The 72,089-nt window shown below is 37.1% G+C and overlaps 1 protein-coding gene across 2 annotated transcripts; it reads right to left on the bottom strand.

The window, feature by feature from the left end:
* Window positions 1–16,576: 16,576 nt before the first annotated feature.
* Window positions 16,577–60,284, bottom strand: LOC147530993 (ENHANCED DISEASE RESISTANCE protein (DUF1336)). Of its 2 annotated transcripts, none has more exons than XM_086647000.1 (22): window positions 59,733–60,284; window positions 58,894–58,968; window positions 58,621–58,674; window positions 56,005–56,070; window positions 55,450–55,508; window positions 54,932–55,008; window positions 53,899–54,024; window positions 49,227–49,261; window positions 42,253–42,353; window positions 42,083–42,178; window positions 41,146–41,210; window positions 39,055–39,126; window positions 31,364–31,534; window positions 28,430–28,635; window positions 28,251–28,317; window positions 22,355–22,530; window positions 20,580–20,681; window positions 19,672–19,719; window positions 19,311–19,454; window positions 19,102–19,197; window positions 17,881–17,982; window positions 16,577–17,065 (listed from the first exon to the last, which is right to left on the bottom strand). In XM_086647000.1, exons 1-22 carry the CDS (start codon window positions 59,985–59,987, stop codon window positions 16,973–16,975), a joined length of 2,286 nt encoding a protein of 761 aa, XP_086503126.1. In that variant the 5' UTR covers window positions 59,988–60,284; the 3' UTR covers window positions 16,577–16,972. The 2 variants fall into 2 exon arrangements, with proteins under 2 accessions (XP_086503126.1, XP_086503127.1); XM_086647001.1 differs by having other exon boundaries at window positions 41,146–41,228; window positions 59,733–60,067.
* Window positions 60,285–72,089: the final 11,805 nt, after the last annotated feature.

Genomic DNA, 72,089 nt, shown 5'->3' on the forward strand with positions numbered 1-72,089 from the left:
GTAGGATCATACTTCGAAACAATAGCAGATTCTCCTTCCATTATTGTCTATGAGTCCAATTATGAAGAAAACTAAATTAAACTCTAGTAAAATCGTAACCATAATTGAGAAATTTGTACTTTCGCTCTCTAGAATTTTTTTCCAAAAACTAATTGAAAACCATCAAACCCGACTTCAAACACCAAAAATAGAGGTTCAAAAAAGCTAAACCTAAACTAATTTGATGATTTTATAGATAAAAGTCGATGGAAACCCTAGAATTTAACTCGCCAAACTATCGGCTAGCTTTCCCACTTTCCCTCATGAAACTCTCTGGACTTGGAAACTAAGAAATTCTAAATCTTAAGGTTTACTGAAAACTTCCTTAGATACAAAACTCAGTTCAGGCATCAAAAGTGAGAGTGATTTTAGAATTATCCTTCAAGCTTATTTCCAAACTTTATATGGTGCCTAGAAAAGAAAAAAAAACATAATTTGTCTTTATATTGAAGCCATTTTGAATTCAAATTCATTATATCAATCTAATTAATAATTCTTCATCAAAAAAAATCTAATTAATAAACCCCACATGTCACCAATGCAAATAAAACCATCCATTCTAGTTTTCAAACTTTCATTTTAATAATTAATTATTTATAACATTTTATAGTTATACAAACTTAAACTATCTTAATTATTTGTACCTCCGACACAACAAAATTTGTTAATCATATTATACAATTGCATATGTGCTACCATCTGAAAGCATTCACCCAATCAAACGCAAGACTCCGCCGTACAAGAGGCCATGCACAATCATTAGGCTATAACAGTACTCATACGTGAGATTATACATTAATTTTTTTAAATTTACCACGAGAATCTTAAGAAAATATATCAAGATGAAGAAAATCTATCTCTCATATTTGGGATCCAAATGGAGTTTATTACCAAAAGAGTGGGCGAGAATGATAATTGAACTCATCTGAGCTAGCAATGTAAACTTATGATATAATACTAAATCATAAATTTCTAATATACATTAACTATGACTTTCAATCCCATAACAAACACAATTAGTTGAAAAAAACAATTGATAAAATTTTAAATTGACATTTGTACCATTCAAAGGAAGAGAAGAGACCCTTAATACAAGTAAAGTCTCCCTCAAAAGAAACTCTCTACAATTATCAATCAGGTTTGTTACCTAGCATATGAACAATCCAATGGAAGAGAAGTTACCCTTAATACATCTAAAAATAATTAAAATACCACCACAGAACCGCTCACCTAAACACCTAGCTTAAATAGTAAGCATCATTAAAAAAATATGAATTACATTAAAAACTGTAATCTACGATCTGGTAAGTCTAGAATATTAAGTAGGTCAATTAAACTATTTCACTATAGATTGTAGACTCAGAAGGATTTCTACCCGCAAGTATACGGGCATCAAATAATATTCCCGATAAGACTGGGGTCGAACCACAAGGACAACGAAATTTGCTTTTCCATCTTAAATTAACATCCCATTAATATAATTTGATTTTAGTTTTGAAACTGATAGAATAACAAAATAATAACTAAAGAAGAACAAGTCGTGGTGAGAAGAAGTTTAGGAGTATAAAAACCACCAAATAAATTTTGTTTCTAAAACAAGCAATTAACTAAGCATTCAAATCTCTTTTGTTTTAACTCGGAATTTAATATAATAAATTATTTAAAATCCAGAAAACATTCTTGATAAATCAATTTTATAATCAAGAAATTCTATTTACCCTCCTTATAAAGATTAAGATCACCTAACTATTATTCATAAATTAACAACCGCACTCCATAAAACAGTTTAACATAAGAATGAAGTATCAAACTATGAAGCATGAATATTAAAAAGAAAATCAAATCCATAAAGAGAGATAACTAATAGACATTAAAGCACATTCAAAAGATTTAATTAATCAACAACATGTCTAAAAAATATCCGATATAGGTTTCATCTACACTCCTATGTATGAAAGAATTAACACATGAAATTTACGAAAATATTCATAGCTATTACAAAATAAATAGAAATACAAGAGAAGAAATTAACAAACTAGATCCAATTCTATAGCTCCATGTGTCTCCATGTGTCTTCATGTTGATGTTCAATATTAGCTCTGATTGTGGTCAAGAATAATCCCAAAATCCAAGTGATAGCATCGCTTATTAGTTGAAAATATGAGAGAAGAGAGATTAAAAAAAATGGGAGAAGAAGAGATTTTAAAGAAGAAGATATGAAGAAATTAGATAGATTAAAGGTTTAGATGAACAAATTGAGAGAAGAAGGGAAGAAATTGGGAGAAAGAGGCTAGGGTTTTTTTTTTTTTGATGAAGAGAAATAGCATTAAAAAAAAGCGTCAATTACAACCCCTTTGAACATCTAAAATAAAAGACGAAACATCATTCCAAATTTTCTTGTGGCCATTCATACGACCCCATTTAGCTAAAGCATCTGCCTGTCTATTACACGATCTAGACACATAAGAGAACATGATTCCTGCAAATTTTTCCTTAATTTCTTTAATCTGTAGAATTATTGGTTGCGATTGCCAGTGAAGTCCTCCGCTATTACTGTTAAGATTGTGGATCAGTGCTTGATTATCGCTTTCTATGTGCACGTGGGAGATTTGTAGTTGGCTCTCCCATAAGAGTCCATATAAAATCGCCTGGCTTTCACATTCTTCTGCATTTTGTCCACGTACTGCATCAGCTGCTGCTATTATAAAGTTTGCTTCTGCATCTCGAATGATATACCCTATCCCAGCCGGTTCATTAAGATTAGTGAAGGAGGCGTCTACGTTGATCTTTAAGTAAGGTGTCGTTGGGGGCATCCATGCTTGACCCTTTGTTGTTCCTCGTCCTTTATTAGTAATACTTGGTTCATTCTTGAGAGGTGTGGTCGTAGCATTGTTAATTCTTTCTATCAATTGTAAAGGGTTAAGTTTATTCGTCGAAAAGCAATTCTCGCATCTCGCTTTCCAAATAAACCATAAAATTTTAGCATAAAGGTTTATTGTTTCCTCCTCTAGTGTTTTCCATTGTTGAATCCATTGAATAGTGGTAGTTATATGATCCGTTCTAACATGATAGTAAAACCAAACAGCTTTAGCGAAATTGCAATGCAACATCACATGGTCCAGGGTCTCATTCTCATTACAGATCACACATGAGTAGTTATTACCAATAAACTTGCCAATTTTCGCTTTCACAGGTAAGCTATTATTGCAACATTTCCATAGGAATAATTTAATGCGAGGAAGAGTGTTCATATTCCATATAAAGAACCAGTCCATCTGTTCTTGAATCTTATGGTCTATATTATCTCTTAAATAGTTATACATAGATTTGAGAGAGAAATTACCTGTCTTAGTCAACGGCCAGATCGCCTTATCCTCTTGGTTAGGATTTATGTTGATGCTAAGGATCGCGCTGCAGATATCATTATTAAAACAATTATACAGGGTATTAAGATTCCACATACCGTCCGTAATAAGTTGAGAAACTTTTTCAAGAGTACAGCTGTTGTGGTTAGTAATGGGTGGAGGATGATTCGGAATCCAATAGTCAGTCCAGATATTGATATTCTCACCTCTATTAATCTTCCAAAATATCAGATTATCCATCTGATGGTAATATTTTGCTATCGATTTCCACGTCCACGAATGATGATTTTTGGGGGGTTTGGGTTTATGAGAGTTATGGAAGTATTTTCCTTTGAGCACTCGAATCCATATCGCGTTCGGGTTAGTGATGATACGCCAGTTAAGTTTGAGGAGAAAAGCTTGGTTGTCTAAATGAGGCAGGCGAAGACCGAGCCCACCAAGTTTGCGCGGTTTGCATATGGCTTGCCAATGTATAGTATGGAAAGTTTTGGGTTTTCCCCACCAGAAAGTCCTTTGAATGGACTCAATGCTGTTACTAATGCCTTTGGGTAGGGCAAAGCACTGCATTTGGTATCGGGGAACGGCCGCTGCAATAGTTGCAACAACTACCGAGCGACCAGCTTGGGAGAGAAGATTGGTTTGCCATTTGGCAAGCTTATTCTTGATTTGAGTGATTAAAGAGTTGAAGGCTTGTTTCTTATTGCGATCAATGAAGAGATCGGTACCTAGATACTTATCACCCACCGACGATTGATGAACCTTAAGTTCTCTAATAATCATGCGTTTGAATTTAGGGTGCGAGTTCTTAGAGAAGAAGATGTTCGACTTAGCGTAGTTGATCAGTTGCCCGGAAGCCTCACTGAATTCCTTGAGGATTTGCTTGAGATTGAAAATGTTATCGAGAGAATTTTGCCCGAAAATGATACAATCATCAGCGAACAGAAGGTGTTTGATGGATATGGGCGAATGAGGGATCGGAAAGCCTATAAAGGAAGCTTCATTGGAATTCTTCTCAAGCATGCGACTCAGGCCTTCCATGGCAATGGCAAAGAGAAAGGGAGAAAGAGGATCTCCTTGCCTAATACCCCTACTGACATTGAAATTACTACCCGGCCTACCATTAATGAGAACTGCCATGGAACTAGTAGAGATGCAAGTGTTGATGAGATTTATCCATGTACTAGAGAATCCCATCATATTCATAACACTCTCTAAATAACTCCATTCAATTCAATCGAAAGCTTTCGACATGTCCAACTTGAGGCCGAAGTAGCTCTTGGCCCCCTTGACTTTTTTGAAAGAATGAATAAGTTCCTGACTAATAATAATATTATCAGTGATTTGTCTTCCCGGAACATAAGCTCCTTGGAAGGGAGAAATAATATCAGCGAGAATGGGTTTCAGCCTATTGGCCAGAATTTTGGTGATGATTTTATACGTAGTGTTGAGCAAGCTGATCGGACGATAATCCGCCGACGATTGGGGAGTTTTGGTTTTGGGGAGAAGACAGATGTGAGTGTGATTAGACATAACAGGTAAAGTAGCATTCTGGAAGAAAGAGGAGATCATAAGCTAGATGTCTTCCTTCACAGTGTCCCAATTGGATTGATAGAAATATGGCGGAAAGCCATCTGGGCCTGGGGCTGCACCGGATTTGAGAGAGAAAGTGGCAATTCTAATCTCCTCATAATGAGGGATCACAGTGAGAGACTCATTCTGCGCGGCAGAGATCTGAGGGTAGAAGCAGTCCCTAATATTCTCGGATATAGTAGAGCCAGCTGTCGTAGAAATCATCTGGATATGAGTAGAAAAGGTGTTAGAGATTTCCCCTTCATCGCTGGCCCAAGTATTGTCATCTCTTTTGATGGACAGAATTTTGTTCTTGCGATGTCTAGTAGTAGCCTTGGCATGGAAGTATTGAGTGTTTCTATCACCCAAGTTAATGTTGGCTATTCTCGATTTCTCTTTCCACAGACTCTCTTGCTGGAGAAGAAGAGTTTCGATCTGGGAATACATGCTTTTGAACTCCTCTGCCTTCTTAGTCAGCTGAAGCTTCTGAGTGAGTTGTTTTATATTATATTCCAGATTGCCGAAAACCTCCTTGTTCCATTTGGAGAGCTTGATGGCTAAGGAATTAAGCTTGGATTGAATCGGGTACTGAATGGTGAGCCAGTTAGTTCTAATGAAGTTAGCACATTTGGGGTGAGACATCCAAGTGCGGATGAATTTGAAAGGTCTGCGGCCCAAAGGCGACACATTAGTGGTAGAAAGAAGAATAGGGTTATGATCCGACCCGAGAGTGGCAAGATGAGTAATTTTAGAGTTAGGATAATTGGTGAGCCAATTATAGTTAGCTATCGCTCTATCAAGCCTTTCTTCTACGAGATTACCTGCAAATTGTCTGTTAGTCCAAGTATAAGGATACCCACAAAAGCCTAAATCATGTAACCCCAAATTATTAATAATCTTTTTGTTTTGATGAATGGTGGCCAGGTTAGCCGGACGACCTCCAATTTTTTCAGATTGATCCAGAATACAATTAAGATCACCTATAACTAACCAAGGGAAGTTATTGTCCGGCACTAGAGCCGCTAGTTTATCCCACGGTTTCATCTTATTGGTACTGTAAGGACAACCGTAGAAGCCCGTGATGTAGCACTGATGACCTAAGTTCGGCTGAATGCAGTTAACATGTATCATGTTATGGTCAGCATGGATAATTTCAATGTCATAATTAGGGGTCCAGAAAAGAGCAAGACCCCCAGCTTTGTTAACTGGTTCTACTACGAACTTATTGTAGACGTTATTAAGATTCAACATTCTATCTATATTAGCATTCAGGCATTTAGTTTCAGACAGGAAAATCATGTCTGGGCTATGGTCCTTGATAATGCTAAGAAGATGCTTGCGATTAGCAAAGTTATTGCACCCACGCACATTCCAAGCTAACAACGAGATATCCATCAAAAAAGAACCACTAACTGAAAACTAATATATCTTCGCAAAAACTGAAAACTAATATGTACATAACTAAGAACCGACAAGACTAAGTCAATAAGAATTGCAGTCAAGATCTAAAGCCAGGAAGGAAACCATAGAACACAAGCAAAAGAATAACTAGAAATAGATTGAAAAAGGGGTCAAACTAGAAAGGTAAGCTAAAGTGATAGACAACAGAAGTAAACTCTTACAATTATAGTTAACTCTTACAAGATAAAGTCACAAAGAAGAGTGGAAGTGATGGAGGAATAATTAAAGCATGCAGTCTGACTAAACTAACACCAGAAATACCATAAGCAAACCCCTACACAGAGAACTAATATAACAAAGAAAGAAGAAAAAGATTCACCAAGATTAAAAGCTAGATGATCTAACCAAAGCCTAATTGAAACATAGCAACTAAACTACCCTGGTAGAGAAAGTAACTCGAGTAAGGCCAGATAATCTAAAGATTAGAGACTGGATATAAAATTAAAGGTAAGAGAGTAGAGAAAACACTTAGAATATCGCAGAGTCACTTCCATGAAAGAGGCTAGGGTTAGAAGTTAGAATAGAGAAGATAGAGAAGAGAGGGAAAGGAAGAAGACTACAAGTGAGAGAGTTTAGAAGAGATGGATAAGAAATAAGAGATGGGTAAAATGAGAGGGATTTTTGTCCAAGAAGAAATGAGACAAATGAGGCATGAAATAGGACCACAAAACCATAGAAAAAGTGAATGTCGGCTAGGGTTTTGGTCTGCAAAAGCGCGGGTTAATATGGCGCTAGGATTTTCGCAATAGGGCGAAACATCTGTTCGTGGCCGTAGATTTCATAAAGCACGGATCTTGGTGGTGATGGATGAGTCTTGGTTGTGGGAGAAATGCAATTAATCATAATTCTAAAACACGGGTTAAGGTCAGTTGGTACATTGGATCTGGGAGCGTCGCAATGGACGGTTTTGATGCCTGCGGGGTAATGGAAGGAGTGTGAGACACGTTGCCCTGAAACGCGTGCTCTTGGGGTTTCTTTGCTGCAACACGAAGTACAAATTTATGGTGAGGCACATCATCAGATCATGCCACCTCATCTGACATCGTCTCGCCTGCCCGAAAATGCCCAAATGTTGACCCCAACTTTGCCTTTAGGTAATTTGTTCTTCTAGACTTTGATATGGCTTTAGTTTTCTCCTACAGTTTTGTCTTTTACTCTACTTTTCATCCATGTAATGATCTTGGCCAAACGTATCAGAATACCCTTGGCTCCAAATGACCGAAATATCCTTTGAGTATCTTTCTCCCATTTTTAGTCGCTTTTCACACAAACTCCACAAAAGACACCTAATCAAGCAAATCTATCATTTTATCATAATAAAACCTCAAAATGGACTAATTCACGTAAGTTAAACGACTCAGATGAGACATTTACATGGCTCATCAATGAACAACATATGAAATGCTTTTATTCTCATATCATTAAAAGTAAATCACTAATTATCAACTCTCAATTCGACCATCGTCTTCTACCTGTCACAAAACTGATATCAACTCTATGAAAGAAAAAATGGTACCAATTGACATCAAATTGACATGTTCACTTGTATGTGAAATTTGCAATTTGAGAAATTTTATATATGTATTTCACTATCTTATAAGTTCGTTGCATTTTATAACTACATGATAATATAAATATAATCAACGTCGTCACAGCTAGTTTATCCAAACACCCAAACATAAATATAACCTCTTGAAACAAAGAATAACGTACCATGCTATTTATATTGGCAGGATCTTTCCAATAGTACATCCAAACACAACAACCATAACCATAGTCACCAAATTTCCTCCAAAACCTAACACCATAAAAATTATATAAAAAATGATACTTATTTTGAATACTTTAAGTTACAGAAATAAAAAATGAAATATAAAAGAACGAATATGACGAATATATACTTTAAAAAACACTCCGAATCCAATAAGTTATTACCTTCTTCAACCTATAACAAAATATAACAAAAAATTTCAATCAAGATCAAGAAACTTAAAACAATTTTCCATTAAAGCTGAAAATGAGAGACTAAGTATTATTTTTATTAGTCCAAATACCTATTTTCTTTACATAAAAAACAATCAAACCAAATTTGATTACTAATACTCCAAGAAGGATAACAAAATGAACAAGAACTTAAAAAGGAACCTAAAATGTGCAACCTCAATTTCAATTGAATTCTTACCTAAATACAATTTAGTGGGACCTATAAGGAGCAAGAAGAAGATGTTGAAGTGGTCGATCAAATTACTTACCTAATCTTAAAGATGAATAAGGTTGGATTAAACCATGGAGATGAAGCAACACGAGGTCTTTGTAGAGGAGTTAAGCTCATGGAAGAGTACTCTTTAAGTTAGATTACTAGCGAAAAGAGTGTGGCTGAAAATCGAAGTAACTAAATAATGAAAAACGAAAGGAATTGGAGGTTGAAGTTAGGTAACTTAGTGGAGGAAAATAAAAAAGTGATAAAAGTTATCTAGAAGAAGAAGCTCGAAATGCTGCCGAAGAAAAGCAACCACATCTATCTGTTGGATTTTGGTGTCCTAAGCGGAATCTCAGACGTCTAATGCTAGTTTTCATGGTCACATGCAAGAACTAAAGATGAACTAGCTAGAACTGAATAGAGATTTACCTGAATTGTATTCCCTCGAATAAAATTCGATGTCTTTATCCCGAAGATGAGAGCTCCAAATTGCAGCTCCACTACTTGACACACCCTGACAATCGGCTTGATCTCCCACCTTTAGAGTCTGCTAGGATCTAATTGAGAGGTTGAGACGAAGAACTCTTCTTCTTTTACTTGACAGATAGAATGAGAGTTTTTTTCTCAAATCACTTTCTCTACTTGATGTTGTAGAAATATATTTTCTTTTGAGAAAATTCCACACTTTTCTGTTTTAATATTAGTTCTTATATAGAGAACCTTAGAATTAGAATCCCATTGGAATTAGGATTCCGTAAGAACTCCAGAAAAGATAAAGACTCAAAAACTCTTTCTGAGTGGAATTTTCAGATGGGAGTTCTGTCCCATTTGGGATATCTTTAGGTGGCCGACCAGGGAAGCCCCATCAGTGGGTTGGGCCTGACCGCTCCTTTTCCATGGTTAGCGCATTCTGTGCCTCCCTTTCGGGCATGATTACTTCTATCTTTGTCTGGATCTCATCCGAACCTTTTGGGCCTATTAGATTGGATCTAATCCACTCTTTTAACCCCATTCCCTCTAGTTTTATCTCTCCGACCAAACCGTCACTCTTTGGTGTAACTCGTTGTAGGATTCGGTCGATGTTAGCCGCGAATCATCGAAGTGATCCGACGATCGTAATTGGCTTCTAGCTAAGCATACGACCCATAATTCCACCAGACTAGATGATCTTCTAAATAAAGTCATCATTATCCTATCTGACAAATTGAGCGCATTGTCATCTTGGTCGAAGGATGATGGGCCTAGAAAGGTTACCCTAAATAGGTCTACACCCGCAAGTGCACGGGTGTCAAGTTGTAATATTTCCGGTAAGACCGGTTCGTTCCTCAGAGACTAAGTGAAACCTATTCTAAGACTTGGAAGTAACTCGGTTTTGATTTTGAAATTGGTTTTTAGTTTTGGTTTTAAATTAAAATAAATAAAATAAAATTACAGAAAGAAAATAATTACAAATGATACAAGGAACTCAAATGGGGGAGAGCCTAGGGTTTTCGAATCCGTCTTCCTAACAATTCTAACGACAAATTAATTTTAGTCTGATTAGATGGTTCTTTATATAACTCAGGTTTTCAGTCCATGAACGGTCTAAAAACCCGGAAGATATTATCGTTAAAATAATAAAAACTGTAATAAATTAATCATTAGAATAATTATTGAAACTTCATCTAAAACCCTAGATAGAGAATTATTTACTCATGGACATTAAATAAAAGAAATTGGAAAATAAAGTAAGGAGAGGGAGAAGAAAACTTAACTTTTTTTTGCTATTTCAGAACCAAACAGGTCCTTAGGGAAAGATTTTCCTTCTGTTTTCCCAAAATTCTGCCAAACAGACCCTTAGGGAAAATTATTTTCTCGTCTTCCCGGAAACGATTTCCAGGTGAGAAAATAATTTTCCTTCCCTGGTTTTTCTTCTCCTTCTCTGTTTTCTCTTTATTTCTCTTTCTATACTGTTTCTTTCTCTCTCTAAAAAAACTATGAACACTCTCTAATGTTTATAACCGAGTGATTATAAAGAAAGAAGAAGAAGAAGAAGAAGAAGAAGATGATGATGGATTTTATAAACTTTGATTCAATCTTTCTCTCTCTACAATATCTCTCTCTCTCTCTCTCAACTCTCTTAATCTAACTCTCTCTTTCTCACTAAGAGAAGGACTAGAAGAAGAAGAAGAAAAGAAAAGAAACAGAAAACTGCAAATTTCTTTCTCTCTCTATAGCTCTCGGCTTTAATCTTCAATGGTGGAGAGATGATCAATAATGACGGATAAGCTGAGTTTCTCCTTTATGATAATGGTGTACTGTTCTTCTCTGTCCCCAGCCGAGTGATGATTTGTTCTCTCTCTCTCTCTCTAATATTTCGATTCAATTTGAGCTCGAGAGCTTCATCCCATCCGAGATGATATTATGATGATCACGACTCTTTGTTTTATACAAAACCAAAAAGCCCAGCTGCAGCCGAACCTTCTCTCTCTCTAAAAATCTCTTTCCTTCTCTATCAACATCTTCAATCTTTCCTTTCTAAGAAAATCAAATCCTTCCCTTTCTGTCTTCTCAAATTATTTCCCTCAATCTCTCTGTCTCGGCTTCTCTCTTTCCTTCTTTGTCTCTTATCTCCTTCCATGTTTCTTCCAATGATATTGAAATCACACGCTCCTTCAATCTCTCTTTCTTTCTATTTTCAAATACCTTCCATTTCTCTGTTTTAATTTCAAAATTAAAAATGGAATGAGAAGATAAGGGAGCAAAGAGATGTTAAGTGCCAGCCAATCAACCACAACCGTGTTGGCTGGAAAGAGATTCCATTCGGCGTTTCACGTGGTTGTTATCAAAAGGGTGGATCCGGTGCAACCGGGACTATCGAGCAACGTTAGCACACGTCCCAAGCTTACATCCTGTGCGTTGGCCGTTTGTGGATGTGTCGGATCACGTGAGGAGTACCAAAACTTAAATGTGAGCGCTATACTGGATCACAACCCAGACAACATCCCGCTCAGTCCCGTGGTGACCGAACTTCTACCGAAAATGTATCATAACCGTTACCATTAGGTTCTGCCACGTGTCTCTAAAGGTCCACCATTGACCCAACTTTGACCCGGTCTATTTTTCACATCCGATTTCTGATTTGACTTCCGCTTTCGCCTTTGGATTCGTCTCGGGCTCTACTTTCACATGAGCACTAATATTGACCAGAATACCCTTGTCATTAAAATGACCAAAATGCCCTTTTGTGCGTCGTTATCTCGTTTTTAACCATTTTCCGTGCTCAATTGCATAAAAACCACCTGAGTAAGAGAAACAAGCAAATCATCAGAGTAACCGCTCGAAAGTAACTAACTAACCCGAGTTAAGAGATTCAGATGAGACATTTTCATGGCTCATCAAAGGACACTCCTTCGGAAGGACACCTCCTTCAGTCTTCCGCTTGTACTTAGAACAAGTGCAATGCTCAATTCTCATGTCTCTTCGCATCTCATCTGATACGCCATCCCTTTCGGACTTTCTTAATCTAGAGTATAAGTATCAACCAACTGATTATCTATTAACCTATTTGAGCGCGATCACACATTTTCAGTTTCTAATCTTCAAGTGGCCCCAAGATACTAATCCTAACTTAGTTAGGAGGACATAATTCTGTCTTGTACTCCTACTCAGCTTCATGTCTATCATGCCTTACCATATATCCGTCTTTATAACCTCCTTTTACGGTGCAGCGTTTAACAGTACCAAAGTTTGGTATTCTTACATAAGATGACCGAAGCACTCATGTTATAAGGAATCTCTTCAATCTTGTGTATGAGAGTTCATTACGTTCATCTTTTGAAAAATTCTCATTGTGGGTTATCTAGTGTCCTATACACCTATGGAATTGACTTGAATGCTCATATTTCTATAGCCCATCAAACAACGCTATCAATCAATCTCACATGCTAGTCCTCCTAAGTCATTGTTGCCCACTTAATGACCTAGACTTGGGGACTGAATAACGAAATAAATCTTCAAAACAAACATGTATAGGTAGATCAACCATGGAGTCAAAGTTTCTTTCTTTAAACAAAGCTGAAGAAGAAGTCGAATGCCTTCGTAATGTTTTAGAGGATATTCCAATTTGGCCAAAACTTGTGTCTGCTATTAAAATACATTACGATAGTAAATCAGCAATTGGTAAGGCACATAGTATAATGTATAATGGAAAATCTTGACACATACCTCGAATACACAATACCGTTAAACATTTGCTTTCAAGAGGAATTATTACAATTGACTGTATAAAATCAACATATAACCTAGCAGACCCGTTTATAAAGGGGTTATCCATAGAGCAAATATACAAATGATCAACGGGAATGGGCTTAAAGCCTAAAGTAATCCAACGTTGAGGGGATGGGGCTCCCAAATGAGCCCCAACCCCTCCAACCCGGGAGCCCGGGCTGGGGGGCTCCCAATCCCAAATGTGACCGTTGGGTGTTTCCCAACTGTCACATTTGGGTGGAGCCCCAAAAGAGGATATCTACCCAATAATTTTTAATTTTTTTTTTAATTTTTTATCTAATTTTTGTTTGAAATAAATACTTCTTTATTTCAATTCTTTCTCCAATTTTTTTAAATTTTTTTACATGATTCTCTCTCTCTAGAATAATGTTAAATTTTATTTTGTATTTGAAACTAATAATTTATATTCGAAAATTTAAATAAAAAAGTCGCACACGTACGGCGCACACGTTTATAATTTAGATTGGGGAGCCCCTGTTGGGAGCCCGACGTTGGAGTAGATCACAATAAAAACTCAACCTAGTTGACTGGAGAACCCAAGATCTAGGTGCAGAAAGGAAAACATAAATGTGAACTACTCGCTAGTAGTACTGAAGAACCATCCACTTACCTATTCCAAAATATATCAATGCTGCTTGTCAGAAGACAGGATAAGTGATGCCTTTAATGATGCTTATATTCTTCTGTAGACAAATGGGTACGACATGGAACTCTTCATAGGACATCATCTATGTGAGTTTCGAACTGCTGCCGGTTCTACGAGAATGTCTTAAGGCAGAATTTTCTAAAACACTCATGAATCTATGAGTTGTCTAGGGCCGAAAAGGACACAACCATATAATCACATATGCACGGAAGAAGTTGTGTGTTGGCTATTGTATCGACTTACTGCAAAAAATTGAATACTTCCAGACATAATGTTCACTAGTCCATAAGTAAGTTCTGTAGTCATTCACTGAGGAAGGTTCAAAGGCAAAAACCACCTTTCTTGATGTAGGAATTTCAATGCAAAATCTCTTAGTTTGTATGCTGGCATAGTCTTTAGAGGGGAAAAACTTAATTCATGTAGGGAATAGTTGACAACAATGAACCGTTGTCTTAGTTGAATTAAATTTAGAAGAGACACATCTCTAAAGATTACGTCTCTCCATATAGTCACCATCATCTCTATAAGGCGATTGGTAAGGGGAGCTGGATTTTGTTGTTGGGGAGCTATTATGGTTGGGGAGCTATAAAGATTAGTAAAGGGAGATAAGACTTTTGGATTATTATTTTGAAGACCTTCTATGTTTAGATTTTAAATGTAAAACTCATAATATGTAGGACACAAGTGTAATATAGTCAAATATCTCAGAAATACCAAAAAAAAAAAAGCTTTATTCTACTTTCACTCGTTCTCTCTTTTGAATTCGACTCTTCCAATCTCCCCTCCAGCAATATCTTCCTTTCATCAAGTACAAATCTCCTACGACTTTTTACCAAGTTATCCTTAATGAAGCATACATCAACCAAAATCTTGTGAGTTTTTCTTCCCCTTCTAATTTCTAGGGTTTTACCGAGTTTTATATCTAGGGTTTTAGTGAGTTTCATATCTAGAGTGTTGGTGGAAATTTGTCATAAAATGATGTTAGTTGCTTATTTTGTTTTTCCCTTCTTATTTATACTTAATATTGTTGTGTTAGTTTGAAAACTGTATCTAGGGTTTTGGTGAGAATTTATCTCAACTTCTATCATGGTGTTTGGTAAACTAAATCTTTTATCAACTACTGGAACCGAATATAGAATACTACAACATGTTATGCACTTAAAAATTTTATGTTTGATTTTGCATAACAAGCGAATTGGTAAACTTTTAGATAACATGAAAGCTTGCGGTGGCGGAGACATGAACAAACTGATAATTAAGTCCGAAATCGTGGAAGAAAATGCAAGACAACCTCGAAAGCATATACCAAGATTCTACTGAAAAGGGAAATCAAGTCTCAAAAGAAGAAGAGGGTGATTCAAGCGATGAGGGCGATTCAAGCGATGAGGATGAAGATTATGAGTAAAATTGACAACAAATAATTTTGGTAAATCTTTTTGTGACTATTTTGTGAAGAGAATTGATACGTTATATCTCTAATGTAATCATACTATATTAACCAAATTTCAGAAATGGGAACAAACTTTACTAACGTGCCTAGTTTTTTCATTTTTTAAGGTTCTGTTACAATGGCGAAAACATAATGCTTGCATCTTTTGTCACCATGTTTTATCGTCATATTTCCCTCAACTAGGGGAATGTGTTAAAGACAACAACATATATAAATGGTTCCCTTATGAAAACTTACTATTTTCACATTTTTTTTGCCTAATTTTCCTCAACTGGGGGGGAATTTGTTGAAGATAAGATCATGTATATGCAGTTCCTTATGTTCACCATATTTCCCTGAACGGGGGGGGGGGGGGGGGGGGGGGGGTTTGACAAACTTTTGTTGAAGAAAATATCATGTATATACGTTACCTAGTTGTTTATTGGTAATGGTTGTTGTGTAACTTGATTGTGGAGAAGAAAAGAGAAGTATTACTGTTCAAATATTAGGGTTTAAAAAACAATATAAAAGAAAATAAAAATTACTATTAAAATTTTTATTTTAAAAAACAATATAAAAGAAAATAAAAATTACTATTAAAATTTTTATATTTTTAAATTGTGTGATTATTTTTTTAATCCTCCATATTTCAGCATTTAATTTAAAAAAAAAAATAGCTCCTAATACCAAAATTGGTATAGGGAGTTGTAGTACAAAAAAATGATTTTGTAATACAGCTCCGACGACAATATCCACTTCCCCTTACCAATCGCCCTCTATGAATACAATCAGTTTTCATTTTAGGCGCGCATGAATTAATAAACTTTTTGATTTTAGAGTTTGTATTAAAAGTCTAAGTAACTGAGAGAGTTCTCGAACTATTCTATTCGAAGTTTCTTGAAGATCAAAGTGCTACGCTTCAAAAAGGTAAGACAGTTTTATCTTGGGAGACGATTCGCATAAACAACCTGGCCTAGCACCACTTACAGGACTAATAACGTCTTAAGGAGAGAGTATACAATCCTCGACCCGATCATAACATTATTAATTATTTTCCTATATAATTTGCCGAGCGAAGTTATCGTCGAATTAGGTGGTCGAACTTACGGATTGGGTTCCAACAGATGATGACTATGTTAAAAATAACCTCTGAACAATAATGGATATAGTGAGAAGATGAAAGAAAAGAGAACGCATTCTATTCATCCCTCCATTTTGGTCCCTCCCCTTGCCCTCTGCGATGTGGCAACCTATCACTAGTATATTTTCTCACCATTCTCTCCCCAATAGCTCCACACTCAAGTGACATGTCGCCACATCGGCGGAAGGCTTGGGGAGGAACCAAAATGGAGGGATGAATAAAATTTCTCATGAAAATAGGATACAACACAATACCTAGATTTTTTAAGATGAGGATAGAGGGAAACCATAAAATGCCGAATATAAAGTAACTTTTTTTTGTTGAACAAGATAAAGTAATTCGATAGATGAAAGAAGAGACAAGAAAAGTTCAATTTGGGCTTCTGAGGGATAGTTTGGTCACACAGATATAATTGATTTCTTACAGAATTCAACAAGAAAGGTAATCAATCCAACAATTAAAAACAGGGGGCAAGTTCAATTATATATTACTACCAGAGCATGTACATCTCTTTCTCAACAAAACTTGCCACAACCAACAACACATTTTAAGATGAAGTCGAAGTCTAAGTACATTATAACATGAAAGTACCTCCTATAATATAATCATAGAACATGACAAGTCAAAAGTCTGGCAGAAGGTACATAGAATATAGAGTTCCTACGGCGGAAGAAAGGATGGAGAATAGATAGAAATGGCTTCATAATCATTTTCTTCGGGACTTGGAAACCATATTAGTCTCCAAGAGGTCTCATCCACTACCAATTTTACACTCCCAAGATCATGCCACAGATGAGAGACTTGGACAAATTTGAAAAAGGTAGATGCCGCGAACAAGTGACCTTGTTCTGTATCAAGTCTCAAAAGGAACAGCAGAGTCAAGTTTGACACGGTTTAGTCGAACTGTTCCAAGAATGTACTCAGGAAGCTCACTCTCTTCTTTCGCCTGCAAAACGTGTAGGTACAAAATCATCATAAAACAATCACCTATTAACATCAATCGGGTGTTTATAAAAATGAAGATGGGAATAGCTACATTTGGCAAAATATTCCTAAAAATTGGACAACTACGACTCCTATATATACTAGGCCAGGCTGCATCATTCATGGTTCATTTTTAATTGTAACATACAGTAAAAGGAGCTGTTATCCAAAAGGAGTATTTCTCGCACTTTTGGTCCACATACAGTGCTGGACTGTAAGTTTTGGCCAAACCCCTTCCAAATATTCATCATAAAACAAATTTTCTTATGAAGCATCTTTAAGTTTATAATGTAATACCTAAACCTAGAAGCCAGACATTTTGTCTTTTATTAAAGGCATTGTGATTGTTGTTCTTTTTGTGGTCTCCCGGATTGAGTCAAAGATGTAGAATAAAAGAAAGTCATACACTCTATAAGTAGGCCTTGGTTCATTTTCTATTAATGTGAGTAGTGTTTAGAGATTAAAAAAAGCTTTTAGTAAAGTTATAGTGAAAACTTAACTTAATAAGAAATTTTTAATTTAGTAAATACGCATTTGCTCTAGTTCGAAAACTAGGGATTATTAATGTGTAAACGTCTGCATTAAGCTTCAACTTGAGTGTTTAAGTGAAATTAGTATCAGGTCGAATGATTTCAATTGCCACTCAGAAAATAATAATTGTTCAACTAATTAAAATTGCAATTGTGCAATATAAGATTGAAAGACCATTCTAGCTAATGTCTAATGACAGAGGAGAGCATTTGGTCAAGTAAATAATAAAGTAACAGAAACAAATACCTCAATAAGAATTGCAAGGTCAACAACAAGGTTTGTGACGTATCCAAGGACTAAGCTGATGATGCTCCTTGCTACAGACGATGAGCCAATATCCACATCAATCTGCACTCGTTCCCTTTAGTTACTTGTACAACAAACGAACTAAGAAACCAAGACAAGATCATGATAAATGGACAGAAAGCTCTTGGTTTCCCATTTAAAGAGAAAAAAAAGTTATAGGGTAGGGGTTAAAATATTTCAAGTCATAGCCTCAAAATCTTCTTAGCTTAAAAGTCAAACGCCTAAACCTCAAAATACACTTTCCAACAATATAAATTTGAATGACAACTGATTCTTCACTAATAAAGTAGCTGATAACGTGGCTAGATGGGTAGACCAATAGGTCAAAAAGTAGCAATTGAGTGGGGAACTCAACAAGCCTATCTTCTCGAGAAAAAAATTACTATCAAGATGAGTGAGAGAGAGAAAAGAGCCTTAGTATTTTCAGAAAAACTAAAAGAAAAAGAATCCCCTTGTTCACCAATTCACTAGGTGCCTCGACTCCTTTAACAACATAGCATGCTAACGTTATGAACCATCTTAAAATTATTTGTTTATCAACCTTTGAAAGTTTACACCAGTTGATATCTATATCCAACACTGCAACCTACAAAAGCACTATGGGGATATACCAATTTATATATTTCCATAAAATAATTTTCATAGTTCAATAATTTTATGTCCTAAATTGAGTGGGATTTTGTTTTACATAAAATACCATAACTTAGAGAAATCCTGGTACAATTATGTACAACTACGCACAAGATGCACACATTAAATCTCATAGTATCGCCACTGAAGTCATTGTGGGTAACACAGGTAAATTAGAAAGGTGTGTGCATGTTCAATAGTCAGCAATACATAGATCTAAGTAATATAATGAGCAGCAGGAACAAGATGAGATTCACAAGAAATGGTTCTAGGTGTATAAGTGGGTAAATTGGGATGTACAGGCATATTCCCGAAGAATGAATTATTATGGGATAAGGATGAGACATGGCTAAAAGAAGTTTGATTTGGAGTTTTAAAGTCACAGGTTTCCAAGTTTTGGATGAAGTTTTAGACTTCATATATGCCACACCATTAGTCATATTTAATGCAAGACATGGACCTTTTTTTCTGCAAGAAATCTATCGTAGGAAACAATAATCTAAATGACACCAGATATATGTTATCATTTACCTCAAGAAAATTATCTTGTCTAAAATATCTACATGCAACTGCTTTGCCTAGTAAGCAGGCCTTTGTCCCAACTGCTCGCTTCACCATCCAATATCCCTGCATATCATTGTCGACTTGTAGGTAATGACAAACACATGACAAGAAAATATACATATATATATAAAGAGAGAGAAACAGAGTTTCATCTCTCTCTCTAACCTAATTTGTACCTCCACAACACTTGGAATCAATTTGAATCTTGCATCACGGAACATGTCACTGCCATCGACAAATCTACCCAATAAAGAATCCTTCTTTGTGGGCCTATCAGCACCATAATACAAAACCATGCTATAATTTGGCTTTGCGGGAACCTAGATAAAATAACAAATAACATTTTCACCTAATCGGTCAGATAATATGACGCAAGAAATAAAGATCGTCCAAAATAGCTATAGTATTTAACCAAATTATAACACAAGTGGAATATCGTTTCTGTCCCCGCAGTTTCTCTTCCTTTTCGGTCGGGCAACAGCCATGATTTTTGGTGTTCTTCAGAAATTTGAGATTTCATAAGGGTGAACTGCATACCTGGAGATTAATGACCAGCACGAAAGGGAGCTTTTTCCCAGTTTCCGACTGAAATCAAAAGAAGAGGTTATGAACTCATGTACCCTCAATTACGTAATTTAATGTTAAAATTGTGAATCTTCAGGCATTTTTACCTAGAATGGATGCTTCCAAGTCAGTTCAGACTTTTTTTAGTTTTTTCCGCGGGTAACCATTGCCACAAAGTGGCTCATGGCAGATACCACGGCAGCATGTTCCTATATTTGGTTTCATTTAAGAGCTAACTATATCTTTGCTCCAATATCTATTCCCTATAAAATTCAAGTTTTGTTATTTCCTCTACCAAATTTTGATCATACATAAGAGGCCGAATCTCTTGGGACATATTTCTCAACTTCACCAGAGTTCTGGAATAGCTATGTGCACTTAAATGAAACAGAATGCTGGATTTTGGAAAAGATGAAGTTTTCAAATACCTAATCATGATTCAGAGACCTAGAGTATGTTGAATTTATTTTCTGCTTCCTAGCCTATAGCCCACAGCCACAGGGCTCAGAAAATTATTTTAATGTTATGACACTGATGCTTTGGGAGGGTCTGTACCAGTAAAATCAGAATACGTACATGTACAGATATCAGTTTCAAAAAATAAATTGGGTAATTCTAACTACCTACAGGTCTGTACTTCGAGATTATAGCTAGACACGACTTTTACCCAACTACTTGGGTTGATCTTTTGAATGGGTAGATCTATGAGGTTCTAGGAATGACAAACACCCAAATTTCACTAATTAATTTGACTCCAGGAATGTTGGAACATGAATAAATGGATAACAGGGATCTGTATAGGTAGCAGAAGTCGCAAAAAAAGTCTGCCAAATAAGAGCAAAATGGTCTATATATGATATAGTGGACATGTATTATTTTACCTGAACTAGAGATTTAGGATGCAATGCAACTCTATCCATGTTAGCATCTGACTTGAACCAATCAACTGCTAAGAGCTTCAAAAGGGGATCTCCTCCCATTATCTGAAAGTACAAAAGTTTGACACTTTTATTTTACTCTTAACTCAATAACTCCAAACTGAAAAGTGAATTTTACATGTTGTGATTAGGCCTTGTATTAAGAAAAAGTAAATTTCCATATTGGTTTCCTAATTAATATAGGAACATAAATCTTGGAAACAGTTTTAATCATTACAATTCATTCAAGAAAAATAGAAATAGCAACATAAATCCGGATCCAAAAGGAATAGAATTCCTAAGCAAGTAGTGCTAAATATTAGTAATGTAATACTCTGTATGGAGGGATGTGAGAATTGAGGGGGTACAGTACTACAGTTTCCCATTGGAAATTTTATGTGAATTTCCTCTTATATAGCTCAAGCCCAAATACTGGTCACGAGGAAAATGTAATAAAAAGGTTCAAAACTTCTTTCTGATGACAATGTCAAAATTTCTAGCTGCTAACTCGTCTTAATCATGATCACTTGCAAGTTCAGTTTAGGCGTATGCCTAGAGGCGTGCCTCAAGGCGATTCAGTTGTTTCAAGGCAATAAGTCGATTTTCCTCAGATTCTCAGAGCATAGGCAACGTGTGCCCAATTAAATAATGAAAGATTTCAGCCTTCACCAAAATGAGGGAGGAGCTTCAAGTAATAAACATCACTCTATGAGCTACCCAGCTACTTCGCACCTCTAGCCTATCAGCTGCTTCCCAAAACCCCCAAACGCTCGACTAAACCACCATTATCTCAATTGGTTAATCAACCCCCTCACCAGCCCAACCCACTACAACCATTAAACTCGCCCAGCACCCCCAACAACCACTTTCGTACCCCCAACAATCATTCTTTATTATCGGATAGCATAACACACTATCACCACCACTCAGCTATCCCACACCACTCGACAAAATCCACCAATGATAACTCTAGCCACAACCACATCAAAGCCATTGACCTCTAAGCCACCACCACACCTTACGTTCGATCACACCATACACAATACATGCAACCCCGGGCACACATAATGCCAACCCTCCAAATCTTATGAACTTTTAACCAAATATTCCCAAACCACTCAGCCTTACTGACCACAAGACCACCCAAACGACTACTTATGGAAACCATACACACCACTTTCTCTACCCCACCTTATTCCCAACTCAATCATTGCCCAGTCCTTCCTTCCTTCCCTTTACAACACAAGAGCCTTCATCATCATATTACCCACAAAACTTTACTGTTCATCCACCTCTCCAGGACCCATCTAAGGAAATGCCATCTCATCCACCTTAATTTACCATGTCCGGGTGGGTACCTACTAATCATTTTCAACGTGATACGAGATTTGAGCAAGCCTACCAAAGACGAAACACAGGAGAAACACAGCATAAATCAATAAATCAAGAGCAAACTCCTACATACCCAAACTTTGGTGCCATTTCAAAGCATAAGACATCTTATTTTTAAGGAATTGCAAAGTCCTAGAAGGAAAGTGCTACTAAAATATCTTGGTCGCTAATAATTAGTTTTGTATCCGGGGAACTTTATGGAGACCCAGTCTCTTATGGAGTCGTAGGCTACATTATTACCATATACTTGTTTGGAAGTATAAGTAACCAAATATGAAAAGAAAAGGAGGCATAAAGCAAAGGATTAAACAAACTAACTTTGTCACCATGTTTAGAAACATATATACCTTCGATGAATCCTTAAGATAAGTCTTTCCTCTTATCATGAACCCCTCTCCCCCAGGAGACGTCCAACAATTAGTATCAGTGTCATCTTTCCCTTCTCGCATAGTCCCATGAACCTGACTTTCACTAACATTGATAGGAGAACTATTGGCATCAAGTTCATTATCTGCATTTGGAGCTGCATCCAGAAAAACATTGGGTTGGATAGTTTCCTATGGCAATAAATGCTTACCACTTCAATGTACTTCTAGCCTTTACATAAATTATATGGTGTTCATTTGAACATGTCCTAAAAATATTTTGCAATATATTAATCAAAAGCTACATTACTTAAAAAACAAAAGAAAATATTAAAATTTAGTTGCTGTTTCAGACTTATTAACCCTTATTTGTAACCTAAATATCTAAGACAACCGTATATTCATCCCTTTGAGTTAGTATTGATCCTGTGATTTGTGATTATTGTTTAGTAAGAACATTATTGTAGGAGTGTAATTCGTGTTGGATCGCATATGTTCTTTGGCGATACTCTAAATATTTATGTGAGTTTAGCACTGTTTTAATTTTGGTTGTTTATGTTAATATGTTACTTGATCCCGGATATGCATGGTGTAGCCATTTAAGCTGTATCACTTTCGGCATCAGAGCAAGGTGAGTTTAGGGTTCATGACTTAAATTTAGCATATAGGCATTGTTTAACTTCTTTGCGTAAGTGTACTACAAGTTTGTTTTTGCTTTCTTTCATATTCAAAAAAGGAAAAGTTTGCATCTGCACTCGTAGTGGTAGAATTCACGGTCAATAATTTCAGTCGTGTGTTATTCCTTCTCTTCCTTCCCCTAATATGGATGAGACTCATTCCTTGTGCCAACACTTCATATGCTGTTAATATTGTTAAACTATCTTTTCATCTCCATGGTGTAGTGTTTAGAGATGTCAGGTTCATAAGTTATTTCTTGAAAACACTTCGGCACATGATGGATACTAGACTACAGTTTTCATCTACATACGGATTACAAACTTATGGTTAATTTGAAGTTATCAATCTAAGTCTAGGAAACTTGTTGTTGTGTCTTGTAAGTAAACATACTAGGAGTAGGGAATCCATACTGCATTTGCCTAAAAATGCACCAGATTCACGAATAGCATTTTGAGATCAGGAACCGCATTACCATGGTCCATGAATAACGGAAAATATAAAGCAGTTGTTGATTTACATCTTAAGTGTGAGCAGTTTTCAGTGGGATAGTAATATAAACACAATTATAATGATTATCTTTTACTTCTTTCACCATATCTTTTGCCTTTTAAAGTTCCAACAACTTCACCTAGGGACCCTTTTGCTAATGGAAACCTTGCTTCTCATCTACTCTAAATATGTTACCTAATACACAAACGCTTCACAACCTTTACCACTTTCACCTTTCAGCCCTTCGAGCGGAATCTGAGTAGAACTTACAGGATATCTTGGACGCAGATGTTGTTGCTACCAGATATGAAGGATACCAAAATTATCTTATCAAGTGGAAGCTCCAACTTACTTCAAATTGAACATGAATAACAAAAACAGACCAGGAGAAAGTCAATTCGAACTTGCTGGAGCTATAGTGCAAGTTTATTTTTTCCCGAGGCAAGATTTTCCCGGACACAGGAAATGATGCAGACAACTTTTGGACCACTTACTAATTGGTCCCAGTCAAAGCAGTGAAACAAGTTTGCAAATAAAATTCTATTTAGGGCTAGAATAAACCACATTTCATTTTCTTTTCTCCTTTTGCATTTTAGTTTATATAATAGGAAGAAAATAAACCAACTACCACAAGAACACCTAAACTAACAAAGTGACTACCCACTATTACTAATTAACTACCCGCTCGTGAAGAAAATGAGTAGGTTTCCTGATGCTAACTCATAATGGTTATGGGAAAGCATGCATAATGATCGTGGTGAGTTCATTTGGGCTCACAAGGTTGGCGAAGGAAACAATAGAGGTAAATCAGTGTGTTTTTCAGCGGGCAACTTTCTTCATGGCTGGAAAGAGATGATAGGACACTTAAAGGCTTTTGGCAACTTCAAGACACCTGGAGTCATACCGCCAGAGAAGAGTGCTGGAGTGGCGGGCATGGAAAACCAATGGAAAGAAAGTCATTCCCAAAGATCTCCTATACTCCCAAGAAAACGATTCCCGATGCATGGAAAGAAAATCATAAAGATAAACCTTGGATCACTCAACCGGCGGGCCAACAACCACAAATAAGAGTAAAAGATTCCTTTCTAATCAACCCAGGAGCAGACTCTAAGAGATATGGGTATACCCATCATCTTAAACCTCTATATAATGGAATATCAAACAACACTGCAGAAGCATCTTCTTCCTCTGTCTCAAAAATGGCAGTCTCAAACCACGGAGAGATAAACTGGAATCAAACAGTGATGCTAGAACTGCACCCTCCCATCGATGACTGGACGGGGTTCGCAACACGGTGGATAATATCCTAAGCTCTCCCAAATTTGATATCTTACCTTTTTGAAGAGGGTTCGCCATCTTGAGAACTAAGGAGAATACAAATATACTGTGGGACATTGAATCTATTCTTCTCCCCAACTACAATACTACCTTGTTCTTTCGGAAGTGGAATCCCTCATGCAAGGCCACTTCTCAGGATCCAAACATAATCTCTATTAAGATTTATGGTATTCCTTTCCACCTCTGGAATGTCAAAATCCTAGCAGCTTTGCTAGAGGAAGCAGGGGAGTTGATAGAGATAGACGAAGAAACAAGTAGCTTCAATAACCTCTGGTATGCTAAGGTGAAAGTCCAACGCAAACCAGCGGGTTTTATGCCGGAAAAGCAAATCCTGATGGTGCTTGGAAAAACCTACCATGTCTCCTCGATGACGAAAGTGGGTTCAGACAAAAGGAACTATATTTGGCAACTAGAAAACCCACTAGAGAAAGTAGGTGCAAACATGCCGACGGATACTTTCCCGGCGTTGAAAAAGCTCTCTGATATGACGTTCACGGAAGCCACAACAACCGTACCACCTGCCAGCGCCAACATTGACCCTAGCTCGCCACCTGTTCTCTTCCTAAATTAGGGCAAGAATTCTATCCTTATGCCTCCAGCAAACCCTAGCTCGCCACCTGTCCTTAGTAAACTTTCCAGCTTGTCAGCTTGGTCTGGAATCTCTGCTGGGCCATCTGCTGCCTTATCAGTCAACACCGGTTGGGCTTGAACTGCGACTGGGCCCTCCAGTCCTTTGCCTTGGGTATGAGTAATAAGATTTCCACTAGGGACACCCTCCTGGGTCAAGTTTCCAGCCCACTTCTTTTTTGGGCCATAAACCTTCTTTACCACCCTTCTTCACTTAAAAAACTTGTTTTGACTTGGCTCACTTACACTTGTCTTCCGTCGGGTCCTTCAATGTATTCATGATATCACCACGTGATGGCACGTCTTGGCCTTTCTCTGATGCCACGACATCTGTTGTCAACTCTCCTCAGCCACCGTCTACCTTCTCTGATGATGCACCTCCAGCTGTCACCTCTCCGCTGCCGACATCTGTTGTCCACCTGTTTATCCTTGTTGCTCTCAGATCTTTCACGAATACGAATACCCCTTGTAGCTCTGCTCATTTCTGCTGACGACCAAGTATGAATGTTACCCTTAGTCGACCATTGACCTATACCAGCAACGCCATCCCTGGTAGGTTGTACTAACTCTGAGCTTTCCTTATAGTGTCAGATAGGTTTTTCAACAACGGGAAAGTATCGGCCGGCAACTTTGCATCTACTTTCTCCGGCGGATTCTCCAGTTGTCAAATATAGTGTCTTTTGTCAGAAACGACCTCCGTCTCCGATGAAACATGAAAAGTTTCGCCATACATGACTAGAATATGCTTTTCCGGCATGAATCATGTTGGCTTGCATTGAACTTTCACCTTAGCATACCAAAGATTGTTGAAATTTCTAGTTTCGTCATCAATCTCTAGCAAGTCGCCTGCTTCCTCTACAAGGGTTAATAAGATTTTCACTTTCCAAAGGTGAAAGGGGATTCTGAACAACTTAACACATGATGTTCGGATTTTGAGAGATAGCATTGCATGCGGGAGTCCACCTCCGGAAGAACAGAGTAGTGTTGTAGTTGAGAAGAAGCATGGACTCTATGTCCCACATATATGGTGTTCGGATCTTGTATAAGCTTATTGGTTATACTAAGTTCGACTTGATTGAAGTTGTCTTGTAGTCCCCCAAATGAAGCCTCCAAATTTTCAATCCTCTCTTTATTAGTAGCCATATGAACAATGCTCTGATACCAATGATCGGTCCCAATCAAAGTAGTTAAACAAGGTTATACTACCCAGTACCCACATCAATTAACTATCCACTCTAAATTAACTACCCTCAGAATCTGTATACTAAGGCTTGGTAATCCACCAATTATTTACAACCCACATCTTTTTTCAGCTCATCACTTACTGATTAGATCAGGGAGTTATTTGCAGATATATTTGTTGTTGTTTTACGGCTAGTTACTTGTTTTCATGTCTGAGACAGTGAGAGTCATGTGTAAACGGGGTAATAGTTATGTGTGGTTATGTTGTGTATATATAATATACATATATACACACACACACACACACACACACACACACACACACATATATATATATATATATAGTGGAAGCTTGAGAGTTTTGAAGCGATTTCTTAATTTAGATGTGAAGCCACTTGGAGTGATCCCGAGAAGCGGTTTTCTGTGTGAAGCCAGTATTATTATGATGTATTTAGATGCTTATTCTAATTGATGAAGATGATTGTTGGTGTCAAAGTTATTTCTAACTTTTCTCTCTATGTGTCAAGTAACTAAACCCTAAACAAAAGTTTTCCATTGTCCTTTTTTTTCCATTTAATTCCAGATATCCTATCCATCTTAATCTTATATTGACTTATCTTCCCTACTTTAGTAGCTGAATCGGACTTTTTCTTAACCTTTATTTGGAACCTAAATATCTAAGACAACCCTATATTGCCATTGAGATATCATCTCCTTATGGGATAGTATGTACGGGTTTTGCACTGCTTTGATATTAGTTGTTTATGTTAATGTGTTGATGATCTCGGGTATGCATGACATGGCCATTTACGCGGTTCTAATAAACTACATTCTGTTATATCTTTCTCCAAAAGTATAGTTTCATTTTCTTCTTACGTAAGAATTGGTGTACGGCTTGAGCATTGATGTGTGCACCTAAAGACAGCACATCGCTTTCTCGAAGCAAACTGCTTGAGGCAGAAAACATTTTTTTACATTGAATTGCTATTTTATCTGAAGTAGTAAAGGATGAAGCCTAGATTACAATTAGAACCAAAATTAGGAAGCTGTAGATTTAGGACTTAGAAGTTACCCTATCCCTATGAAATGAGTGTTTTGTTCTCTTATATGCATCATTTAATTACGCAGTCCGGCTTAATTATTTTAATTGCTTTTAGTTGATTGTCCGTATTAGTTAATGAGCTTCTATAGAGTCTACATATTCTACTTCATTTTAATACCAGTATTTTTCTTTGTCTTGCATTTCAGATGTTTTTCTCTCTTCAAACTCAAGGGGTTCTTCTAAACTTCTAATAAGTTGTCTCTAAGCTATCTACTACGTACTAAGGACTGACGACGAAACTAATATGATTGTCGTTGTGAAGCAATGCCCTTAAAGTAGTTGTGAAATTTGGACAAATGAAAAACAAAAATGAAGAATTTTGATCACAGGAAGCAAAACAATAGGAAGAACCAGTAACATAGTGACCACGGCAAGAAAGATGTTACGTAACAACTAACATTTTTTATCAATTCATAGATAGGACATTGGGTTATTAACATGCTAATTAGACGGAAGGATCACCTGAACTTCGCTTCAAAGCCAATCTTGCAATTGCCCATGAAACATTCTTTAGCTTAATATGTCCCTCCTAATGAAAAGAAAATAACACGACCACATTATAAACAATGGCCTAAACATTTTTGCACAAAAATTTTAACTTTGCACACAATAAGTGGCATAAAAAGTGTTAGTACCACAACCTTCTTATCGACCTCTACATCGCTATCAGTATCCGCATCGTCGTCAGATGAATCATCATCAGCAATAGCATCATAAAACTCATCGCTAAAATCTGGAACTTCAAATTCTCCATTAGCGCTAAAATATTGAGATGTTTCTGAACGGACAATGGTTGTGGAAGATGTAGATGTGATAGCTGGATTTGCTTCGAAGTACTCTCTAAGTCCTGAGCAATGGAATGAACCACCACAAACAAGCTAATATTAAAAAAAACAATTAAGAAAGGCATATTAGCTTCAGTAATTCACGAAAGGTACAATAGGATGCCTAGAATTAGTTGTTTACCCACGGTTAAACAAACATGTCAAAATGGTGCAAGAATTGCTTATGTACAAAAATGTATATTTCCCCAACAAAAAAAGCTCAAGTAAGCAACTCCAACAACAGGTGTTTCAAGACATCATTGCAACGAAATAACAATTGTTTCCTCATTACGGTTCTCCACCTGCTTTATCGTTGGTCTGTCTGTTACTTTACATGTGTCATTTGAAAAGATCGATCATAATTAGAACCGATATTTTTCGCTAAATAACCGATGGATTCTAATAACCGATGGATTCTAACAAAAATAATGGTAATCTTTTACTGTAAGCAATTTAAATATAAACTTCTTGTTTTTATCATTTTCCGATTAACTATATTCAACAATTGGAAATTTCAGCCTAAAAGCCAATTTCCTATTGCTTGCTTAAAAACACATGTAGATATTTTTTTTTAGCCTTCAGCAAATTATGCAAGCCCGTGCAAACTTGTGTGTGAATCCCACTTAATACGTAACTTAGGAAACTGCGTGCAAACCTTACATAAGGAGTTGAAGTGTAAAAAATTGATGAATCTTTTGATGATTTGATCGGCGGATAGTTTCAACTAATTCATATCACTTAACTATTTACTTTAAATGATTCACTTATTATTCATTTCCTGAAATATAAGACGTAATAACCACATATCAATAGTATACAATTACTATGAGCCCACGCTGTTGACAGCAATTTCAGATAAATGCTTCTTAATTGAATAACTTTGAGATGAATCCTATAATTGCTCAATCAGCACCTAAAGATCTAAGATTTTGATCAAGATCTCTGCCGCTCATGTGCAAAATAGTTAGATTAAGGGTCAAATGGCATCTGATATCTGATTATCAAATAAAATACAAATCCAAATAGTTTGGATAAGGATGTATTTCAAAAGTCAAAAACTTGTGGATAATCCAGTCCAACAACGTTCTATTGACAAGCCTAATCAAACACCTAAACCAGCATTATACTAGGTAATTTGTCACATTCAATAAGACAGCACGACAACGTGAATACCCGAATATGTTATTAAAGGAGCACCTAGGCGCTCAACGCGCTAGGTTTTGAAGGGGGTCGCCTCCTTTGGAGGCGAGTTCCCCTGGTTTTTTTTAAAGTTTGAATTAATATTTAAAGGGAAAAGAAACTATACAAGGGGTAGGGGGGCTTGTGGAATCCTCACGAAACCCACGCCTCCCAATTACACACTATATCAACATAAGACGAATGGCTAAACTTTGGTATACACTGCGCCCATACGAAAATAAGCGCTTTTACATCATCCACATCTAGACTAGTGTTACCATTAGCATCCTAGAAAATCCTGTCCTTCCATATGCTCCAGACTATCGCCACTGGGACCATATTCCAGATTTCCTTTCTTGCCTTAGGCTTTGGGATAGATTCTTATTGCTCAAAAAGATGGGGCACCGAGGAGGGCATACACCACCGAATCTTCATAGTAGATACGAAGTATGACCAAATACCGTGAGTGATCTTGCAATGGATGAAAATGTGATCTCTTGATTCCTCCTCTTCTTTGCAGAGGACACATCGATTTATAATCTGAAATCCTCTCCGTTTCAAAGCGTCCACCGTCGGGATCCTGTCAATGAAGGTGGCCCAAAGCATAAATCCAACTCTTGGAGGGGCTGACGACCTCCTTAGCACTTTGACTAGTGTTGGAGTTATGATTTGGTCCCCTGGTTTCCCCAGCTAGCGACATGGCTCGCCTAGGCGAGCGCCTTCGCTCGCCTCGGGGAACCCTAAAGGGATGAAAAGAGACGAGGTGGTGCCTGCCGAAAAATTGAGAAATTATGGTCCGGCCTCAAACAAAAGATAAAAATGTCCCTTCCCTTTTCCCGTAGAGAGAGAGAGAGATTCTTCTTCAACGACCATCTTCTACTTCTCTAAGGATCTAAGCTCCCAAATCAGTTCTCCAACTTCAAAGGTGATAGTTGTTTTTCGGTTTCTTCATCTTCTACTTCTTCTCTTATAATTGTTGCTGCACTCTGTTTTTTCTTCTTCTTCAACGGTCCTCTGTTTCTTCTTATTCTTTTCTTTTTCTGTTTTTTCTTCTTTCACAGTCCATGTTCAACTGAAGAGTTAAGTCGAACTGAACACTCAAACTACACCGCACAGCTCACTCTCACAGCTCTAGTCTCTGTGTTTTCTTCTTGCTATTACTCCTTAAAAGTGCATTCCTTCTTTAAGTTAATTGGTACTTGTACAATTAAGGATACATTCTATTTATTATAGTACAAAGGAATAGGCAGCTTATGCCTTTTTGTGAGCCACTCGCCTAGGCACCAAGCATCTTGCCTCGCTTCGCCTCACACCTAATACAAAATAGATACTCGGAGTCTCGGATAGACTCCGTATGACTTAATCAAGCATAAATATTGATGAATTTTTTAGTGTATACTCGGATAGACTCCGTATGACTTAATCAAGCATAAATATTGATGAATTTTTTAGTGTATACTATTATCCATGTACAAATAAGTGAGGCCAAGAGCAAAATCATATTCAGGATGACCTAACATAGACATTAAAATTCAGATAAGCGATTAAAATAAAACAATTAACGTAGCTAACCTGCCACTTGGCACAACAAGGCATAAGGAATGGTCTTCTCAAACGTCGAGTACTGATCTTTCTTCCATCTACGCCACCCACTAGAGCTTATCTCCAACATTAGAGTCACAAGACATCTTGCAGGAGTTGAAGCTGATTCTTGGTTTAAAGACTTGATCTCCCAAGTGGAAGCTACAACATAAACCAAGCAAGGAAAATTATATTACAACTTCTACAAAAGACCTCTTGCACACAAGTCTTCATAGCCTTAAAAGTGTATGGAAATTAAAATCTAATTTGATCGCAAAATGTCAGTATATATTAATTGCAGCAAGTTGTTTAAAAGAACATATGAAGTCACATTCATCATTTCATCCCTTTACTTGTGAATCTTCGTTACCAGAACAACGGAAATAATTAATATGTCAAAAGTTCAAAACACAAAAAAGAGATTAAATAATTCTAACTTGTGAAGACAGAACTACCAACTCGAGAAGCACTGAATAGAAGTTCCGCTGTCTGCAAAGCGTATATCCCCTCTAGTTACCTATTTCATTCAGTCGGAATACCCCTTCATTGATTAGTGTTCTTTAGATTGTTAATCTGCCGTCTGACTCTGTTCCGCCGCTGAGGAAGGTGTCAGATACTCTGTACGAGGAGTCCACTCCAACTAAATCAGGTAAGAGAAGACCAACAGAACAAACTGCTCCAACTTCTAAACATGAGATGTTTGGGAAAGCCAAAGTGTGGAGGAAATCAGTAAGCATTAATGAACCTGTAGCAGAGCGTACGAAAGGGATTGACCTATTGATAGCTGCTACTAAGGAGATTATGGAGAGGAAAGGTACAAAGGGTAAGGAGAAAGTGATAGAAGGTATTTTGACTTTGGGTAGTGAGGAGAAGGAGAAAGCTGGCACTGACTTGATAGAGGAAGGTATAACGAACACAACTATCAGGGTTGACAAGCAGGTGGCTTCCAAGAAGGAGATCATGGCAGCTGTCAAAGATTTGGTGACCAAATCCTCTAAGTGGTCCAAGTCAAAGTTAGTCTTTAGCAGGAAAAGGAAGCCGGTCAAAGTGGTCTATGGGCCTAAGGGGGGCAGAAACCCAGTAACGGGTGGAGGGGTACCCTCAAATCCAAGTAAGTTCTCGGAGGTTGCTTCGGTTAAGGGCAACCCTATGAGTGGGCCGGAGGTGGAGATAAGTGGGTCAGCTACAGGCACCCCCTCAGGACCAAGCTTGGTGGAGAACTTAAAATCCACAGGTGAAGCCCTAGGATTCTCGGGCTTATCAGACGTAAACAAATTGACTGCTCTGATCGTTAGCGAGAAGATTGAACTAGGGCAAGATGCTAGCGATGATAGTGGGATGGGGGAGCCTCTCATCATCCCTCCTCTGGCCGTTGAAATCCCTGGTAATCTTGACGAGGTTATGGAGGAAAATCAGGTAGGTGGTTCTAGAACCAATCTCAAAAAGAAGAGGATCCCCAGGGAAGTGAAGGCCCTTGAGTGGAATTTGTCGGTTCCTATGAAGAAGAAAAGGTCGGGTTCAGCTGCTAAGGCACCAAGGGATGAAGACTTCTCATGTCCCTGAACCTTCTTAGCTGGAACGTTAGGGGGCTAGGGAGCCCAGCTAAGCACTGTGCGGTTAGGCTTTTGATTAAAGAAGTTAAAGCGTCTTTTGTTTGTATTCAGGAAACGAAGCTTGTTAGTTTGTATCCTCTTTTGATTAGATCTCTTTGGGGTCTGGGGAACCATGGATGGGCTGCTTTACCTTCCGTTGGTGCGTCAGGTGGTATTTTGTGTATGTGGAACTCTGATGATATAGCAGTAGTGGATCAAGTTGTTGGTTGTTTTTCTGTTAATCTTGTTCTAAGGAATATTAAAAGTGGTTTCCTGTGGGTCTTTTCGGGTGTCTATGGTCCTTGTATCAAAGAAAATAGACACTTGTTTTGGGAGGAACTTAATCTTATTGCCGGTAAGTGGGATCTCCCATGGTGTATTGGGGGAGACTTTAACGTGGTCAGATTTATGCACGAGAAAAGTAATGGTACAAAAATTACGAAAAGTATGAGCGCTTTCGAAGACTGGATCTCCAACCATGGTCTAATAGACTTGCCTAAACAAGGAGCCAAATTCACTTGGTCCAATAACCAATCTGACCCTATTATGTGTTTATTATTAGATAGATTCCTGATGAACTCCGAGTGGGAAGATCAATTCCCTTTGGTAGAACAAGTGATTTTACCAAAGTCTGTGTCGGACCATGCGCCGGTGCTACTGAAACATGAAAGTCTCAAGTCATCTCCTCCTCCATTCAGATTGGAGGAAGTATGGATGAAGGAACCGGAGTTTATGGATCTGGTCCGAGAGTGGTGGGAGGAATCTGGGAACCAGGGTGGGGCTAGACTGGCTATGTGGGATAAAATCCATTTCATTAAAGAGAAGCTGAAGGTATGGACGAAGGTTAAACATGGGAAGTTCATCGTTGAGTTGAAAAGCGTTCGGGATAAGATCGATTCATGGGACAAAGAGGAAGAGGTAAATGTCCTATCTAATGCTGACTTCGAAGCTCGTAGGTGCAGCAGAATTGAACTAAATAAGTTGCTCAACATGGAAGAGATTAGTCTGCGCCAGAAGTCTCGGGTGCAGTGGCTTAAGGCAGGTGATCGTAACTCGAGCTATTTCCATAAGATCATGAAATGCAGGGCAAGGGCTAATCATATTGGTGCTCTAAAGCACAAAGGTAATCAGATTTCGGAGGAGAAGGACATTAAAGCTGCAGCAACAGAGCATTTTAGTGAGCTATATACTGAAAGCTGCTTTTGGAGACCATCCATTGACAACATGGCACTGCCAAAGATCGACCCTATTGATAATATTATGTTGGAAGCCGATATCACAGAGGAAGAGGTGAAGGAGACGTTAAAGACTCTCGCTGGGGATAAAGCCCCAGGTCCTGATGGCTTACCCATTTGTTTTTTTATTAAGTGTTGGGACATAATCAGGGTGGAATTCATGGAGACTGTCCAGGAGTTCGTCAACACAGCTAGATTGGATTGGAAGTTAAACCACACTTTTGTGGTTCTTATTCCTAAAAAAGAGAATGCTCTGAGTTTATCCGAGTTCAGGCCTATCAGTCTTGTAGGTGGAGTGTATAAGATCATTGCTAAGGTTTTAGCCTCTAGATTGAAGAAAGTTCTGGATAAGTTGATTTCCCCTTTCCAGGGTGCATTCGTAGAGGGTAGACAGATCCTTGATGGGGTGCTAATTGCTAATGAGTTAATCGATTCTAGAAGGAAGTCAGGGACCCAAGGAATGGTTGTTAAGGTAGATATAGAGAAAGCTTATGATAGGGTGGCATGGGATTACCTATACCAAATCATGGAAAAGATGGGCTTTGGGTATAAATGGAGGTCCTGGATATATTCTTGCATTAGTTCGGCCTCTTTCGCTGTGATGGTGAATGGATCCCCAACTAAACCGTTTCAGAGCTCAAGAGGGATTAGACAGGGAGACCCGTTATCTCCTCTCTTATTCCTTCTTGTTGCTGAATCCTTCAGCTACTGCCTTAGGGTGGCAGAAGAAAAGCAGTGGATTAATGACTTCAAGGTCAAAGCAGATGGTTTGGCAGTGAACCATCTTCAGTTTGCTGATGACACCCTTTTCTTCCTTGATGATTCAGCTCAGCAGCTGGCCAAACTTAAAGAGATCCTAATATTATTCGAGTTGGCTTCTGGGTTGAAAGTTAACTATTCCAAATCCATGATATATCCAGCAGTAGTGGGTTTGAATCTCTCGGCCAACACTGATGTGTTGGGGTGCCCAGTGGCTCAGCTACCCAGTGAGTACTTGGGTCTCCCATTGGGACAATCCTACAAAAGTAAGGCATTATGGGATCCGGTGGTGGAGAGAGTAAACAAGAGATTGTCTACCTGGAAGGCTAAAACTTTATCTAGGGGTGGTAAGGTTACCCTAATCAAATCAGTAGTCTCAGCTCTTCCTTTGTATTTCCTCTCACTATTCAGCATCCCTGGATCGGTACTTAAAATCATTGACAAAAAGATGTGTGACTTTTTATGGCATGACAAAGAAGGAACCAATCGTATGCACTGGGTGGCCTGGAAACTCATTTGCAGGGATTTGGAGATGGGGGGTCTGGGTATTAAAAGTCTCAAAGAAATGAATAGAGCTCTCCTATCTAAATGGCTCTGGAGAATGGCTAAAGAAGATAAAGCTTTATGGAGGACCCTTATTGCTGAAAAGTATGGGGTTCGGCAAGGTGGCTGGAGTCATAGCCCCATTAAATCTGCTTATGGATGCGGGGTATGGAAGGGTATAGCAGGCAATGCAAATGATTTCGAAAGAATTACTAGATGGAAAGTTGGGGATGGGAAGTTTATAAGATTCTGGCACGATAAATGGTGTCACCAGCTTGCTCTAAAAGACAGGTTTCCGGCCATTTTCTTTATTGCCTCTCACAAGGAGGCAACTGTGTTTGATTCATTTGACTTTACTTCTAGCTCTTGGGAGATTCATCTGAGGAGAAATTTGAACGATTGGGAAGTTGACATTCTGGCTAACCTCCTGAGTGTAATAGATAACCATAAACCTAAGCAGGGGGATCCGGACACTAGAGTTTGGAGAGTGGATGAGGAGGAAGACCTGAGTGTGAAGAATTGCTACATCAGACTCTTGGAGTCTGATCCTACTGATAGGGAGCCGATGGACTTTAAGGGGCTGTGGTCGAGGCTTATACCACCGAGAGTAAGTTTTACTATTTGGGCGGCAGTTCTGGGCAAACTCCCAACATTGGATGTGCTAAGAAACCGAGGCATGCAGATAACTAATTGGTGCGCGAGGTGTAAAAGTCAAGGAGAGTCTATCGACCACTTGTTTGTCCACTGTGAGGAGGCCTGGAAACTGTGGTCGTTCTTTATCCAGGGCGTGGGACTCACTTGGTGCTGTCCAAAGTCTCTCTCTAATGTACTGTCCCAATGGGGAGGAACAGCAATTAGAAAGTCGCGCAGAGACCTATGGAGGCTGATCCCTTTTGCCATTTGCTGGTCGATATGGAAAGCTAGAAATGATGGAATCTTTAAGGATTCCCCTAGACTCCTCGTAGTGGAGGTGGAAGATGTTCTTGGGCTTCTATTTCACTGGAGTAGGAACCTAGGATGGACCGTTAATTTTTCTTATTTTGATTTCATTGCTAATTGGGAGGATATCATATCGTAACAATGTAGATGTGAATCCCCCTTTTCCGTTGTATCTTCTCCCTTTCCTTTAATTTATTCAAAATTTTCAAAAAAAAAAAATTAGTTAAGATTTTACCAGAAACTGGAGAAAAGAAAGTAGGTTTACATAGACGCTTTAAGTATGCTGCCCAACATTAGAGAAACGGCAGTTGCGATATGTTTAAGTTCCATATTCTACTCAGCGAGAAATAAGCAGTTCCAGTAGATGCAACATCTCAATCTAAAAAGTACCAAAGTTGTGTTTATTTTTCTTAGATGGGGTACTCATCGCAAATGACCTAATTGACTCCAGAAGGCAGAAAGGTAGACAAGGATTGGTGGTTAAAGTAGACCTCCAGAAAGCTTATGACAGAGTCAGCTGGGATTTCTTGTATCAAACCATGAACAGAATGGGATTTGGGTATAAATAAAGACCATGGATGTATAGGTTTATATCATCAGCTTCATTCACGATACTGATGAATGGAATCCCTACCAGACTATTTCAGAACTAAAGGGGGATCAGATATGGAGATCCATTTCCCCACTCCTCTTTCTTATGGTGGCAGAAACTCTAAGTCACTGCCTAAGACGGGCAGAAGAGAATGAATTCATACTTGGTTTCAAGCCTAAAGATAACGGTACCCCAGCGAACCACCTCCAGTTTGCTGATGCCAGATGATACCCTCTTTTTCGTGGATGACGACACGAGACAACTCAGAAAGTTCAAAGACATCCTGATATGGTTTGAATTGGCATCAGGGCTAAAGGTAAATTGTTCCAGACCAAAAATTTACCCGGTTCTTAAGCCACTGAGAGGGGCAAGACTCCCAACAGATATTAGTATTTTGAGATGCAGGCTGGAACTTCTCCCAGCCACCTACCTAGGCCTCCCTCTGGGAAAAGGATATAAATGCAACGCATTATGGGATCCAGTGTAACAGAAAATTAACCGCAAACTATCCGCCAGTTCTCTCGTGGGGGCAAGCCAACACTAATCAAGGCATTTCTCTCGGCACTACCCCTTTACTACCTTTCACTGTTTGCCATACCTATCTCCATCCTTAAGAAGATCGGTAAAAAGACGTGCGACTTTCTCTGGAATAATAAAGAGGTTCTACAAAAATCCACTGGGTTGCTGGGAATCTGATTTTGTAGGAGATTAAAACAGGAATGGGGATCAAGAATTTGAGGACACTGGATGATGCCATGTTAACCAAATGCCTACGGAGATTCACAACAGAAAAAACTATGCTTGGGTGTAACATAATTGCTGAGAAGCATGGTGAAGAAAAGGGTGGATTGGACCATAAGTTCACTAAATCATCCTACGGATGTGGGGTTTGGAAATGAGTTTATTGCAGGCTGACAAACTTCAACACAATCACAAGATGGAGTCTGGGAGATGGAAAGACAATCAACTTTCGGCACGATGTTTGGTGTTCTACAATGAGCTTGAAAGATAGATTTCCAACAACTTTTCATCTACGTACAATGAAGGAAGCAACGGTACATCAAATGTTCAATTGGAACCAAGGAAATTGGAACATCCTTCCGAGAAAGAACCTGAATGATTGGGAAATCTCAATCTTGGCAGCTTATGGATATAATTGAAATCTGCTGACTTGAGGAGAGAGAAGTAGACACAAAAGTATGGAGACCAAGGGAGAAGGTTGAGCTATTAGTTAAACAGTGCTACAGAAAGATGGTGACTGACGGCAATTCAAAATGAACACATTGAAAGGCCAAAAGCATATATGGGATTCGCACACTCCCCCAAGGGCAAGCTTTACTGTATGGGAAGCCACAAAAAACAAGGCCCCAACAGTGGACATGCTTAAAAGCCTTGGGATGCATATACGCAGCATGTGTGTAAGGCTCGAAAGATCGGAGAGACAGCAGAATACCTATTCCTACATTATGACAAGGCAAGACCCTCATGGGATTTCTTTACAACTACAACAGGGAACGAATGGTGCTTTCCTAAATCGATGGCACAGGACAATCTTCCAATAGCAACATCTCAAAATTAAAAAGGCAAAAAGAAAGCTATGGGCCATTATTCCAATAGCAATCATGCAGGCACTATGAAAGGATAGGAATTACAAAACCTTTAAGGACTCAAACCCTCACAGTGTCCTGGCAGTGGAGGATATTCTTGCATTTCTATTCCGTTGGAGTAGAAAGATTAATTGGGGAAAAGACAATTTATTATGATTTTGTTTCTAAGTAGGAGGAAATGGTGATGTAACATAAAATCTTAAAACTAACCTCTATGTATCTTTTTCATCAATATTAATTCAAAGGTTCAAAAAAAAAGTATTTATTGCCAGAATGCAACCAACAAAGAACCTCCAGCGCGACATAACCCAAGCTTTTGAGTAAGCACATTAAAAGAGAACAAGCTAACAGAGAAGTATGAACATGAAGATGCATAATGAGTTCTAAAGTAGCAACAAAATTTCTTAAGACTTACGAGTAATGTTTGTTCGCCGATAGCCAGATTTCGGAGGTCTCTTTTTGTGGACTGCGGGAAATTGTAAAATAGCTGCAGCAACATACGCATAACACTGTGATCTATAACCTTACCCAAGAGGCAAACACAAATAAATTTTCAAAACACAAAAATTAAACAAGCCCTTCCTTTGCTTGGTCCAGGGCCATCAAGGAATTTAAAGACGTTCCATACATTGATATGGCGGTCAATTGGGATGCCTGGATTATGTAACAACCCTTTCTTTTTTAACTGATTTGGTTCACCGCCCCATTATACATACATAATTTTATCAATATATTCATTCAAACTTTCAAAAACAAAAAATGAAATTCCACTGAAATTATCTTAATCCCCCTGTAAGTTCATACTACGAGCTCCATATATAAATAATTCTCCCAAGTCCCAAAGTCTCCTGAACCTACTCAAATTACAAAAATTTGCAACCTAAGAACCAAGTGACATTAAACCCCTTCAGACATAGAGTAAATCCAAATAACATTTTGCTAGGTACACCACCTATCAAGATTAGGAGTCTAGCCTAATAAAAGAAAACTAATCAACATCCTTACCCTAACCTAAACAAAACTCAAGCCTTGCATCACATTGTCATCAAAAGTAATTGGAGACAAGGGTTTCCCGAACAAAATGTTATAATGTAAATAACATTTGAAGCCTCACATCAATAGCCTTCTTTACCTCCCTTACCCCTTTATTAGTGACAAGGAGATCATTCATATTTCTTTCATGCATAGAAACGGCATTGTCCTTTAAGATTTGTGCATGATGTTATCCAGAAAACGTGAGAAGAGAAATCTTTCCTGAACCAACATCCGATGTTCAAGGCCCCCTCTTCCAGTACAAGGGTATTAAACACTCCTTCCTCAGTAATACTAATTTTCTTAGCCGGACAGTGACCGATGATGGAGACATCGTAGTATTAAGGCTAAGAGTTGATATTAAGTACTTTGCATATCAACCAACGGATACCCGATATAAGAGTGATACCTGAGATTCATATTAAGTATAATAGTCGCATATTGGACATTTTTGATATTGATGTCAACTGCAAATCAAGATGGTGATGTGCCTAACTTTTCTTTTCAAAGGCTGGCCTTAAAAGGACTATTGGCTTTTTACATTGTTGCTCGCATATTTTACAAAGCAAGCTTCTCTGTCTTGTACCTTAACATGTGGGGGATTTTCTAATGCAACACTTAAAGTGAACAGGCTGACCATACTGATTACAACAGTAAAGAGAGCTAATTCGTACAGTTGTGCATACCTGATTGCTCATTGAGCGAAAGAATCATCGTTGATATGCATAGTAGTGGCTTGGGAGGACATTTTGGTCGTGATAAAACATATGCTATGGTTGAACAAAAGTTCTTTTGGCCAAGAATGAGGCGTGATGTTTACCGATTTGTTGATAAATGTAAAATATGTCAAGAGTCTAAAGGAAGGGTGAAAAATACAGGGTTTTATACCCCTCTTCCTGTTCCTACTTGGCCTTGAGAGGATGTGAGCATGGATTTTGTTTTGGGATTGCCTAGAACAAAAAGAGGGATGGACTCCATCTTTGTAGTGGTGGACTGTTTTTCTAATAAAATTAGTTGACTAACACTGATCTATCTTGACCCTTAAAGAAATACTTTGCATCATTTTCTGCCACGTCACTGGTGAAATTACAGTTTATTTATCAAAATAACTATTCAATCCCAATTTATCTATTCGGAAAAATTAGAATGCCTCCCACCAATGACCTATAGTCTATCGCAGCTCAAAAACACCTTCTACTTGTTCGGTTTTCCAATCATTTTGAGCAGGGTTGCTCGCCCTCTTGCTTGTAAGCTTCCAACAGCCTAACACAACCATCTTCACACATTTCAAAGTGGCATGTGAAGATAGATGCTCACTTAAGCTAAGCACAGTATATATTACAGCTTCCAAAATATACACATCTATGACTATACTGGACATGATGCTAGGTGTGCGCAGTCAGAAGAAACTATGGTAAAATATAAAAAACAGAAGTGCACTTTTGATATCTATAATATGAATAACACTTCTTACTATATGCTCCATCTTGTCCTCGAAACCATTGTCGTGAAAAAACAAAATCCCTTTTGGACTGCCACCTGGACAAGAAAAAGCATCTAAGGTAGAATTAGTTTATCTGAAATTTTACAACACAGATTGCTTTGTCAATATGGTCATCAAAGAGCTATTAATAATCATTAACATTGAAGGTGACAAAGACAACAGCAATGATGATGAATAAATAAACTGCAATCTAAATTAACATGTCTATTTGGGAAAGTTTTGCCTCAATTTGAGCTTTCAACAGTTTGTGATTCAAAATGATCCGAAACTAATGAGTAAAATGGCCATTAAGTTAATGCATTGTTAGGGAAGTTACAAAAAGGATCTGAAGGGCACTGGATTTCTACGTCCTCATAGATGTATTGTTTTACTCAGCGCAAGGCTTTGAGCACAACAGGAAATGCAAAATAGTGGCAGATGGCAAGAAATGACCAAAATAGACACTTCGCATCTTAGCCAATATGAGTCAGAGTTGATTTGCGGGAAACCCCTTGCATAGTTTCTTCATAAACGTTTTAAGCTTTTATGCACTTTCAGATCACTGTTCATTGGTATTAATCAATTCCTTGTTCTTTTTCCCTCTCTTCTGTGCATGAATTAACAAGTGGCTTCTTTCACTAACGTCGTACCGACATTGACACTTGAAGTTTCTTACGCACAATTGTACAACTAAACTAATCAATTAAAATATAGAAGGTTCTTTAAAAGTTAAATATGGAAATGTAACTGGCTTCCTGGCCACCACAACCGCCAGGTAAATATTAGTTGACTGTAAGAGATAGTAGAAGCGATATAAAACTTTGAGATGCAAAAACAAATTATGTACTTTATAATACATTGCGCAATTGAAAAAAAATTGAACTTTAAAAGGAGAACTATATGGTTGTTCAGAGTCTAATAAACATACCGCGTAAGATATTTTGGATCATATGTCCCATAGACTACATCATAGTGGCCATTAACAGAATCTACTAGTTCTAGGTCACTGGTCAGCATATCCCACCTGTAAAAACCATTTAATTAGAGATACTTTGTGACAAGAAGCAGAATGATGTAACGTTAATTCAATCAGCTTACTCGTATCTCTGATGTCGGTCAAGGCTAAGAACCATCTCAAAGACTGTATCCACATTCGCATCAATGACTGCAACAGATTTTACAAGAATATGTTTCCGGCTCTACTAAGAAAGAAAAACTTTTAGAGTAAGCGTAGTTGATTATGCATAAGAAGAAAACCTGAGCTCAACTATCAGAGGAAGAAAATTCACAAGGTCAAGAACTAGAATCGGACACAGTAAGTGATGGTCCAGCCGTCCAGGTATTATATAGAACATCAAAGATTTAAGTACTCCACTTTTAAAAAGAACAGACAACTAGAGCCAAATACACCAAGTTACCCTGTTGAGGATAGTTTTTAATTTAGGCGAGGCCATATAGAGAACATTGCAGTTTGAGGTCCTTCACCAAACAGAGAACAAAGAAAGAAGAATCATAACACTGATGCGTACAGAAAACGGACACGAACTGAGCCCGATATGAGCTCCAAAAAGGTACCACTCAGGTTGGTCAAGATTTACCTGAACCTGGCCTGTCATTTTTTTGTTGACCAAAAAGGAAGAGGTTTTAGAGTGCAAATTGGGAAGTATGAGAAGGTAAACTTAAGGAAATTTTGGGGCTTGTTGTTCGGAGAGATTTAACAAAATCGTACATGTACGGTGTCCCTGCATACTCTGATGGTGGGGCGAATTCTGTTTCTTCGCCAATGTCGACGCCTCCCAATGTGGAACAAAATCTCACACCATGCTGGATGGTGGCTAAGTGGAGACAAAATCGTACATGTTCAGGGTCCACAGTGTCGCTGCGTACTCTGATGGGTAAGGGAATTGTGTATCTTTGCCAATTTCGGGGGTTTCCCAACGTGGAACAAAACCTCACACCATGGCGGGTGGTGGCTAAGTGAGGACAAAATCGTACATATGGGGGTCCACAGTATATCTGCGTACTTTGATGGTAAGGCAAATCGTGTGGTTCGCCAATGTCGAGGCCTTTTGGGTGGGCTCGTGGAGCCTTCGCGAAGCACAAAACCTCGTAGCTGCGGGTTTGGCTCTGAGGTGCCAAATGTGGGGAAAAATCGTTAACTGCTAAGGCTTGGGGCTTCACGATTACCTATATGGAACCTACAAATCTACAATTGATCACCTAAAAAAGAGGTTCCCAACTTGTGAACATATGCATTCAGTGTAAGGAGCTAAAGACTATGGACCACCTTTTGTTGCATTGCAAGGTGGCCATGGGATTATGGCTCTATTTCCTAAACTCGTTTAATGACAGTTGGAGCTTCCATGGACGATTGACCAAGGTATCACTCAGTGGAGATATTTGAAAACTTCACAGGATGGCAAGGAGGTTTGGAATATGGTCCTACTTGCGATCAGCAAATGCCTTTGGAAGAATAAATTCGATATGGTATTCAGGGATTTGAATCCACTAAATGTCACTAAGGTGGAAGATGTTAAGGGACTATTTTCCCATTGGAGTAGAAATCTAAATTGGGCTAAGTTGAAATCATACTATGAGAGAGGAGGGAGTACATTGTTCTTCCACGTCGTTGAAATCAAGGCTTTAGGGATCAAATTGAGTAATTATTTCTTGTCCTTACCTTCCCAAATTCCCGACCAAGCAAAAAAAGGAGATTAGTGAAAGAGGAGGGAGTAGACCATACCACATTAATACTGCTAAGGAAGGATTACCGCACCAAATATATAACCTCACGTAAATAAAAAGGTAAGGAACTGATTCCTCATCCTTCCCACAAAGAGAGCATATGTTCGCTATACTTATTCCTCTCTTTCTCATCATATCATAGGTGGGGAGCTTTTCCAAACAAGCTTCCCAAAACAGAAATTGATTCTCTAAGGAATGTTATCCTTCCAAATGTCCTTATAGATGGAGGAAGCCTGAACATGATCCCGAGCCAAAATAAGGTAGAGAGATCTCAATGACTAGGAGATCGAAGAAGTTACTCACCAGAGAGAAGACAGTACGGAAACATAATTGGAGAAGACGATCTGAAATCCAAATGTCAGACAAAAGCTAGTGTTTTAGCCATTTCCCATCTTCATTCATCCTAGTAAGGGTCTTAAAATTAACCCATCTTGTACTCCTTAAGTAGCCTTGAGATACTAATCCTAATTTACTTAGGAGGGCATAATCCAATCTTGTACTTCCACTTAGCTTCATGTCTATCATGTCTTACCATGTTTCCGTATTTATAACCTCAAAAATAAAACAGGAAAAGATGAAGGAAACACCAGTGTCTAGGGAGAAGAAGAAGAAAGGAAGAAGATGATAGAAGGAAGAAGGAAAATGAAAAAGGTAGATGAGGAAAAAAGAAGGAAAATGTTAGGTTAAAGAGGAAAAAGGGGCGATGGACACAAGACAATCTTAATTATGTATGTCAATGATAAGGTTATGACTGGGAAGATGTTGAAGAAATTAAGAAAACTTAAACAAGTCCTGAATCAGGGATTTGAAATGAAGGATCTCAAAAAGTTATGAATATCATCACTTAGACTATTGTAGGATTTTAATAGGTTATGAATTATTATATCATCTCCTTGTGATATTATACATGTTGATGCATGAAAATTGACTCTGTTACCGTTCTTATTTATGGTAAGCAATTGCTATCAGTGGTTGATCACGGACCAGCATACCTTAATAGGTTATGAATTTTAAACCATTTGATATCCTAGACAAGAGGGTATAGAAGTCCAAAGAGAAGGAGTAGCTTAGTGTAAGCAATTGCTATCAGCGGTTGATCACGGACCAGCATATCTTAAGCTCGAATCTGGTAAATTTCATTTGGCGCCCCTCAATTCCTCCTAAAGTTAGCTTCTTGCTTTGGGCCCTGCTCTTAAACAGGCTGCCAACAATAGATATTCCAAAGAGAAGGGGTTTTGTTCTAACCAGTATATGTGTCTTACGCAAACAGAAAGAAGAAAGTTTAGATCATATCTTTTTGTCTTGTGAAGTGGCTGAGAGCCTATGGAATTACTTCTCGGCTCCTCTTAAGGTGCAATGTTGTAGGCCTAGGACGATTAACCAGCTGGTTGAGCAATGGAACGGGCTGTATAAACCGAAAAACAAGAGGGAGATTTAGGATCTTATTCCAGCTGCCATCATTTGGATTATTTGGATCGATTGTAATAACGAAATTTTCAAGGACCTGAATCTGTCCAGCTCCTTAGATATAGAGGATGTCAAAGGGATTATCTACTTATTGGCGAAAAGAATTGTATTTTTAGATCTATTTCTTATGTAGATGTAGTGGTCAATTGGGAGACGTGGATATCGTGAAATTATCCATATCCTAGCTCCCCCCCCCCTCGGTACATATTTTTTCCTTCTTTCAATATATTTATTCAAAGTTTCAAGAAAAAATAAGAACTCGGTCGAGTAACTTGGCCTGCCTCGGCTCAGCCTTTGGCCTGTCACAAGCTAAAATGCTCAGGGGTCAGTTATGGAAAAGGGTACGAACGGATGGATTAAGTTTTAACTTGTAAAATAGTCTTATTTATTCATGTAAGCATCAATCTAAGCTTCGGACAACTTCTCATTTGCCTGAAACAAACTACATCTTTTAATTTGACAAAATGGAAATTTTACATTTAAATATACATATAACGTTGGTGTTGTTTAAGTTCTTATATTGCTTATACCTTATCTTTAGTTTTTTGAAACTTTGAATGAATATATTGAAAGAAAAAGAAAAAATGTACCATGATTCTCTTTGAATCCGCAATGGGCGGACAAGAACGCATACCGCACGTTCGCCGTCCAACGGGGAAAAAAAACACTCCTCAATTATTTTTTTGAAAATTTGAATGAATACAAACACTCGTCAATGGACATATAGCCATATGATATACTTAATAGCATCACTTCTTTTTCATGCTACCCAAAGGCCTTCTACATGTGCAAATGCAGGCAATATATGTGGATCTGCTAATAACATCCTTATATGCATGCGTTAGTGACATTCCTAGTTTTGGTAAAGGGCAAAATTGGTCAAATCTCCCTAGGCCACAAATTTTGTTTGACAAAAAGGATTCGACAACTTTTTTACGTCCCGCCTTCCTAATAAGGTTTGCTCGTTTCCCCAAGTTTGGGTCGGTAAGGTTGGCACAAATTCGGCACATATCCTTTTGTACTTATCCTGAGATAATCCAAGACCCAACCCTCACTTTTTGTACTTTTCCTTTTTATAATTTATTCATTCAAAGTTTTCAAAACAAAAAAACAAATTCCGCACATATTTTGCATTTGATCTGCACAGGTTTGCATAGGTCCAGACGGGTGTGTACATGTTTTTGAAGTTTGCACAGGGTACCCAAGCCGAAAAAATATATTGACCACGGTTTATTTTCAACCAAGTCTGACACATAATTTGGTCTTCAGACGCATTTCGTATTTGCGAAATGGTTTATAATCTGATGATTTGTTGTCACTGAGAGACAGTTTCCAGCAACGCCTTTGCAAATTTTTTCACTGGAATGAATTAAAATAATGATTTAATGATTGGGAAGTCCAAAGGGTGGCTAATCTTTTTTGGCCCTCATCGAGACAATCCACCCCTCTCCTGAAGTTGATTGTAGAGTTTGGAAATTTAAAGAGAGGAAGATTTAAGTGTGAAAAACTTCTACATCAGAGTCTCTACAAAGGAAGCTCACTTAAGCTCAGCAGCCATAAATATGATTTGGAAAAATCAAATTCCTATGAGGAATTGAGGATTAGTTTCACAATTTGGGCAGTAGCACTTGAAAGGTTACCAACTGTGGATCACTTGAAGAACAGAGGCATGGTGCTGATCAGTAGATGTGTATTGTGCAAATCAGAGGAGGAGTTGATTAACCACCTATTCCTTTACTGCCAAGCAGCAAATGATCTATGGAATTTCTTCCTTAAATCTTTCAAGGTTCAATGGTGTTGTCCAAACTCTTTGGATAACCTATTGGAACAATGGGCAGGCGTGAAAATAAAAATCAAGGAGAAAAATTTGGCTCCTAATCCCAGCGGTTATCATTTGGAATCTTTGGAAGGATAGGAACAACAAAATCTTCAAGGAAGCAAACTTGACCAGCAAAGTCGACATAGAAGACATCAAAGGAACTGTTTTCGCTTGGTCTAGGATTTTAAAAGATTTTAAGGATGTTTCTTTTCTTGATATGGTTGTTAACTGGGATGCAGGGATGGTGTAACAAGCTCCCTAAGTTTTTCAGCCTTTTCTTTTTCTGTGTATAGTTTGTTTCTCTTTTCAATATATTCACTCTAATTTAAAATAAAAATAATGATTTAATGAAGCCTATTTCATTGTATTCAAGGATGGGACCTTTATTTTATAATTGGGTTATTTCCCAAATGACCCCCTAGTTTATGACCAGCTTCCCGCGCAGCCCCCTAGTTATCGAAAATACCCAACTGGCCCCATTTTTGCCGTTACCATCACATAACCATTAAAGTCAGATTTTTTATCTCAAAATACCCTTCTTTTAGTTCTCTCTCTAAAAAGTCTCATCACATAAATCTCTTTTTAATAGGTTCATCCTCCCTAAATTTTCTCTCTATAATTTTTATCTATCTAAAATTTTAATATCTCTGCCTCATTTGTTTCTCCCTCTTAACAACATCTCTCATCCGTCTCTAGATTGTAAACAGTAAGGTCCAATCCCCCTTTATATTTCTCTCTCTCTCTCTCTCTCTAAAACTCTCAATGATATTCTTGTCAAAGAAGCAAAAGAGAAGAGAGAACAGGCCAGTAAGCTTTCTCATCTTCAATCAGAAATTAATCGATTTGAGGTCCAGATATTGGAATCGGAGAATAATATACTTGAAGATATAGTAGCGGCGGCGGAAAATCAACATTAGAAACTCTAATTTCAGTAGTTCTCCATGAATCTCCCTAAAAGGGTTTAATTCCCGAAATTGGAAGATGGAAAATCAACATAAGAAACCCTATTTTCAGTACCGAAATTGGAAGATGGAAAATCAACATAAGAAACCCTAATTTTAGTAGTTCCATCACTAACAACAAGAATCGTCTATTTGTTTCCAGGGATTTTGATTTTATTGCTAAAGCTTCAACTACAATGATATCTCAAGGTTGCTCGACAATGGCTTCATTTCAAAAGTTAGATTGTTGATTAGAAAATGGTTTCTTAATGATCAAATCTAAACTGGCATTTCTATTTTTTTTAGATCAAATCGATAATGGCTTTTACTAGCTCAGTTTCTTATTTCTTCATGTTCAAACGTCAGTATAGATCAAATTGGTTAGGAAATGGCTTCTCCAAGTCCACGATCATCGATCAAAAAATGGCTTAATTTCAAAAGTTTACTACGATTTTCTCGGCATTTGAAGCTTCTTTTAGTTTTTGGTTTGGTTTGATTGGAACTCTGATTATTGAAATTTTAGGTTTTCTTGGCTTTTTCATGATCAAATCTATACTAACTTTCATGTTTTTTTCCTTCGTTGATTTAGGAAGCGGCTAAGATATGATGATGAAGAAGACGATTCCGCAGATATCCCTCTTTCACTGTTCTAGATATCCCTCTTTCACTGTTCGTGTTTTGCACTGAAGTACTCAGATCTAAATTCTCTCTATACAAAACTAGAGAGAGAAACTCTAGAAGTTTTTCTTTGTTCACTACTTTTTTTACTTGGAGGGAAAATCTCGGATTAATGTTAAAGCTCAGTTTAGATCTTGGAATAATTTTCACTTTCTATTTCTCTCTAAAAAGATTTTAAAGAAAGAAAGTTTTTAGAAAGAGAGAGTTTTTAGAGAAGACGGGAGAGAATTTAAACGTGTCAGAGAATTAAATAGGTCAGAGAATTAAAAGAAGAGCAATTGTGGGACAGAAAATATAAAGTTAACGGTCAATGGACGGTAACGGCAAAAAAGGGGTCATCTACGTATTTTCAATAAACTAGGGGCCATTTGGGAAATAACCCTTTATAAATTTGCATAAAAGTATAATGAAGTAGGATTTACCTTTGCGCCAGCAACATCCTCAAATATTCTTATACCTACAGAAGAATAAAGAATAATCATGAGCCAACTAACAACATACATACAATCTAAAACTAGCTTCACACAATTCCATTTTGCTACATGGTGAAAACAAATTTGTAGATAACCAACTAGCATAGCATTAGACAAATGTTGCCAATAAAAAATTTAAGTGACATCTTGATCTGTTTATTTAGGGCATTACAATGGTTACGTGGAATAAAGAGTACCACGTAGAGCATGATATCTCAAGCAAACATGGACCGTGTGGAAGGAAATAAAACCATGTAACCTCCAAGAATAAGTTTTTAGATCTGAACATCACAGTTGAAATAAACCACGTAACTTCAAGAAAATATGGACCATGTGGAAGAAAATAAACCATGGTAACCCCACTAAACCTTTCAAGAACTCCAACTAGTTTAGGCATGGGAGCCACTCGTCTCCTATGATGTTCTTACTAGTAGCAGAACTCCTCAGCTACTGTATGAGGAGGCGGAGGAGAATGAATGGATTAAGGGTTTCAAGGTGAAGAGCGATGGAGCATCACTTAATAATATCCAATTTGCGGACAGAACCCTGTTCTTTGAGGAAGAGGAGCCAGCCCAACTCAGGAATCTAAAGAATACTTTGGTTTGGTTCGAACTAGCCACTGGCCCAATGGGAAACTACAACAAGTCTTCTATCTATTTAGTCTTAGAGCAGCAAACAAGAATTAATTGTCAGGAAAACACCGGAAACTTCGGGAATCCCCACGGACGACATACATAGGACTTCCACTAGGAGAGGATACAAAAACAACACTTTGTAGGATCCGGTAATTAAGAGAATAAATCAGAAGTCGTCGGCTTCAAGGAGAAGTCACTATCAAAAGAGGGGAGTTGGCCCTTATTAAGGCAGTCATATCAGCTCTTCTATACACTACCTTTCCTTAATTATTTATTTTGAAACTTCGAATGAATATATAAAAGAAAAGACTAAATATTTACAAGGTAGGGAGAATGGCTATGGAATCTCTCACGAATCCATGCATCCCGATGGACAACTACATCTAGGAAGGTTACATTCTTATATTTCTAGCTTCCTAATCCAAGAGAATAAAGTCCCTTTAATGTCTTCAATGTCAACATTGCTTGATAAGTTCTTTTCCTTGAAGATCTTAGTGTTTGTCTTTCCAAATGTTCCAAAAGATAGCTGCTGGCGCAAGCTGCCAGACTTCTTTTCTCTTTCTCCTTTTACACGGACCGTCCCATTGAGCCAGCATCTGAGTAGCTGTGTTGGGACTGCACCAGTGAACTGAAATGGAGTTGATGAAAAACTTCCAGATAGCTATGAGAACTTTACAATGAAGGAATAAGTGATCTATGCTCTCTTCCTCTTCCTTACAAAAGGCACATCTGTTGGGTAAACGGAATTACTTTATACCAGATGACCCTAGTGGAGCAGGGATCAAAAATCTGGACTATCCAGGTCTAGTCGCTTGTCGCAGTTGGAGACTGATAGAGCATCCTTCTCCACTGAAGCCCACACCTTTTTATCCTGACTACCTGAGAGGTTTATACCATGTAAAATCTCCAAAAGATTTACATATTGTTGCACTTCCCAATCATTAAGGTTCCTTCTAAGGTTAATCAACCCAAGTTTGGGACTCAAAGCTAAAGGCATTGGACACCAAAATATTCTTCTGAAGCGTCACATTGAAAATATCAGGGAAACTCACTTAGAGAGGTTCAGAGCGTACCCAAACATCTGACCAAAAGCTTATCTTCTCCCCATTCACTAGTTCCCATTTTGTGATATTTTGGTATGATCTCAAGTTGGAAATTATACCTTTCTAGACCCCACATCCTAAGGTGTTTTTACTGCAATTCTTAGCCCAATCCGCACAACTCTTCCCATACTTACTCCATATCACCCCTTTCCAATGAGAGCCACTGTCTTGATCCATTCTCCGTAGCCATTTCATTAGGAGGGCTTGGTTCATCACTTTTAATTTTTTTAATTCCTAACCAACCGTTGCTAGCTAGTGCTGATTGAATTCCAAGCCACCCAATGAAGACTCTTCTGATCTTTAAAAGTGTTCCACAAGAAAGAACTCATCTTCTGTCTATCTCCTTTAGAATTTCCCATAGGAATGGTAAAGAAGGAAAGGAAATATTTAGCCAACGCTTGAAGGACTGATTTGATGAGAGTTCTTTTGCCACCTTTAGATAGCAGATGCCCTTTCCATGCTGCTAGCTTCTTGTTAATACGTTCCAGAACCAGATCCCAAAGCTTCTTGGACTTGTACCTCTCTCCTAATGGAAGGCCAAGGTAGGAGGTAGGAAAAGTCCCTACTTGGCAACCAAAGTTCTTGATCATCTCATGGTTCATGTTCTTCTCCCCTACTTTAGTTGCAATATAAATGTAGATTTCTTCATATTCACTTTAAGGCCTGACGCTGTTTCATAACATGTCAAAATGTCTCTAAGCTTCTGTAATTGTTCTGCACTCTCATCTATAAAGAATAATGTATCGTCTGCAAACTGCAAGTGATTGATACTATCTTCTATGTAAATCCTTTAACCCAACTGTTCTCCTCAGCTATCTGCAAGCAATGGCTAAGAACTTCAGCAACTAAAAGGAACAAGAGTTGGGACGGGGGTCTCCCTGCCTAATCCCTCTAGAACTTTGAAAAACTGTCGAGGGTCTTCCATTGATGAGAACTGAGAACATAGCTGTCGAAATACAGGAATAGACCCAACTCCTCCAATTATATCCAAATCCCATTCTGTGCATAGCCTGGTATAAAAAGTCCCAACTGATTCTGTCATAAGCTTTCTCCAAGTCTGCTTTAACCACCAGCCTGTTAATACCTTCTTTCCTCCTGGAATCGATTAGTTCAGTAGCTATCATCATCCCATCCAATATCTGTCTGCCTCCCACAAAAGCACCTTGAAAAGGTGAAATGATACTGCCAATCACCTTGGACAACCTCATACCTAGGATTTTGGAAGCGATCTTGTAAGCTCCTCCTACCAAGCTAATGGGCCTATGATCAGGGAACTTGGAACTGTTTTGATTCTTCGGAATAAGGACAATGAAGGTATGATTAAGTCTCCAGTGGAGAGTAGCAGTTTCGAAAAACTCTGTATTCATATCCATCATTGAAACCTTAATGATATCCCACACTTTTCTATAAAAGGAGATAGAAAAACCACCAGGGCCCGGAGCTTTACTATCCTTAGCCAAATCCTCTAAGGCTCCTACAACCTCCTCTTCTGTTATATCCGCTTTATCCTTTCCTTATTTCAATTCCAGCAGCAGTTTTGAAGCAGATTAATAAGAAAATGTGCAATTTCTTATGGGATGATAAGGACGAAAAGAGGAGCCATTGGGTGGTTTGGGTCATCATTTGCCAAGACCTGAAAGAAGGGGGCCTGCGAGTGAAAAACCTCCAGATGATGAACGGTGCCCTCCCATCCAAATGGATTTACAGATTCGCTAAGGAGAAACGAGCTTTATGGAAAACCTTCATATCTAAAATTATGAGAACAACAACGTCCCCTATCAGCTTTATGGATGCGGGGCATGGCATGGGGTCCAAAACAGAATGCAATGCTTCACCAGGCTAACATAATGGAGGTTGGCAGATGGAAGATCCATCAAATTCTAGCACGACGAATGGTGCCAGAACGTAAGTCTGAAGGAGTACTTCCCAGCCATTTATCATCTGTCTATTTCAAAGGACGCTACAGCAAATCAACTCTATAATACAATTAAAGGAGGGTGGGAGCTACAACAAAGAAGAAACCTGAACGATTAGGAAGCTCCTATCCTCCCGCAATTGTTGGAAACGATATATAATATACACCCTTTAGAAAGGAAGACACTAGAATTTGGAAGGATGGGGACAAGAAAGTCTTTTCAGTTAAGGAATGCTACCGGAGAATGAATTAGATTAACATTTAAAACATGGAATCTCTTGATATAATTTTGAAGAAACCATGCTTACTAGGTCGAGTTTCATTTCGCTTAATTAATGGCTTATTACTTTCCTAAATACCTTCGTTGCTAGGTCTACTTCTAGGCAGCATGCCTCCAGAACGTTTCAACGGCGGACATGTTGAACCGAAGAGGTTTTCAGATGGCGAGTAGATGTGTAATATGCAAAGAAAAGGAAGACACAGTAAACCATCTGCTGCTACACTGCAAAATAGCCGTTACTCTCTGGGAGTACTTCATCCAAGCGGCAAAGTCCCAGTGATGTATCCAAAATTTGATTGATCAAGCCATTTATCAATGGGGTTGTCTGAAACCCCCTAAGGGTAGGAGGAAGATCTGGAACATAATCCCTTTGTATATAATTTGGTGCTTATGGAAACTAGAAATATATTATATTATAATACGTTATCGTATTACACTATTACGACATTGTACACTATTGGAGTATTGGGAAGCTTGGACATTGTAAATAGTCGTGTAATTGTATAGGCCCTTTGGGCTCTCTTGTATTTCGTTCTTTTTTCTGAATAAAAATCATTGGGAGTTTCAAAAAAACAAAAATTTGGTGCTTATGGAAGGGGAGAATTTGGTGCTTATGGAAGGGGAGAAATGATAAGTTAGATAGCAAGCAAAGTAAAATAACATAAAAGAATTTGGCAAAAAAAACTACCATTGACAGTGTGCACACATTTCCAACGATGTGCCTCGACAGCATCCCCAGCATCACCTTCAGGATGTCCATCCAACCTTCCATTGCCTACTAGATTTGAGGACTGGCGCAAAAGTGGCTCAGGACCTACATCAGTTAATTGAAGAGAATATAAAACTAAGCGTCTTTGTTTTCCATCCAAAAGTTTATGGAAGAAATAGATGTTCAGTGCAAGAGGCCAAATTTTCTTCTTTTTTTTAACTTTGAATTAATATTGATATAAAAAGAATTTACATGGGGGATGAAAATAAGAAGTGGAACTTGTTACTTCATCTTTTCATCCCAACCAGAAATAAAATCAAAATATGACTTATCCTTCGCCCAAATCATATTTGTACTCCAATGCAAGAGGCAAATTTGTTCAACCTTTAAGTAAAAAAGAAAAAAAGAACTCCTTCATATAGCCTAGATTGGCAAATTTCAAGTTTCAACTACTTGGTGGAAAAGATAACTCACTTGAAGTACAATTACTACAATAAATCTACTCCTAGTCATACAGCACAGCCCATATTTGAGAAACATAAAGTCTCAATGGTGTATACTAACCAGAGTCAGTCGATCAAGCCATCTACCAATGGGGTGGTCTAAAAAACCCCAACAGTAGAAAAAAGATCTGGAACATAATCCTTATGGCCATAATGTGGTGCTCGGGAAAGGAGATAAATGACAATATCTTCAAGAACACCAATCCTTAAAGTATCCTCGGGGTAGAAGACATCAGAGGCTTATTATTCCACTGGGGTAGAAATATGAGATGGGCCAAGTAAAAATCATACAATGATTTTGTAAACTATGGGGAGGTTATAACGAAACAGTCACCTAGTCTTGTATCATTTTTCTTTCTCAACAGATATGCATTCGAAGTTTCAAAAAAAAGTACTTCTAAAATCTACCAAGAACAATATATGCAGTAACAAAGATAACATATTCATCTTCATAAAATATTCATTCAAACAAGCAATTCGGAAGTCAGTTTGAGTTTTTGACGTCATACCTTTTCCAATTTTAACAAGCTTTCTCAAACCATATGCATACCGCCTAACCCGAGGTCGATGTCCCTCAAGATTGAGCCTTAACACAAGAAAGAAAAAGTCGGCTCACATTACTTATGAAAACTTTATGGAACACTCACTTTCAAATAAATATAAGAACACGCGGAAACGAGTTGTTGGACCTAGGCTATCAATGGACATCATTTTCATAAGTAAGAACATAGTCTATTAAATTTACATTTGAAATGTTCTATATCATCAACCTAAGCATCCTCTCATGGAAACCATTCTATAAACTTATTTAGAAAAGCCATTTCCAAACAATAATGCATGGAATAACTTTGACTGAACAACAAACTGTAACCGACTTTAATGTTATCCACTGTACAGCACTCCAGCCTACAACAACAGATATCTCTTTAAGTTAAACAATTAAGGTAGGCAGGGAGTATGAAGTTCATTATTTTCAAGAAAGTGCATAATGTCCGCATTTAAAATAAACAAATAGTACTTAGCATACTCATTCTCAACGCTTAGTTTTCGATGTGAACTACCTCCTTTCAACAGCTCATACTCTGCCTGTAGGCAAACCAGTAATAGTTAATCAATTAAAAAGAAAAACTTACAAGGAACAGTGGATATTATATAGGTTGGTTTCAACTATAAGTAAAAAAAATGGATGTTAGCCTAAGCAGTCAGACTCGTGAGTAAATCGTGAATTGTCGGCTTTGGGTAGCCCAAGCCAATTCAATTCAATGACCCACAAGTCAAGGTTTTACTAATTGACTGGCAGAGTTCAGCTAACTGCCTAGTCAGCCAATTTCGGGGTCCGCGAGTCAGTCGGTAGTTTTGTAGAACATGTCAACTACCTTTTAGTTTCAGATTGTTATAGAGAGACGAAGAATGGAAAGTGAAGAAGAAGATGAAAAGGAATTGGTTTATAAAGGTTCCTCCTAGTTTCTATCATCAGTCAATAGATAAGGCTTCATTAAAAGATATGCATGCATCGTCAAATTCGAAAACAGGGGCTACTTGTTCAAATATGGTCCCTTCCATGTTATAGCTCCATTATTACCTCTTGCTTAGCCTGATCAAAAGCTTCCATCCATTTCCTGGCTTCTCCAGCAGTCGCACAAGCAATCTAACATAAATGTGAAATATACGCCAGTAAAAATTAAGAAAGAAACCTTTTTTTAATAAAAAATTGAATGAATACTTATTAAGAAAAGAAACCTAGATTTCAATCACATTCATATAATAAAAATAAAATAACAACTTCCAACAAGTTTTTTCAAAAATTAAACATGTTACAAATTACTTGTGGAGGAAGTACAACCAAATAATTGGTCGACTAATCAAGGGAAAAATTACAGGTAAATGTAGAAAATAACCTCTAATAAAAACTATGATAAGACGTAAACGAACTACAGATGTATAATCTGTAAGAAGCTGAAAGAGACTACAGACCACCTATTACTTCACTGTCAGGCGGCCATGGGTTTATGGCTTTACTTCCTAAAGGTGTTTAACATTAGTTGGAGTCCCTCTGCGACGATCAACCAGGCGATCATGCAATGGCAATATTTGATTACTCCGAAGGTTGGTAAAGCAGTTTGGGACTTGATCCATGTGCAATCATCTAGTGCCTTTGGCCATACATCTTGTGTAGACATAGTGGTTAATTGGGAGGCATGGATATCGTGAGAAATCCGATGACCTAACCCACTCTTTTGTACAGTTTTCTCTTTTCATTTAATATATTAATTTAAAGTTTCAAAAAAAAATCATCATTTGCCTTTAAAGGACAGGACCCATATCATTTTCAAGGAATCCGATCCACAACATGTCACTCAGGTGGAAGATGTAAAAGAATTACTATTCAATTGCAGTACAAATTTAGGATGCATTAAGTCTAAATCTTACTATGGTTTGTTCATAACTGAGAGGCCATGATAGTGTGACGTAGGCCCCCAAGTGTTGTTTTTTTCTTCTTGTGAAGTTTCAAAAAAAATTGTCACAAGTATATTAGGTTTCATAAATATCATCTATAACACTGTAGTGAAAAAACAAAGCTACATCAGCTTAAACAGAGCTAGTGCATCTTCTTTTATTGATAGCCAATATTCACCTAAACATATCCTACTGAACACAATACCTAACGTACTCATAACATATTTACACAGATAAGTCGTGCACTATAATCTGCATAGTCCTAATATTTAGTACAATTGTTTTCTGCAGGTCCCTCGTCCACCATATTACAAAATATGTGAATAAGATATGAAACCTAACATGGATGAACGAAGATTACTCTATAGTCTACATCTTCAATCTGAAGTTCAAGGAAATTGCTAAAGTATATAGAACTATTTGGAAAGAAAGAAACGAGAAACCTTCGAGGTGACTAGTGGATCTAATAGCATCGAGGTGGGATATTATCAAAGATTCGATGATGGAAATGGTAGTTGACTTCTCAAGGACTGTTTCCCTTCACTGGAGATTGAATCAGACGTTTATTGTGTTAATCCCCAAGAAGAAGAGCAGCTCATCTTTCTCTGATTTTAGACCTATTAGCTTGGTGGGAGGGTCTTATAAAATTATATCGAAGATTCTAGCCACTAGAATGGCCAGAGTAATGGACAAGCTTATATCTCCTTTTCAAGGCGCTTTTGTGAGTGGGAGACAAATATTGGATGGAGTCATGATCGATAATGAATTAACCGATTCGAGGAGGAAAGAGGGTAAGAGAGGTCTCACTATCTGCTCTCTTTTATTGTACTATACAAGGAATGAAACTTCAGTTTCGGTGGAAATTTCGGTCAATCCAAAAGTGGAAACGTTTCGTGGAAACGTTTCGGTCTGTGTGGAAGTTTTACAAAACCACAAAAATGATAGAAATTTATTAGTATTGTATATACTAATATATTTTATCCATCATGAAGCCTAAAGAGAACATTGTTATAGTTATAGTACTATTATGGTTGAAAATAGTTGATATGAGGGGCAAAAATGAAAAAAAAAGTAACGGATTTGTTACATAATCAGTAGGTTTGAGGTGTAAATTGCAATCACATAGCTAGGTCAGGGTCAAATGGCAAATCTATAACATTAAAAGACTTGAAGGGAAAATAACTACAAAGGAAAGTTGTAAAGGCGCCCGCTGTAAATGTCAAAGGCATCTGCCTTGAGAGAGGTGCCTTTTACAATTACGGGGGCGCCCTTAAAACTTCCCTAATAGATTAGGGTTTGAAGAACAGATATTCTTTTTTCATCGTCTTCTTCCTCTGGCCGCCCACTTTCTCTCTCTAGAGTTTCATATGAAATCTTCGAACCTAGCTGTAATTTCATGGGGTTTTCATGGAGAAGATTAAAAACGATGAAATAGAAATGAAATCAACAAGAAATCGAGAAGAAATCGACCAAAAGATGGAGAAGAAAGGATGAAGGTCTGCTTTCATGGCCAAATTTCGAATATTTCGGAATCTAGATCGAAACATCTAATATTTCGACCGAAAATCTACAAGAAACTTCTGTAAGCTACTTTTCGTTTCCCTCATCTGAAAAACCGACATATTTCGGCGATTTCGACCGAAATATGTCGATTTTTCATTCCTTGGTACTATACCACTTTTTTATTATATCTTAGTCCAAACTTTTCAAAAAAAAACAAAAATATACAACTATCACTTACTTCTCCTTTTCGGCTCTCGTCCAATCGATTGAAAAGTCTTATAGCATAAAGATCCTAAGGAAAAATATAATTCTTGCATTAGTTCCATCATTCAAAAATAGTAATAACAACATATTTGCTCAACATTCGACAAAGCGAGCAAACAGAGGATAGCTCGTACCTACAAAAGGTACAAGCAGTTTGGTAATAACTAGTAAGCATATCAAACTAGACAATCAAATCCTCATTTTATAACTAAGTAAAAAATGCATAAAATTGTATGTCAGGTCTTACCCCATTATTTACTTTCCTACGACCTAACTCCTCCACCATAAGTGTGTGTCCAACAACACCCTTTCTGATGGGTTTCTGCATTAAAATAAGTTGTAAGCTATAAATATGAAATTTAACAACAAAATAGAGTAACTGTGAGACTTAGCGCAAATAAACTAGTCAGAAGTTATTCCTCTATTGTGTCGACACGGCATTTTTTTTACTAGAATTGAGATGAAAACCTAAAATGCAACTATAATTTATGATATTCTTACAACTTCAAATTTCTTCAAGAAAAAAGGTGTGCATGATTAGGCTAAGCAAAGAGAGAGTGTGAACAATCCCTCGAACTAGTATGCACTTAACAACTGCTACAACATTTTGAAAGTCAAAGATGATCCCAAAAAAAGAAATTTATGGATATAGGATCCACTCCAAGAATTTCACGATATTGCAGCGCTCGCTGCAAAAATTAACAAGTTTCTCTTTTTCTTAGTATTAAAATTTCGTAACAATTAAAACATTGGATGCCACTTTTATTGTAGGTCAAGTAACAATAACGTTGACAATGGGGTAATACAAATAACCGAAGTTAACCAAATATCAAATCTTAGTCAGAGTCCAACTTTAAGAATAACAATTCTATAGAATTCATCTATTACATTTCAATATCTCAGGTTCTAACCTCAAACTGTAATTAATTTTGATCAGAAGGAAATAAAGGAGTTAAATAAGAACCTATTAATCCATTACTAAAGCATTCATCTTCATAAATAATAACCATAATCCAACAGAACGTTAAATGAGCCCAAAAAAATAAGATTAGGTAAGAATATGGTAGAAGAAGTGAGAAGACGAACAATTGTGGGATTTTCATGCGGATCGCGCTTGTACATCTCTACGTATTTGCCTTTGATGAAGAGGAATCGGAGATGGCAGTACTCGTGACCAATTGTGTTAATCCCAAGATGATAAACCCATCCAAAATACTCAAAAGCTCCTCTCTCTTGCTCCGATGACGACGAAGATGGTGAATGCGATGATGATGATCCTTCGCCCTCTATTTCTAGTGATCCTCCACTGCTGCTGTTCACCATCTTCGACGACGACGACATCGCCACCACCGATCCTCTCTCTCGCTCAAGGAAAAATTTTACCACCCAATCAGCTCTATTTCCCTCTCTCTCTCTCTCTCTAATCAATAGATTTGATCATTTGAGGGTTAATTCCATTTAATAAAGGGATAATTTCATTTTGCCCCATTGAAGATGACCAAATCCTCAAAATGGTCCTCTAAACAACTTCTATTTTGACCTCTTTCATTTTTCATTAATGTTGTGTTTGGACGAGGGAATCATGAATCCGCGGATTCACGAGTCTTGGGATTCATGGTTCCACGGATTCATGAATCCAAGTAATATTTTTTGGTTTGTTTGGCAACTAATAAGAATCTTATTAGTTATTATTATTTAAGTATTTTTTTCACGGAAATCTTTTTTTTCTTCCGGAAACCTTTTTTTACGAGCACCAGTATTTCTTTTGGGAAAAACACGGTCTTTATCAAGTAAAAAAGGTTTTATAAAATTTCAGTTTTCGGAAAAATATTTTCGAGAAAAAATAATAATTTTTCGGTAAAAAAACGGATTTGGAGGAAAACAGTTTTTAAGGGAAAATCTGTTTTCTAGAAAAAAATGGATATCCGAAAAAAACTTATTTGGGGAAGAATTGATTTTCGGGAGAAAAATGGTTCTCGGGAAAATCAGATTTTGGGAAAAAAACACTTTTTTGAAGAAAAAAAATGATTTTTGGGGGAAAAAATAATTTTCGAAAAAAATATGATTTTTGAAGAAAAAATAATTTTCGTGGAAAAAAATGATTTTCGGAGAAAAAACTATTTTTGGGGAAAAATATGATTTTTGAAAAAAATAATATTTTAAAAATAATTATTTTGTCTAAGAAATTTTTTTTTTTATTTTAAGTTTGAGATTTTAATAAATCTATATAATAAAACAGAAGGAAAACGATGACGGGGACAAACATCCTTTTTTAATAAAGGATTTTGTCTAAAAGCCCTTCTCAAAATTTAAAATATAGTCCTTCGTAGAAATAAAGTTACCTATTTAAAAAACAATAATCTTTTATTTCTTAGAAATAAAATAACCAATTTAAGAAAAAAAATTTCAAAAGTTAAAAAAAGAAAGTAAAATCTCTCGCTCTCAATAAAATAATAACTAATTTAAGAGAAAAGAAACAAAAGAAAATAACACACAAAAATAAAAATCTCTCTCTCCAATAATAAAAAAAATAATAACTAATAAATTTCGAGGGCTGTTATATAACAATAAATTTCGTAACATTAGATTGATACAAGTGTCCGTGTCTTGGGCCACGGGATATACCCTAGTATATATATATCATTTAAGAAAAAAAGAAACAAAATAAATTTCAAGGGTTAAAAAAAGAAATTAAAATCTCTCTCACTCAATAAAATAATAACTAATTTAAGAGAGAAAATAAACAAAAGAATCTATTATATAAAACAGAAGGGAAAACGATGACTGGGACAAACATCTTTTTTTAATAAAGGATATTGTCTAGAAGCCCTTCTCAAAATTTATAGTATAGTCCTTCGTAGAAATAAAGTTACCTATTTAAAAAAACAATAATCGTTTCCTTCTTAGAAATAAAATAACCAATTTAAGAAAAAAAAAAGAAACAAAATAAATTTCAAGGGTTAAAAAAAGAAATTAAAATATCTCTCACTCAATAAAATAATTACTAATTTAAGAGAGAATAAACAAAAGAATAATACAAAAAAATAATAACTAATAATAATTTTTCTCTCTCAATAAAATATCATTTAAGAAAAAAAAACAAAATAAATTTCAAGGGTTAAAAAAAGAAATTAAAATCTTTCTCACTCAATAAAATAATAACTAATTTAAGAGAGAATAATACAAAAGAATAATAACTAATAAAAATCTTTCTCTCTCAATAAAATATCATTTAAGAAAAAAAGAAACAAAATAAATTTCAAGGGTTAAAAAAAGAAATTAAACTCTCTCTCACTCAATAAAATAATAACTAATTTAAGAGAGAATAAACAAAAGAATAATACAAAAAAATAATAACTAATAAAAACCTCTCTCTCTAAATAAAATATCTATATAATAAAATAGAAGGGAAAACGATGACTGGGACAAACATCCTTTTTTAATAAAGGATATTGTCTAAAAGTCCTTCTCAAAATTTAGAATATAGTCCTTCGTAGAGATAAAGTTACCTATTTAGAAAACAATAATCTTTTCCTTCTTAGAAATAAAATAACTAATTTAAGAAAAAAAAATAAACAGAATAAATTTCAATGAATAAAAAAAGAAATTAAAATCTCTCTCTCGCAATAAAATAATAACTGATTTAAGAGAAAAGAAACAAAAACATAATACAAAAAAATAATAACTAATAAAAATCTCTCTCTCTCTCTATAAAATATAACAATAAATTTCGTAACATTTGATGATACAAGTGTCCGTGCCCTAGGGCACGGGATATACCCTAGGGCTGGAAAACGGTCTGAAACAAAAATAGAAATTAAAATCTCTATTATCAAGAAAAGAAATTAAAATAATGGTGGTGGATTAAAAAAAGAAATTAAAATCTCTCTCTTTCAATAAAATAATAACTAATTTAAGAGAAAAGAAACAAAATAAATAATAACTGATAAAAATCTCTTTATCTCAATAAAATATAACAATAAATTTCGTAACATTTGATTGATATAAGCGTCCGTGCCCTAGGGCACGGGATATACCCTAGAAATAAAAATTCTAATTTAAGAAAAAAAGAAACAAAATAAATTTCAAGTTTAACAATAAATTTCGTAACATGTAATTTATACAAGTGTCTGTGCCCTAGGGCACGGGATATACCCTAGTATCTATTATATAAAACAGAAGGGAAAACTCTGACTGGGACAAACACCCTTATTTAATAAAGGATATTGTCTAGGAGTCCTTCTCAAAATTTAAAATATAGTCCTTCGTAGAGATAAAGTTACCTATTTAAAAAAAATAATAGTATCATTCTTAGAAATAAAATAACTAATTTAAGAAAAAGAGGAACAAAATAAATTTCAAGAGTTAAAAAAATAAATTAAAATCTCTCTCTCTCTCAATAAAATAATAACTAATTTAAAGAAAATGAAACAAAAAAAAATAATACAAACAAATGAGGGTATCTAGAATATAACAATAAAATCCTGTCACATTTGATTGATACAACTGTCCGTGACCTAGGGCACGGGATATACCCTCGAAAAAACCGTGTCGTTATTATAAAAAAAGATATAATCTTTTTTAGAATAATTGTCTAGAAGCACTTCTCAAATTTTAAAATATAGTCCTTATTAAAAAAAAAATAACCGTGTGTTTAGAAATTTTTTTAAGATGTAATCTTTCTTATAAATAAAATAACATATTTAAAAAAGATAACCGTGTTGCTTTTAGAAATAGAATATCTAATTTAAGAAAAGAAGAAACAAAAGATATTGCAGGAGTTAAATGAAAATCTCTCTTTCAATAAAATATAACTAATGTAAGAAAAAAAGAAGGTAAAGAAAATAAACAATAAGTTGAATACCAAAAAATTAGGATATCCACTATATATCAATAATAAATATGAAAAATTGTCAAATTTAATTGATATAATTGTTCGTGCCCTAGGGCACGGGGTATATCCTAGTCTATATAATAAAACAGAAGGGAAAACGATGATTGGGACAAACATTCTTTTTTGATAAAGGATATTGTTTAGAAGCCCTTCTCAAAATTTACAATATAGTCCTTCGTAGAGATAAAGTTACCTATTTAGAAAACAGTAATTTTTCCTTCGTAGAAATAAAATAACTAATTTAAGAAAAAAATAAACAAAATAAATTTCAAGGGTTAAAAAAAGAAATTAAAATCTCTTTCTCAATAAAATAATAACTGATTTAAGAGAAAAGAAACAAAAACATAATACAAAAAAATAATAACTAATAAAAATCTCTCTCTCTCTCTCTCTATAAAATATAACAATAAATTTCGTATCATTTGATTGATACAAGTGTCCGTGCCCTAGGGCACGGGATATACCCTAGGGCACGGGATATACCCTAGGGCTGGGAAAACGGTCCGAAAACAAAAATAGAAATTAAAATCTCTATTATCAACAAAAGAAATTAAAATAATGGTGGTGGATTAAAAAAAGAAATTAAAATCTCTCTCTTTCAATAAAATAATAACTAATTTAAGAGAAAAGAAACATAAAAAATAATAACTAATAAAAATCTCTCTATCTCAATAAAATATAACAATAAATTTCGTAACATTTGATTGATACAAGCGTCCCTGCTTTAGGGCACGGGATATACCCTAGTTAATCCAAAATCCTAGCAAATCCCAGGGGTAGGGTGGGATTTTGGTCCAATACAAATTTCGGAATCAGGAATCCTTAGGATTAAGAGTCCTAGGATTCTTGCCCCCTAATTTCCATCTTCTCTATCACCTACACCACCACAACTTCTCACCACCACCATTCCGACCACCATTGTCACCTTTTCTTTCTCTTCTCTTCTCCTCTCTCACTCATTGTTGCCATCTCTCTCTCAGTTTCTCCCTTTCTCTCTCACTATTTCTCTCTCTTTCTTCATCTTTCTCTCTTCCTCTCTCTTTGGCATGCTCCATTTCTGTCTGTATCTTACTGTTTCTCGTAAAAATCTCCGAGAAAAATCAGTTAATGCATTACCCACATAAATCTCTCATACAAATCCTAACTTCACAATACTTGAATGAATAAACTTTCCAAGTGATAAATTCTTCATGGATGCAGAAGCACCCAATGTACTACAAAACACGTATTGGTAGATCTTCTTAAGAAAGCTTCATCAAAACTCTGATTTTTAGTATACCCATCAATCATAGTCGTCCATGAAACCTCATCTTAAACATGCCATCACATATCACCCACACTTTGAATATATGTTAGATAAATTACTACCCACAAACAACTCACAATTATAATCCGACTTCAAGAAAGAGAGAAACAGTGAGAGAGAGAATAAGAGAACTAAAGAGATAGATAAATTGTGAGTTTGAGATATATATATATATATATATATATATATATATATATATATATACAAAGAGAGAGAGAGAGAGAGAGAGAGGGAGGGAAAAAAAGAGAGAAGATGAAGATTAGGAGGTAATGTTCGATCAAGTTAATTTTTGGATTTCCTAAGTTCTAATTTTACTTTCTTATCTAGTAGAGTTAGTAACGACTCTCAGCATCAAAACTCTTTTCCATCTATTTGTCCTTCCTAAAAGATTCTTATTTTTATTTTCGGAAGATTACTTTTATGACTTTCTTCAATCTTTTGATTTCAGAGACTCACTCCAGGATGATCCAAGCATCCTAGGCTGTCCTCTGACATGTATGGGTGACGACATCTTTTGTACTCCAAGTATTTCTCAGATGTTCGGGTAAACAACAATCATCTTAATGATCGTTCTTATGTTTTAAACATAAGTATCTCTTTCATGTTTGTTTTCGCTTATCAGAATTTCCAAATTCCGAATTTGCTTGACAGTTTATCATGGGAGATGGGTAAAATCTCTCTCTAAGAGTTCTTCTATTCAGATCTCTTCAATAACTTCTTTTGAACGAGTCTTTATCATCTCTTTGATCTATCGTTATAGATTTCGATGCCCAAATAGGCTCTTTTAAGAACATCATGAAATACTAAATATTTTATTCACTTCCATAATCTCATTACAGAGTCAATGTTCTAAAAGAAAAAGAAAACTGATTTAAAGTAATGCCTATTGAGTCTATGATCCTTCTTGAGCTTTTCCAGCACTTTTGCCTTCTTAGCTTTTGACATGTTCATTTCCTCTTCAATAAATACTCAGCTCCCACTTGCTCCTGTCATTCACAATGATAAGAGACTTTTAGGTATCTCATACCTTTTTAAAAGGAAATAGTATTTAATTGAATCAACTTTTAATAATTATTACCTTGTCCTGAAACCACAGTTCCGTTCTTTTTGTCTTCCAGGAATTTTGGACAGTTTCTTTTCTAATGGTTTGTGCCATTGCAATAGAAACACTTGGAATCAGATTGGGCACCTTTGTTCTTGGCAACTTGTTTGCCTTTCTCTTTGCCCATTTTCTTCTTTTTGAATTTCTGCTTTCCATCCTTCTTAAATCCCGTATCTTTATGAACCATCAGAACTTCTTTCTTAAGTTCAACTATTGTGATATTCTCTTCGGTTTTCTGGAGCATAGCGTGTAGTTCCTCCAGAGATTTATTCCATCCATTCATATTGTAGTGCATTCTAAATTGACTGAACCCATTATGAAGCGAATGCAGGATAATATCAGTGGCGAAATCTCGGCCATTGTCGACTCCTAGTCTGTTTAGTTTTTCAAAAAGACTAATCATTTTGAAAACATGTGGCCCTACAGGCTTTCCCTTTTCAAGACGCATATCCAATATTGCCCTTGAAGTCTCATACCTTTCCATTCTTGACTTCTTTTGGAACAAATTCCTAAGTTGTCGTATCAGGGTATAGGCATCCATTTCAATGAACCTATCTTGAAGATTAGGTTCCATGGTTGCCAACATGAGGCACGTTATGGGTTCAGACCTTTTCCGAATATTTCTTTCTTGTTCCTTTTCTTGATCAGTCGAATCTTCACTGAGAATCAGAATAGGTGTATCTAAGACTTTTGCCTTATGTTCGGATCTTAGGACAAGTCCCAGATTCCGTTCCCAAACCATAAAGTTGTCACCATTCAACTTTTCTTTCTCCAGAAGCCAACGTATGCTGCTGGAGTCTTTTGTCGTCATAATTAAACTACATGTAAGAAACGCGAAAGTGATTAAACTTGTTATCCTGGCATGTTTCTTAATGTGCCTATATTATTCTATGTTTTTTGGCCCCTAAGAATAATATAATTCCAAGATCCCATTTCTTCGAAATTAAACGTACTTTGGCACTGCCCTTAATTCGTCGTCCTGGGTGAGTAACATCTTACTGATCATACTCCTATTATTCTTGGTTAACGAATTTCACATTTAAATGTCAAATCGTCCTTTAGCCCCGAAATCCAAAACCTTTATGCTGACTCGTTGAGAATAACCATTTATACATGTAGACCTCTTCATAGATCTACCCGTATTGTCCCGAGGTAAAAGATGGCACCCTGCTTTGGCATGACCCACCATCGATGAACAAGGGCTCAACAGGTGTCTTAATCTGGGTAGGCTCTACTCAAAATTCTTTTTGGGACTTATTACGTAATTTATCAAGTTGCGTTACTGTAAACTCTAGCATAACCAGTCATGATTTATTACGTAAAAGTTTATGTAGGTTTGCGTAATGATTTGTTAAATCTTAGTATTACCCCTTAAAAGATCTTATCTTTTAAGTTATTTCTTGTTCGCCTATGGTTCGTTTGGATTCGTATCCTTGAACCTCTATTAACTACTCCCACTTGAACCATGATCTCATCGTTCGGTTCGTCAATAGAATCTAAGACCCTATACTCTAAGTATTATTCGGGCGCATCTACTTGTGCTTAGAAACAAGAAACGATAATCTTATCTAAAGGTATACTATTCTACGCAATCACATACATTCATACATACAATAATATGACATTCATAATTAAACAAAGTATGTATCCTAGATTCATTTCTAGGTTTGCTATGTTTCGTATAGCTAATTGTGGGAAATTGTGACATCTTTATGTCTAATGAGCTCTAAAGTTTGTTTTCATAATACTTAAACTAAAAGCACATTATGTTTCTTCCTTAATGTTTCCTAAATCGACTCAAGGAAAAACTCCGTTTGGGCTCTCCTATGTCCCGGGTCAATGTAGGAGAAATGTGCTTGGAATCGGGAGAAAAAAGGTTGAAAAACTCCCACTAAGGTCAAGCCATAAAAGCCCTCGAGTCAAACTCGAAAAGACATAAAGTCAACCCTGGTCAAAGTTCCTTGACTGGTCTGGGTTTAACCCTAGACTTCGTCTCGGATCAGCCTAATCATAGGCCGGGCCTAGGGACAACACGTTCCTATCGTGCTCTGTCCCTCGGCCAGACGCGTCCTACCCTAGCTAGACGTGTCCTTACCGGGTCAGATGCGTCCTAGACGCTTCTGGCCTAGGACAGACCATAGGCATCTCGGATTAGATGCCTGAGATGCGTCCTGGACGCGTCCTAGACGTGTCCAGACCATCGAGTCTAGTGAATAAGTCTAGTGAATATCCTCTCGGATGCTAAGTGCGAGAGGTGTTGGAATAGTGAGACGCGTCCCATACGCGTCTCGGGTTGGGACAGTGCACGGGCCATCTCTGATGTAAGGGCCCATACGAGATCCCTTGGTGCATGACAATCGCGTCCCAGACGCTTCTGTCCTGAGATGGCATGGGCAGAGCCTCCTTTGGATGTCCTCTGGAAGCATCCAGATGCGTCCTAGACGCTTTTGGTTGCTCCAGACGCATCCTAGACGCATCTGGATGTTCCAGTCGCATCCTAGATGCGTCTGATTGCTCCAGATGAATCCGAGATGTGTCTGGACATGTGTCCAGGGTCTCGGTCCTAGACCGAGACCAACTAGGATTCCCTTGTGCGCGTCCTAGATGCGTGAGGGACATCCGACACACGTCTATCTCGGATTCCTAGTGCATCTCGGACTGGGATATCCCAGACGCGTCCTAGACGCGCTGGGATGTCCGAGACCCGAGAGTCTCGGACTCCTAGTCCGTGTTGGACTGGGATATCCCAGACACGTCCTAGACGCTCTGGGATGTCCGAGACCCAAGAGTCTCGGACTCCTTCCAGTCCGGACTAGGAATCCCGGTCCTTCACGGACTGGGACATTCAGTCTGTGTTCCCCGGTCTCAGACTCTCTGTCCGAGACGTGCTGGTCGGGCCCGGACGCGTCCTGGTTGGTCCGGCCAGCTGGGTTTCCAAATTTTTTGGAAACCCTGGTATTCCAACCTGTTTCTTTTCTGTTTTTGATCATCCAAGCTGTTGTTAGGTACTGTTTTTGTGAATTCATCAACCAAACTTCATGGTTTTGATGATTTTTATCAAAAACTTACAACCTAAAGCTAGTTTATGAAAACCCTTTTAAAAAAACTATGTTTATAGTGTTTTTAGGTCATTCAATCATATCCAAAACCCTAATTGATCTAATAAAAAAGAAGTTTAAATCTTTATTCAAACACCATTAACACTATTATCTAGTTGTTCAAGTTTGAATCTAATTCGTCTAGTCAAAGATAGTTCATGCAAACGGCTAGTGATGCCACTGTAGGATTATGTGTGTATCTAATACAACTATCTAGTGTTCTAAGCGGAATCTCAAACATCTATATGTTTAACACTAGTTTTCCAGGATATACATGAACATATCAATGAACTAGAATAGAAAGAAGATTACCTCTAATCGCTTTTCCACGAACTAAATCCCGACCAGTATTCGGAAGATAAGAGCTCCAATTGTCGCTCCTTTACTTGAGACACCGAGTATATAAATTGAACTCCCTCCTTCGAGTCAGTTAGGACCTTCTTGAAGGTTGAGATGAAGAACTCCTTCTTCTTGACTTGATAGTTGAGAAAAACTTATTTTCTCTCTCTCTCTTTCTGAGATGTATATTCTGAACTCTTTCAGTTGGCTTGTCTTTTCTTTTCATTCAAGTCCTCTGTCCAGTTCCTTTTCAAGTTCTTCTTTAGGTTTGTCTAACTAGGTCCTTATATAGAAATCCCTAGAAAAGGTATATGACCCAAACTAGGATTCCTAAAGCTTAATTATAAGATGTTTCCCACAACACCCTTTTAGGGTGCCTTAGTGTTGCCGGCCAACATAGCCCTTTATGGGCTTCCTTGGCCGGCCCACTTAGGGCCTACCGGCCATGTAATGGCTGGCCCCTTGCTATGGTCCAGCCCACCTAAAGCCCTTTCGGGTCCGGATGAGTTTATCTTTCTTCGGACTTCTCCGGACTAACTGGACTTACCAATAATGAATCCAATCAACTTATTTTCCATTCTCTTTCTAGTCAATTCTCTCCGCTCAAATCATTACTCTTATGGGTAACCCTTGTAGGATCCGGTCTATGTTAGCTGCGGATTACCGAAGTTATCCGACAATCAAAAACGGCTTTTAGCTAAGCATTACGGTCTCTAATTGGACCGGACTAATGATCTTCCGATTAAGGTCATTGATGGGCCTAAAAGGTAACCCTAAAAGGTCACCACCCGCAAGTATACGGGTGTCAAGTAGTATCTCGGTAAGACCGAAGTCAATCCACAGTGACTAAGTTAACCTATTCTAAATCTTATAACTAAAATGGTTTTCTTCGAAATTGAATTTTTTATGAGACAATAAAATAACACACTTAAGTAAAACAACTGAAAGATAATCAAGGAACTTATGAAGGAGAGAACCTAGGGTTTCGAAATCCACCATAACGTGTATAAATCATGACCTAATCAACAACTCAAAATCTTCTTCTTTTTATAACTCAAGAGAAGGTAACCAATTATACCAACCTCGGAAAATCTAAACTTTTCATAGAACAGACACACATAATATTTTAATTTCAATCACACATTCATAAGACAATCAAACTATTAGCTATCAAATCCTAAGCATGAGGCATTAAAGACACTTAGTCTAAATATGAAACATCAAAACACAAGCATAACTAATGAAAGAAATATCGTGAAATAAGTGAGAAAAATCAATTTTTCAATATAAACGCATTTCGAAGATATTTGTTGTGAGAAAATTGCCATTTAATCATACATAGCTAAAGTTTCATCCTAACCCTATATTAGGTGTTTAGCTACTCATGATAAACAGATAAGAATTAATAAGTATGAAAGAGAACGAGAAAAACATGAAAGAATAACCACAATTTTCTTGCTGATTTTCCCCTGTTGCAGCCAAACAGACCCTAAGGGAAGTATTTTCTTTCTGTTTTTACAATTTTCCAGGAAAACAAACAAAACAGACCCTAAGGGAAGTTGATTTTCTCGTCTTCTCGGAATTGAATTCTCTGTGGGAAAATTATTTTCTCGTCTTCTCCACTATTTCTTTCTCTAACTTTCTGTTTCTCTCTCTCTCTTGTTTTCTCTCTCTCTTCTTAATCTCTCTGTTATCTCTCTCTCTCTCTAACATGAACAGTAAAAGAAGAATAAAATTACTAACAATATCAACTGAATTTTCTTCTTCTCTCTCTCTACAATCTCTCTCTCTCTCTCTGTAAACTCTCCCTCTCTCACAAAGAAAGAGATTACAAGAAAAAGAAAATAAAACAAAAGATTGATGAAGATGATCCTTTTCTTTTTCAAAACCGAGAATGATAATGGTTCTTCTTCTCTCTCTCTGCTGTTCTCTCCCAAAAACCGTGATCTCCAGTCCTATGTTTCTCCTTCTGTTTTATAGAAGCCGAGAGGGTCAATTTCGAATCTCGCCAAAAACTAACTCGCCGAATCTTTCTCTATCTCTTCCTCCTTTCTCTCTCTATTTTACTGTCGAGAATAACCATGAAGATATTGGAGAATATCTCTCCATCTTTATCCCTTCACGATTTCGAATCCTCTCTCTCTGTTCTGTTAATAGAGATGAGAGATATGGAAACCGATTCTGTGTATCATGAAGCAATGTGATAAGATGTTCCCACCGTCTGATTAGCGAGCTCGTGTTTCATGTCCGCTAGATTGTTGAGGGCAGCATTGAAGCTCTGACGCGCGATGCGCCAGATCAAGTCCTAAAGAGAATTCCATGAGCCGCCCATCATAGCCCGAAGGTGTACCACACACACATCGCTACCGTGCATATTCTGTTCTGTACACCCGCACGTGGCATTGAGAACTCTATGTTGACCTTCTTTTGACCCGAACTTTGACTTAAGCTAACTCTCTCATCCGAGTTTCGATTCCATTTCCGTTTTCGCCTACGGACTCGTCATGGACTCTAGTTTTAATTTCAGTACTAAGATTTCCAGGATACCCTAACTTCCAAATGACCAAAATGCCCTCAAGTATGTCTTTGTCCCGATTTTATCCGTTTTCTGCGTTCAATTCTATAAAAGACACCTAGACAAAAGAAACACACAATTCATTAGAGTAACTACTCGAACTAGACTAACTAACCCGAGTTAAGAGAT

This window comes from Eschscholzia californica, unplaced genomic scaffold (assembly GCF_041429995.1).
Source record: "Eschscholzia californica isolate CP2 unplaced genomic scaffold, dmEscCali1.0.p SCAF_6, whole genome shotgun sequence".
Classification (NCBI taxonomy): domain Eukaryota; kingdom Viridiplantae; phylum Streptophyta; class Magnoliopsida; order Ranunculales; family Papaveraceae; genus Eschscholzia; species Eschscholzia californica.

Bases quoted from the DNA above. Each gene is read 5' to 3' on its own strand.
- LOC147530993 (XM_086647001.1), bottom strand. From the start codon at position 59,987: ATGTCGTCGTCGTCGAAGATGGTGAACAGCAGCAGTGGAGGATCACTA. The intron at 42,179-42,252 runs GTAAGCTGATTG...TGGTTTTTACAG, and splicing joins GACCGACATCAGAGATACGA to GTGGGATATGCTGACCAGTG. The intron at 19,720-20,579 runs GTAAAATAATAC...TTTTGATTTCAG, and splicing joins ATCCTAAATCTCTAGTTCAG to TCGGAAACTGGGAAAAAGCT.